Source organism: Cygnus atratus, chromosome 14 (genome assembly GCF_013377495.2).
Source record: "Cygnus atratus isolate AKBS03 ecotype Queensland, Australia chromosome 14, CAtr_DNAZoo_HiC_assembly, whole genome shotgun sequence".
NCBI lineage: Eukaryota > Metazoa > Chordata > Aves > Anseriformes > Anatidae > Cygnus > Cygnus atratus.
The window spans coordinates 19,155,681-19,227,769 of record NC_066375.1 but is presented as its reverse complement, the minus strand read 5'-3'; the positions used below and the strand labels follow the sequence as shown (position 1 = coordinate 19,227,769).

At 38.1% G+C, this 72,089-nt stretch overlaps 1 protein-coding gene across 1 annotated transcript; it reads right to left on the bottom strand.

Moving 5' to 3' along the window:
- Positions 1 to 12,649: 12,649 nt before the first annotated feature.
- On the bottom strand, positions 12,650 to 65,112 carry ATP10B (ATPase phospholipid transporting 10B (putative)). Its single transcript, XM_035563969.1, has 22 exons — positions 64,838 to 65,112; positions 63,753 to 63,947; positions 50,852 to 51,056; positions 47,818 to 47,903; positions 44,796 to 44,902; positions 40,434 to 40,565; positions 38,040 to 38,167; positions 36,654 to 36,906; positions 35,527 to 35,762; positions 29,449 to 29,628; positions 28,294 to 28,879; positions 27,646 to 27,752; positions 26,820 to 26,946; positions 25,123 to 25,307; positions 21,212 to 21,524; positions 19,914 to 19,990; positions 19,399 to 19,524; positions 17,847 to 18,047; positions 16,970 to 17,050; positions 16,752 to 16,856; positions 16,113 to 16,300; positions 12,650 to 13,157 (listed from the first exon to the last, which is right to left on the bottom strand). Exons 1-22 carry the CDS (start codon positions 65,110 to 65,112, stop codon positions 12,650 to 12,652), a joined length of 4,401 nt encoding a protein of 1,466 aa, XP_035419862.1.
- Between the last annotated feature and the right edge of the window lie 6,977 nt (positions 65,113 to 72,089).

Sequence of the window (72,089 nt, the reverse complement as noted above, 5' to 3'; positions counted from 1 at the left end):
GGCCTGCCCTCTTTTCCAAAGATCATAAACCCTCTTTTTTTTCCTAAGCTTTAGCCACAACTCTCTGTTCAGCCAGGCTGGTCTTCTTCCATGCCAGCTCATCTTTGGGCATGTGGGGACAGATCGCTCCTGAGCCATTAAGATTTCCTTTTTGAGGAGTGCCCAGCCTTCCTGGACTCCTCTGCCCTTCAGAACTGCCTCCCAAGGGACTCTGCCAACCAGTGTTCTGAACAGCTCAAAGTCTGCCCTCAATGTTGAGGAAGACTAGTTAAAACAACGAGTACAGTGGACCCAAGGTCCTGCACACAAAGCAGAGGCATATGTGTGCATGTATGTGCTTGTGAACACAGGACAGGGGAGCCAACTCTGACATCATAGTTCCTTGATCAGACCAAGCATAATTGCTCCCAACTCCTTGCCAGGAGCTGGGACCATAATAACAAATAGTACAGCTTTATGGTAGGCAAGAGAATGAAAACAGCCAACACCCTCTTATTGTTTCATATAATTTTCCTTCTTTTCATTTTTTTCCCTAAAACAAGCAAGCAATCAAACAAAAAAAACAATTTCCAGTTTCCTTCCTCCGTGTTTTGAAATGATGCCACAGTGACTCGAAGTGTTCACAAGGTGTTTCCATTTACGTGGGATTGGTGAGAAATGTGTTTCTAACAATTTCCCTGCAGGTAGAAACCTACCGAGGTGGGAAATGTCTCTCAGTGGGGCTTGTCTGCAGTGAAATTGTGAGTTTGAAAAGGGACTGTTGATGGGCATTCAAGGTTTTGGCTTGGCTCTCTCCAGCAATATTTTTGTGATCCAAATTGGCATTGATTCAAGATGTGTTCCTGTGCAGGGTAAACAATAGCTTAAAGCAGCTGCTAATTAGCTCAGCTCTGTTCTGTTCTTGCTTTTCATGTCTAGATATCTCCTTCAGAAATAAGGAGCAGAAGGAAAACATCCAAGCAGAAGAATCAGAAAGCAAAGAAAAGGAAACGGATGGGGATTGCAACTGAAAAATTAATGAGAGACCTCATTTCACGAAGCTTATATAAAGTTGGACTGCATCTGTGTGAGGAACAGTGACCCAGAAAGAGAAATCTGTAAAAATTCAGGTCAAGGTTCAAAAGTTGGTACCCTCTTTCCCTCTGAGGCACACCTACATTCCATTCACACACAGGGATCCCTTGCTCACGGCCACTGCAAGCTCATCTGTGAAGTTCCTACCTCGTCTTCCCCTCCCCTCCACCAGGTCCTGGCTTAGGAAGCAGCAGAGCTCGCTCTCGGTGCTCATTGGGGTTGTTGCGGAGTCCAGACTGACTTTTCTGTGGGCTCAGAAGGGCTTGGCTCACATTTATTTGGGGATATTAACCCCCCATTATGTGGCTTTTTTTTTTTCCCCGTCCAAGCAGAATGCATATATATTTCTCATTAGCTTCTGAACAAGATGAAACACTGCTTTTGCCTGGCTGGCTGCCCGACAAGAATTCCCTTTCTGGATTTATTTATTTATTTATTTTCCCCAAGTGAACAGGTAAAAATCTCTGTTTGTGCGTGTTAAGAGCTGCAGAAGTCTGCAGAAAGTCACTTGCTCTGAAAAAAATAAAATCAAAAAATGGCACCTAGATAGAGCTAAAAAGAATGGGGAATAGCTCTCACTCCTTTACAAATGAAACCCTCAGTTAATGAGCATCTCCTTTCATAGCCAAACCCGTCAGAACCTTTTCCATCTTGCATGCCACGGCTGAGATTCTCACCCCAAACGCTCACTCCTTAATGCCTGAAAAATAGGACTCTTCAATGTGTCCCTGAAGGAGAGGGAGATGTCTCCAACTGTGCCAAATCAGCACGCTCATTTGAATTACACCCACTGTTTGCTTGCCTATTGCCTTGAGTGGAAACTCAGGAGAATTATTTAAAATGAAGACCAGTTTCTATATTAAGAACATCTCAGGTAATACTGAGTAGTTCACTCTCTGCTATTAATGGGTCTCCAGGTATTAACACAGCACTTCTCCCTCCTGCTAATTTCTCCTGTCAATCTTTGCCTTACAGTTCGAAAAAGGGATCAAGGCATCATCTGCTATCATATACCATAAACTTTTTCTCTGAGCAGCATCATCCCTTCACAGCCGGTCTAATTTGATTGTTTCCAAACCAGAAAGGACAGCTGTCACCCGCCTCCCCAGAACGTACTCAAAGGCTATAATCAAGAAATCTTCTCCAAGAAGTTGTTCAAAGCTATGCTGACTGTTAAGACAATAAACTAGTCAATTTACTCTAATGGACAGGTGCAATCTGAGCATTTAGTGTCTCATTAATATTGACTGGCAATACTTAAAAGAATCTGAATGTCATGGATGTCAGCTGCTAGACTGGCAGGACATGAAGCACTGATGATAAATATTTGTACTTCTACGGGAAGCTAATTCCAGTTTATTTTTTTGAGGTGTTAACTACTGAAATTGGTAATTTTTAAAACTTACAATTTGTGAATCTGTTCAGATTTCCCTTTCAAATAATCATTAGTTCTCACAAGGAGCCACCATACCATAGCAGTGACTTCTACTGAAAAAGCTCACCTGGGTCCTCCCTACATCTGGCACCAAAATGTCCTGCTCCCTCCTGACTCCCCCACTTTTGCCAGCATCACAATGTAAAGCGTTCTTACTCTCAAGTCACTTGTGTGAGGTAGGGCAAAGGCTTATGACTTCCACTTACAGACTGGGCGTGCAGCCACAGAGGCTGCCCCACACATCTTCCAAGGTACTTGTCAGCATCCCTGAGCAGCACCTGCAGCTGACAAACCCCAAAGCAACACATTTATTTTCTGGATTAAGAGCTTCCCGGGGCAGAATCAGTTGGGGGGCAGCCTCACTCAGGCTGTTTATTTGTGTGTTTTGGTTTTGTTTAAGAATGCTGTTTCATACCAACAGCATGACAGGGTTATTGGGCCTCTCCTTGGGCAGTGAGAATAAGGAAGGCTTTGGTTGCGTGCTTGAAGCAGTCTCACAAGGCCAAGGAACAGGTTGTCTGTCACCTCTTAAAGCAGAGGGGAGGGGCTGTTATACCCTCTGTTTCACAGCTAGGTCTGGAAAAATATACATTACCCCACAGTCTATTTTCTTCCTGTTTTAGCAGTACATTATCCATTTTGCTATTGGCTCCTGCATCATTCTGACCCAGGGAACTCTACTTTAAGGGAAGAGCATCCCTAGGGACTGGCTCAGGAAAGCCTGGGCAGCCAGAAAGTGCCTTCTTAACCTCAGGACAGTGATTAAAATCTGCCCTTGAGTCAGCTCCAAGTCAGGTAACAAAACAAAAGGCCTCAAAAGGTCTGGGGAGGGATGCTCAGTAAATAAGAAAACCTCTAATAAGACCTTACTGTTGGTGGCAGGCAGGCAGTTTCCATATATAAAACTTAAGTCTTACTGAAACTTATTTAAAACCACTTAAGTACAATTTCTTTTTTTCAGAAATACAGGGGAATTGTTCAGTTTCCTCTTCCCGAATATCTGATTATTTAGCAGAGTTGAACTATCACCAGCTTAACAAAGAACAAGTTGCAAGCTAATAACAGTATTTTTATAATAAATTCTATGTTTTGCCTTTTGTGAGTTGAAAGAATCCTTTTGATGCTGACAGGCAATTGATTAGAGCTGGGTAAATACTATTAAGCAGACAAAATATTTCTTATATCTGAGCATTTAGGGGATTCTGAATAATTTCCTATCCCTTCTCAACCTTTAAAATGATTTTTATTATTCACTGAACAGCAGAGATGAAAAAAATAAGTTGCAAAACAGTGGTTTGCCAGTAAGCCTTTGACTATCTGCTTTTTATCAAACCCAACTAACCCGCACTTTTCCTGCTTTTCTTGGGTGACTATAGCTTTCCAGTATGAGAATAAAACATTATTATATGTAACAAGCAAAGCATATCTAAAGACATACTTTCAACAAAATAGATTTCAAACTTTTGATGTTTATGGTCATTATCATGAAGGTTAATGATGATAGGAATAATAGCAAGCAATAAGTACTGAAAGTACTACAATAAAAGAGCAGGAAAATTAATCTGAAGCTTTAGTGTATTGGTGTTTATGTGAATCTATTATCCTAGCTTTTGACTAACTGCAAATTCCTTTTTTTTTTTTTTTTTTCTTTTTTCATTTTTATACCAAAAGCATTGTATGGAAAGCTGATGGTTTGAAGATGGACTGAGCTCCTGTTAGTTCTGCATCATGACAAAAATTTTGCCATAAGTCACAATGTCTGCTATGAAGTACTTGTTTTCATTTCTGTTGATACAGAAAAAAATGATCTATTTCTTTACACTGGGATGATAGAGAGATCCAGAAAATGTCAATAGTAGTGAAAGTAATTAGAAAAATTGTGAAAAATCACATATGTTCCCATTTCTTAGTACACGTAAGACCTATCTCTTTGCCACTGAAGGCAGTAGGAGCTTTGTGATTGATCCCAGAGGAGCAAAGATCCCAGAGGAGTGCCAGCACAGCACTCATCTCTCTGTTGTCTCTTCCAACCTGCAGTGTGAGCCTAGTATGTGCTAATAATATTGCTCTAATAAATTAGTGATTACCAATCCAAATATAAAAACGTGACCCCCATCAGCAGAAACCAAAAACGAAGGGCCACATAAGGAAAAAATCCTGTATTTTCAGATGCTGTGGTTAAAGATCTCAGAAACACATAATAAATGTAAACCTGAGATGTCTCTTAAAGATGGCCTATAGCTGATTTCCCTGTACAGCTCGTCTTCTAGTTTCTTCTGTTGCTAAGATACTAGCAGCACTGCTTTTCACTGCATCTTTGGGATTTGAAGATTTACATTTCCTTACCCCCTGTAAAAGTCTCCTCCATGTACTGCACCCATACCTTTACCTGCACCCTTCCTTTCGAAAAGATCAGGTGGAGAGTGTAGGTGAGCTTCTCCACTGACAGAAAGCCACAGACACCTGGTTACTCCATTGGAGCACTCCTACCTTACAACCACTTACAATCTGGCCTGGTGAATATAACAGCTTTATTTAGCACTTATGGCTTTGAGGTTGTGTCACCCTATGTAACATAAACTCTTCTGTAAATGCAAATAACCTCACCTAAAGATGACAGAATTATTTTGTCTGAGAGTTCTGCTTTTCAAAGTTAACTTTAAAATTCTATGCTCAAATACCTGGTGGCCTCAGTCAAAATAATTTTGATGTCTAAGTGTTTTTGTATTTTAGTGCACTGCCATCAGTCTTGAGCCACCATGAAACCTCCAGGCTGGGGAAGTTATCTTTAGCATTTTATAAATGATGATGTCCATTTCCAGGAGAACTGAAGATGGAGTGATTTGAAAGAAATTTGTTCTTCAAAGTTCATCACTCTCACTAAGCATGATTAAACACTATATAATTTAACATTATTTGCTGATAGAAAATCAAAGCATTTGCCCCCAGCATGCTGACATTTACAGCAGTGGAGAACATTTGCACATTTTATGCTTATAATAACAGATGAGGTATGAAATGGATTGTGATAATGCTTTGAACACCATGGAAGTCTTGTCATTTATCGTAACGTGTGAGGTTGCTCTGGATCCGTATCATTATTCTGTGATACATTTCTATACAGTAGAAATAAATAAAAGCTTTCCTTTGATGACTGATGGTAGATGAACCTTCAAAAGTCCAGTGAGCAGGTTCTCTTCAAGGAAGCCCCATTGTAGTTTTAATCTCATTTCTTGCACTTTTTTTTAATTATTATTTAAATGAAGGCTTGGGTAGACAAATACCTGATGTAGATTGTCTACACCTCCTTAGTGCAAAGAGATCAGGTTCTCTCTCGAGGTGCTTTCCTGTCCAACATTTCTGTGAAACTGTGAAATATCACAACTAACCAATTATGTGGAGTAATCTCAAGAAGCTGCAAACCAGTCTGTTTTAAAAGTCAAATGCTCACCTGGTGCACAAGTTGCCTTCCAAATCAGTATCAGGATTCTAAACATTTAATTGGTGTGTACTTTGAGCTGTACTTCTTTTTTTTTTTTTTCTTATTTAATCTAAGAGGTAAGATCTGCAAGCACAGTTGTGGCTCTGTGATGTTTATTGGGCTATATTCCCTGCTTACTGTAAAACTGTAACAAATTCCCCTAATATATATGCTCAAAATTTTTGAGAGGTCATATTTCAACCTTTACATTACCTCTTCTCAAAACAAGATTAAAAGCAGAAACATTTTAGCCTACTACAAATTTGGGGTCATTCTTCATAGTCTTCCGCACATCCCAAACATACACAGATGCATACTTTACCCATTTTACTCATAAAATATGCTAGACAGACACTTCAAGACATGAGAAACCTCTGAAAAATGCCTAAAAGTAGTTTAAGGACTTTGGAAGTCTCCTGAAGGCCCTAGACATGTTCATGTGCCTCCTTTGTCATTAGGATGCACTCCTAATTTGGTACTTAGGAGTCCATCACCTGCTCTGTCCCATGTACGCAATAGGAAAATGACGAATGTGCTCTCCTCTTCAGATGTTCATTTAGACCATGACATTGCTGGGCATAGGCTGCCTAAACGTTGTGAAAGAGGAACCATTCAGATCAAGCACATATAGATGTTTATTTTTCCTGGTAAAAGTCCTTACAATTAAAGTATTAACAAAAAAAAGATGGGCTCTAATAAAACCGCAGTTGAATCCAGCTGATTTTAAGTGAGCTCTATTGACCTGTTTGCAGCCTGCTGATTTGCATTTGTGCTTTTTTGAATAAAACTAATAAATGTACAGGAGTTTCCAAGCTGGTCTGTTTGAGGTTAAACAGAATGATAATATAATATGGAGCAATACCAGCATAAAAAAGGAAGGCACCAGCTGTGTTTGTATTCACCTTCCAAAGTATTGGCTACTATTTTTATTTATTTTATTTTATTTATTTTATTTTATTTATTTCAGTGTTCTGGAATAACAACTTGTTTCCATTTGAGCTTCTGTGGATGTTGACAGGTGCTGCACAGGCAAGGGTAGAACTCAGGTAGGCATAGCCCATCAAGAAGGAGCTGCCTCTAGGGTGCTCTCAGAGGGCAGAATTCATGGCTACGTCGTGACTTGAATTACTACACCATGTCGGTTGACACAAGTCCCACCATGACAGACTGTGGCCTGGTGGTTTCACCCTTCCCCCAGTAAATTTTTTTGAAATATGAATGACAACGCAGACTCAGCACATAGAGATAAAGGGAGTGGATGAATGCAAGTGTTGTACAAACTCAAGGATGGTGATATACACTAGCAACTAATGGGAACGTGAGCTGAGCATGAGCTCATCACGAGCACCAAAGCTATGTTTAATTTGTTTGACAGGACTCACAACAGGGCATAAGGAAAGGCACAAAAGAAGCAGCCATGTATTCTTGGTGTGGACTCGGACTCACCATCAGCTGGCCAGTGGACCAACAACCCAGCCATCAGCAGGGATGCCCCTGGTACTAACTGCCAGGAAGATTAGATTCAGCTTGAGCGTGGTGAAAACATTCTGGGGAAAACTCTTACCAGAGGGCTGGCTGGCTCACAGGAAATAGGAGTGAGTGATAATCCATGCACCCGAGTTATTAAGATCTTAGACTCATTGAGGCCTTTAAGAATCAATTGTAAGGTCTTAAAGAGTCAATCGATTGCAACTACTGATCCAACTGCAGTAGAGAAGAATAGAACAATCCTTTTATCTTTGCTTTCCAACTATACATTTTTTCCTTTTTCTTCCCTGTTTTTACTTAATTTACGTTTAAGAGTGATTACTTAATTAGTCCTGGAATCTAAAAGAAATCTCGGATGCCCCCCCCACACCACTGGTGTGTCACAGATGTCCACCATCACACGCAAAGAATGATGCCCTTGAAGACTGAAGTATCTGGTACAGCCCATATGTATAGCAGCTATTAAACCAATGCATTCAACTTCAGAGTCCAGCTTTGCTTTCCAGTTAGCTTCAAACTCTTGTAACTCCCCTGTAGGGACTGCATGCAAAGAGAACAAGATCTGAACAGCTGAAAGCATAACTGAGGTCTCTGATTCAAGTTTCTTGTCAGGGTTATCTGAAGCAGTTGAAGAGATTGTTTGTGTTTGCTGTGCTGCCCTCATGATGAAAGCAATAAACTGCAGCAGTGAAATAGCACCCAGGGCTGGCAGCAATGGGGTGTTAAATTGCTGCTCCCAAATCCTGTAGAGATCTCAGACTTAGCTTTGTGGAGTTGAACCGATGGCAACAACAAAAAAGCAGCAAATAACTTGGTTTCTGTGAAGTCAACTGCAAAACTCAGCTTCAGTGGAGCCAAAACTTGATCTTTTAGTTACAGTGATGACCATTTACAAAGCTCTGCTCACCTGTTTAAGTACAGAATAACCACACAAGTTCTTTGGGCACTAATGTGGAAAGAAACCTACAAAGTATGCCTGCAGGTGGGAGTTTATTTCAGTAGCTGCACTGGGGAAGGTGGATAACCATCATCTTCAATGCCTTCAGACAGCAGACAGCTGCCTCTCTGGTGTTTTTTGGAAAAATAACTATTCAGACTCCGTATTCAGTCTCAGTCTTGTTTATGTAGCTGGGAATTATCAGGTGTTACATTATAAGAACCAGGCAGCAAGTTCTGTTCACAGTTGTCTCATGTCCTGATAATTGCAGCAAGTTCCAATCACTGGCAATGTCAAAAGTACTTTACAGATCCTCAGTGTTATTTGGTCAGCTCTCTAAATCCCACCCTCTGTGATCATTATCTTCAAGCGTCTCTTGTTTCTGCACTTACGTTTTTATTCATCAGCGCTACTCACAAGTACCTAATCATGCCATGTCCTGCCTGCAGTCACCTTATGCCTAAAGCGAATAGCTCAGTACTTGCACGCCACCTCAAACTGCAATCAAATGAATTTAAACAGTGTAGCATCAGCCAACAAAGTGGCAAAATATACATAATTCATCCTTGGGAAAAGAGGTATTTTTTTTTTTTTGTGCTGCAGCATTGTGCACATCTATCTCTACAGAGTGTTAAAGGCGCTTTTTTTTTTTTTTTTGAGATATATAAGAGAACAAAATGGATCCATCCCTCTACTTCACCTGATTAATTCTGGATTTTAGACTGAAGTTATTGCTGATATCAAATGGATATTGGTTGTAACTGTCAAGGACCACATATCCACCTTGCTATGCTAAAATAGACATGAACGAAGTGTAGAGATAGGTGTGCATTTCTTACGCCTTGTATTAAAACAAACAGCTCACCTCTGTTGAGAACACGATGGATGACTCTACATTGACCATTGCAAGCAGCCTGGGATTGCATGTTACTCCACCTCTATAAGAGATGTCACCTTCACCTTCAGTTTGTCACATAGGTATAGCTCTGTATAGCTCAAAGCACTGTTGCTTATTCAGCATCGTTATTATGATGTGATAGACCAAAATAAAAAAGTATGCACTGATTTCACAAAATACATTGATTTTAGTATTTTATAGTCCAAGCATATGAAACATTGAATATCACCAGAACATGTATTAAAACGCGAGACACCTGTTCTATTGTGAAGCATTCACCTTAAAACTAATGAAACGTATCTTGACAGTAATACTAAATGCATCTGAAATAAAAAGCTATCTTGAAATAGATATTTAAACCAGTTAGGTCTAAATAACCCATTTAGTAAACACACTTCCCCTCTTGCAAACAAATACATTGGAGGGCTTGTTTTCTCACTGTAGGCTTGCATTAATTGAAAAACATATATAGTGTTTTATATCTAGATGCCACTCTCAAAAGGGATTGATAGTATCAGCTAATTTATCTCATGATCAAAGGGATGTGCCTGTTCACTGTCTTCCTAACACGTGACAGTTCATGATCACTGCTTACCCAAAAGCATAGGAGAGATCACACTATTTAGCAGTGAATACAGGTCTTGGACTACAGCAGTACCTGCTTCAGAGGAGGACTGGTGGCATTGTCACCCAGCAGGAGATGTATTAGGCGAGAGCTTTACAAAGTTGCAGAACCAGATGGGATGCAGAGGCCAGGTCTTCCCTGATGCTGCCTTTGCTTCTGGTTGTTTCAGCTTTCTCCCTCCTTGGGGATCAGGGATGTGTTTCCTCTATGTTGCAAACTCTGCAGGTGAATGAATCTATTGGACCATTTTGTTATCATCTACCACACAACAGAAGTAACAGGCTGTACATCCATCTGTAAAACTATTTGAGGCATCTATTCAAATTTTGCTCCTTTCCATCTTTTGCCTGAAGTAACTATTTTTGCTTATAGCCTAGAAGCTACTTAGAGATGGACTGTCTTCCACTTTGTTCATCACTTGAAGCAGCATAGACTCCATTGCTTAGGGCTTTCAGGGACTGTTCTGATGGAGATCATAAGCAATCCTTCCTTCCTTCCCTTTCTTTCTAAAGGGGAAACCCCCTCAATTATACACTATTTCTGAATGTAAGACCAGCTGTCTAGGTAAAATGCATGGTAGAATAATTTTGCGGAAGCAGTGTTAAGAAAACATGAGATTAATTCTCAGCTTTGATTTCAGGAACCTCTACAGGTCTTCCAGATGTGATTAAACATAACCTGTCTGTCCATGGCCCCTTTCCATATATGCTCAGTCCTCTTGCTTTTTGATAAACACCCCTACAGCATGGCCTAGTAGATAGAGGAGTTGTCATTGAAACATTATCTTGCCACTCCTGGGTGACAAGAGGAAGACTACTCCTCTGCTTCTGTTTTAGTGTAAGTCTCACTCCCAACAACACACCAAGTCAGACCATGTTACATTTTATTATGATAAAAAACCTTCACATTTTGTAATAAAATATATAATAAGAAACAGGCATCTTCTTTAATTTCAGATGAAACGGACCATTTTATGTAAAAACATGGCTGCGAATCATAAAGACTTGATCTTAAGTCATGTCACCCAAGGTTCATTACCAGCTAGTGAGCAAACATTTGAGCAATCTCACACCCCATTAACAATAATCTCAGCTATGCCTAATTCCCTTCATTTGTAAATCATGCAAAAATCTCTTTCTAAATTGCATTACAGCTGACAATTAATACTTTATCAGAAATCCCAGTGGTGGATATGCTACTCGGTCTTGCCTGAGTTGCTTTAAAGTAACATCTTGAGGACTCTAGTTACGGTATTGAAGCATACAGAAGGTAAATTAGTATTTGCTAAATAGGATATTAAACAAACTTCACACATTGTGATAGGTGGCAAATAGCTAAAATAACATACATATAAAAAGCTAAACACATACTTAAATCAGAACCAGTGGTAGACTCACAAAAGTACAGATGGCTTGAGTTTAAAACATGGTTAAGATTTTACCCCACATTGTGAAGAAAAACTTGGGATATGATCCTAGCAGTCAACATTTCTATAAGAAATACTAAAGTCACCTTTAATAATTGCATTGCAATAGGTAGTGGTAAGGGTGACATTTTATGGTTTTGTTTTTTTTTCTCCTTGCACCTTGTTGCCCTGAGATAATGAAAAGGATGAACATGTTATGCATATTTTGGTCATTCTACACCATGTACTTACTGCAATGTGATTAATGAACCTTCATTAACTGCTTGTTAAAATATCTGTCATTGGGATCTCCATCAACTACTGATTGTAACTCATTGTGGGGAAGAGCATATTTATACTTGATTGAATGCAGCAACACGTTCTAGATAATGTAGGGAATGAAATGAAGAAACCGATTTCCAGATGAAAAAGCAAGGAAAATTTTAGAATTCTGGAACATAAATACTCAAATCAGACTTGTTGTATCTGTCTGCTTTTGAAGTTGAAGAATTAGACTCCACTTATACTTAAGTTATAGTGTCAGTTCTTGTAGTTCTGTATTTGCATTCTATTTCATAAACTGCTTTCTTGTTTTCTTAAAAGTATCAGGTCAGAACACTGCCTTCATAAAAACACAGAGTTTAGTGTGCAGGGAAAGCAAACTATAGACGTGATATTGTTTGATATTGTTATGTGAATAAAGTCTGCATATTAAAAAATGGAACATTCTGTAGTCTCTTTCAGATGCTGTGATTCTGCAACTACCTGTAGCACCAGGAGACTTTTTTTTTCTTGGCAAGACTGTAATTTTTAAATTAGCAATATCATTTCAATACTTTAATATTAAAAGTTAGAGCAGGATGTGTTGCTCTAAGACTTGGCTTAATGTTGAATGGATTCTCTTTCTATTACCTCAATAGCAGAACAACATTGAAACATTACTAGTGCAATTATTCACTATTACTGTGAAAGAAAAATACTCCTGGATGAAAGAAAGTAATCGTGGATCTCTCGGCAACTGTGTGAAGCTTTTGTATCTTTTCTCTAATGACACAAAACCAGGAAGATCAAAAAGTCATTGAATGACAAACCCCAACAATATATGCACTTAGGAGAAGCTGCATATTAGACATCCTATTGCACTACTCCAGCAGGTTTGTAAATCCACATGCCTCTCTCCTTTTGTAGTGAGCATCATGATTAAGTATAAATGGATTTTTTGTTTTCCCTATGCTATCTTTCTCCACATGGGCTGCACAGCAGAGATACCATATCCAGAAAATGAATCCCATTTCTGAATGCTTTTTCAGAGTGTCACTGCACTCACAGAGCGTCGATGGCTTCCATGGTTAAAGTTTTCACCTTTATCTTTAGTTGGTTTGCCACTGTCCTGTCCAGGAGATGTTACCCTACTGGGTACTAGGGGGCAATGACCAGCGAAAGGTCCTGCTGAAGATTCTGTAGCAATGTATTCTTCCTCTGCCCACCTATTAAAGAAATAGTAGCCTTCTTCAGGTGTCCATTTCTTGAGAGGATTCACTTCAGAGGTGGAAAGTCCCTGGCTTTCTGTGTCCCTATGAGATACAGTTGCTGCTGCTGGATGTAAAAATGGTGACAAACATAAGTGGATGATGTTTTGGTCGAGATCATCATTAGGTGCTGGTGATGCTACAGGTGCATCAGAAGTTGTTTGTTTTCTTGACCTCAGTTTCTGGATTTCAAGATCCTGTTGCTCTTTAGGAAGCTTATCTAGCTGCTGAGCTTTCAGTATCAGAGATGTTCCAAAGGTTCCTCGCAGAGCGAAAATAAAGAACCTAATGAAAGAGGAAGAGAATGGATTGTCTTAGCAGTGGGTTCCTCCCATAATCTGCATCATATGACACAAATCCTGTTGCTAATTTTCAGTACTCTAAAGGCATCTGATAGACACCTTATGCCTTGTAGGTGAAAGTTGGCTCCTGGATGTTAATGCAACATGTAACAACACACTTACCTTGACCTGTATTGAGTCAACTACAAGCAAATAAATGCTAAATGAATGTTAATAGAACCATTTGATTGCTGATCAGCGCAGGAAAGATACATAGAAGCTCACTGAGAGGTTCTGTATTTGTGGAGATTGAGATTATATTGCTGGAACAGACTAAAGAAGGGACCTTAATTTGATAGAAAACACACACACAAAAAAGAATTAAAAACATCATCTTTGCTCAGGAAGCATTAAAAAAATATGTCCAACTTGCCAATGCAGGACAGAGAACTTATATAACTATATATAGTGTGCAGTGAGCGACTACAAACCTTCGCTCCATGTCATGTCCGTCTATCTGAAAAGCAAAGCCTTTTTCAGGCACCATTTCTAATAGGGTTTGACCTTTACACACATGGCCTTTCTAAATATTTAAAGCAAACATGAAATTTGTTTTAATTTCTCTCTGAAATTGCATTAATAAAGGTGTCATCTTCACTTCTTGCTGCTAAATATATGCATAAATAAGCATGACAACATTAAAAACACTAACAAGCTAGACTGAACACAGAATGGGCTTTTAAAGGAATGGACTTCTCAGGTCTACCTGTGTAAACAGGAGTGGAAAAACATGTATTTACTGTGCCCATGCTCAGGCTGGTCGAACCCAGGACTGGGAGCTGTGCTGTTGCTAGTTACAGCTGGGCAGCAGAGCACAACTACCGAGAACCCAAGGCCATCCACAGAGAAAAGAAGGAGAACTTCCCATAAACTTCCATCTTCCATCTCATAAACTGCTCTTGCTTGCTCCCACCCTTCCCTCAGCCTTGCAATGGGAGACTCAGCAACCTGTTGGGACTCTGGGCATTCCTGGTAGACCACAGTCTGCTTCCACAGATGGAGAAATATATCTGGTTTGTACACTGAAATCCTCCAAGAGGCACAGTGCTTGCCAGTGAATGATGATGAATTTCATATCCCTCTGCATCTTCTCAGACTTAGGTATTTCAGTGCCTAATGCTGTGCAGTCTGTGTCCCACTACCTAGTTCAGTGGCAATGTTCAGATGCAGATGCACACTGCAAAGTGCTGCCAGACAGTGCTTCAGGACAAGCATGCATGTAGGCAGGGTGCAGGCAAACCACATGGAGCACCTGCAGTATCTCAGAAATGTCAGCTAGTGCAGGAGGCAATCGTAAAAGGAAGAACTGAGGACAGCAAGGATTTTAACAAAACCTCTTAGAAAGAAACCAGAATCTCAAGGCTCCAACTGCTTTCTAAGGGAAATGAGGAACAGGGAGTGTGGTGAGATGAACTAGCTGAAACCCAATTTTAAGTGCAGGACTATATTTAACAAAGGGTGGTTTCACCATTGCTATCATACGTTGACAGAACCAGAAACTGTCAGCCAGACATAGTAGCAGAAACTGAAGGCTGGGTATTCTTTGAACTAAGGGCTCAGCAGAAAATAATCTGAGTTACCTACATGATGGAACAGCATTTCTCCAACTTTGAAGGTATCAAGATACAAATCTGTAAGCTCACTATCCTGCTGAGGGACCAACAATCTTCACCTTGCTGAATTCCCAAGATGGAATTATGAATTCTTAACCACATATTTGATGCAGCCCTGAGTAGAAAACTCAGGGTCAAAAATGACACTGTGAATGTGGGCTGAAAGGAAGAAAAAAATCACATGGGAAAAAAAATATCTGGAAGAACAATGCTCTGCCTAGAAGACATGAGACCTCACTGAACCATGTGTTGTTTATCCTGACCTGAAGTTACATAATCTAACATGAAATCACAAAGAAATCTCAACTCAACTGGGGCAATAAAAATAATTTGAAGAGAAATATTAGTTGGTCTTGAAAAAAATACTTTTTAGACAAAGCTAAGACTAAAATTATAATACTTAAAAGCATTTACAAAATCAGATGATGAAAATATTCTCCTGATTCTTCCAATGTCAGCGTGCTGCACTACTTCATGACAATTAGGATGAGAATGAGACTAGCAAGTTAGTCAAACAGAATCATTTATTTAATTGTCTAAGCAAAAATAAAATTTTAAAATTTTAAATTAAGTTTTAAATTTAAATTTTAAAATTGGTGCAAGTCAGACAAAGCATACCTGCTTAAAGAATGAATGAGGTATTAAGCACCGAAGTAGTAAGGCTACTACATACATATATGCGAACAGGATCATGTTTTTCAAACCAAATTTTCTCAGGAAACTACCAGAACAATTATCTCTCCCCCAAATATCATTTAGTCTCAATTAAAGTTATCATTAACATACCTGATTTGGCACAAAGAGTAAAACTAAGACTCCGGATGTAGAAAAGTATTTGATATAGAGGTGTTCTTAAAGTTGGCTTAATAATACACTATAATGTACTGAAGAAATGGAATATATTTTGTAACTTTAAAATCACACAGGAGTATTTCAAAGACTAGCTTTCTAGTTTTGATCTGCTCTACTACATTGTGTTTTTCATAGTGAACATTTACGTAAAGGATTTGCAGCAGTAAACTTTGAAACACCCCAGAAAGAAAGTTTTTTCTGATTGGAAAACAAAGGCAGTATATGTATAGAGACTTATCTAAGGTTATATGACCAAATAAACTAATGATTCATGAACAGGAAAACTGAACCCAGACTTCTGACTTCCAGCCTGATTTCTGCACAACATACGTGCCTGACAAATCTCATATCTAGATACATCATTATTGTTATTTCCCTCAAACACCTACAAATTCCCCAAACGAAAACTGAGGAAAACAGTGCTTTGCACAAACCTTGGCAAGAGTGCGATGACTGGGGTAATAAGACAGAGTAAGTAGAAGGTGGGTTCTGAAAGCTGTTTCTCCATGATCCAGTAGGGGTTGGTGGGAGGGTTGCAGACCACGCAGGCAGCATTGTAGATCAGAGAGAAGACGAAGTAAATCACCACACTCCCAATCATCGTGATCCAGTGGAACAGTGTCTGTAAGCACCAAGAGTACAAAATGACCGTAATGCATCTGAGGCCCTGACTCTGCGTGCAAGACAGAAGGACAGAAAGAATAACTAGAAAGGAGGTATCCAATGGATCCGTGTTACTGAAGAGGACAGATGGAGAAATACCTGGAAATTAACTTACAAACCAACAGTGACAGTGAACACAGTTCTTGAAGTAATATGTTCTGCTCATATACTGAAGTATATAAGAGTTGTGTACTGTCCAGTCCAAAGCCACAGTAGAAGCAAATTTTGTTTCTGTGCTCATTAAGCTATTACCCTGAGGCTAATAATAAATTCTAACATATTGTGAAATCTCACTGCAATTAAGGTCAATGATTCTGAAAGAAAACTCTATGGCTATATGGTATGGCTATATGGTATGTTATGTGCAGAAAAGAAAAAAGTTATGTGAATGGGACAGACAAAACACATACCCATGTTTTAATTTCTAGAGCCTGGTGCAATAGGATGGTCAGGAGGGAAATGGTATTGATGGGGTTTCCAAAGGAAAACACATCTATATCGGAGTCCTTGTACATCTAGAAAACAGGCAGATAGACTGTGATGAACCTTGACTACTCAGAAGTGATTTTTTTTCTATTTTTTTAAAGAGGATTGGAGAATGAGAATATGAATGACCCCCCGTACTTACCAAATAGGGGACAAAGAAGCAAATAAGACTCTGATAGAAGGCGTCCAACATTGTAATAATGAACGTTGACAGCTTGTATATCTGTAGGAGTTTACAGATAACAGTCATTATGATGGCACACACATCTCTGATCTGTCCTGCAGATATATTTGTTGTTTGTTTTTCTTCTGCTCAGACTACTCATTATAGCTAACTAGCCTCTCTTCACGAACAAAAGCCCCTTGAACAGCTGATTTAGAACACTTATCCCAGAACAGGCATGTGTTAACTAAAGACAGTAAGATTTCTGGGAAGATTAGCCCACTAGCTAGGGATTGTAAAGCTCAATATCACAAATGCCTCTGTCCATACCCGAAGGACCTCATTCCTCAGATTCTTTTTCAAACACAGATCTTCCTGGGGCTAATAGGGTTGGGCAAAATTCTTTTCTTTTAAGGTTCTTTTTTCAGTAAAAAAAAACTTATCCAGAGACCTGTGATACCACAGCTCTGGTGGAGGAGAAACATTACAGGAGTGACAGAAGGGTGGGCTCCTGTGGTTTCAATGCAGACATAATGCCAAAGCAGCAACAATGACTTCTTCAAAATGATAAAGAACATATATGTGAGGTTCAAGAGCTCCTCCTAAGAAAAGGGATGGGAAGTCCTACAGAGAATCCTCAAATTCTGCACTCCTTTGACTAGATTTTTCAAAACGTGACTAAACATGATGTGAACAAAAACAATTAAACCTTCTTTTTGTGGACATCAGCAAACTAGAAACCGTAAATAGATCATTTGGTTTCAGGTGAGTCTGAAACTCTTCTCTTCCCTCCCTCCTCACAAACCCAAATACCGTGGGGTCTTACCAAGCAGTTACTTCAGCAGTTAAGACATACCTCTGAATTTTGCCCATTCTTGTACAACTCAGGCAAACCCAGAAGTGTTTCTGCAGAAACATCTCTATCCAGGATTCCAAAGACCAGAGGTGGCATTGAGGTGAAGAAAAGATTGAAAAAAATCATCTGCCAATAATCTATCATTGTGTTGCCTGAGAACCCACAGAAGAACTGGTACCAGAAGAGCAGGTTGACGTAGCTCTGTGGGAGAAGCAAATACAAACCCAGTGTTGTGTTACAGGCTGAACTGTCGTTCCCCATATGTGCAAAAGCACATCCCTCATGCTGATGTGATCTCTCTTTGGGTTGTGCAGGCTGTGGAACCACACGTTTCCTGTGGCTTCTCCTTTATATCCTCTTCCCTCCTTCACCGCATCGTTCCCTATTATGAAAGCTGATGTGGACCCTTCAGTTTGCAATGCATAGATAGTTTGTGATTCCCATAGTTTCATCTAAGAAATTTCTGCAGTACATTGGTTATTGACACAGTTTCCCAAGAATTCCTTATTTTGGTTAAAGGTACTTTCAGTAGACATCTCGGCATGTTGTTCCATAAAGCAGTATATCTTAAGGGACAGCTTCACACTGATCCACTGTGATACAGCTGCATAAAAACTCTTAGGTTACTTTAAGAAAATATAACAGAATAAGTAAAAAAATTGTTCACAGCTCTGAGCAGCAGATTTTAAAATCCTTTTACAGGTTTGCTGTCAGTGTGGAATCAAAGGCCTCCTGCTCCCTAATGGTACCAGGGAGATAATAGAACAGCAGCACCCCAGTCTGGAGAGCTATTTCATATTGCAAATAAATATTCTTTGAACTCTGAAAGGATGCCCAGTTAGTAAAAAGAAAAAGAAAAGTTTCAATTTCTATTACAAATGTTAACACAGATAAGACATAATCCTTATTCAAAATTATATAAAAATATAAAATACGGATACTTTGAATTCTAAGTAAATAGTCTTTCATGCTCTGAGTATATTTCACGTCAAATTGATTTGTTTGCACAGTCTTGCAGACACTACTGCTATCAGTTTTATCCACTTTACGTTATTCTTCAATGCATATGCTCATTTGCATATACATTACATTTTTAATAAAAACGCCAGATATGACTGCATCATTGATTGCAAGTGGCTCCTATCAAATTAAATGCAAAAAAGCAGGTTTCACTGGCAACCATTTCTTTGTGTGGAGTTGTCTTCTGTATTCTAGCACTAATAATCTGATGCTTCTAATACAAATTTTATTTTGAGACTCATGGGTATTATTAACAAAGTTTCTTGAACAACCATATAAAAAGTTACTAAACCTTCAGTCCCTTTTCCCTCTAGGATAATGCTATTTCAAAAGATGTTTAGATCCCATATTTTCCTCAATGCTTTATGCAGTGCATTACTAAGAAGGAGGTAGCAAACTTGCAAAGTGCAGAAACAGGAATTGCAGTTTCTTAAAAAAGTAAGAGAGCATAGGAAACAAAACTCAGAAAAAAAACCTGTCCTGTATTTAGCTCTTACTAGGATGTAAGCTTCCATAATTTTAATCATCTTACCACGTTTTTGTAGAAAAAGTATATCACCATCTTTGCCAGGCGAGTGTAACACCAATGTCCATGGACGAGAAGTAGTTTTTTGAGATGCTTAAATCGGGATACTGCAAAGTCACTAGCCATCACAGCCTTCAGTAAAAAGAACAGAAGTTACTTTACAATTTCTTTTTCCCCACTTAGTATGATGGAATTTGAACATGGACATTGAAACAATTTTCTACTATTGCATATTGTAGGGAAAAAAAAGGAAGCTTTCTACAGTGGACAGACATCTTTTTCCATACTTATGAGCAAACACTCATTTGTCCACGCATGCTAATTGTTGGGTCAAACACTCCTTTTTGGCTGGTCCCCTAATTATGGGGATAATACTCTTTTCTCTGCATATTCTTTTGTGACAGTAATGATGCCAACCTGCCTCTTTAAGGTGACACTCAGGCTATAAAGCTGCTATGAAACTTATTAAGCAGCAAGAAATCATGTGACAAAAGAGGAGTGGAAGTAAACTGAAATGATACCTGCATGCCTTCTTGGCCAGATATTCCAATCCCAACATCAGCTGCTTGAATCATACTTACATCATTTGCACCATCACCTAGAAATGGGAAGACAGAAATGAACAACAAAGATGTAAGAAAGGGTGGTTAACATGCCTATACTAGAACTAAAAAAAAAAAAATAATAAAAGAATATGCAGCTGTGCTGTTAAGCATGGGCTATTCTGCTGTACCATGCACCTCAGTTAGGGTAACTGATAGTCAGCATCGAGCAACCATGACCTCTAGGCTCTGATCTTGGTTGGAACATCCTCCTTCTCAGAAGACCTGGATCCACCACTAAGCCTGGCATTGGGATCAGCTGGCTGGTGGCATGGACACCCCGACACCATCCACATCTGCACTATTTTGTACATTTCTGCTCGGTCAACTTCATATGCTCAACAACGTGCTTTGCAGAACCCTACTTCACTGAACTCTCCGAATTATATGATAAATTTTACTGCAATTGACAATGTAGCAAACAAATTTTAGGAGTTATTCTGCTCCTTTCAACTTTTAGCAACATGTTGAATAAATAACAAAATTTCCATGGAAAGAATGATCATGGCTGCCTGCAACATGGAGACTGTGAATTAGGTTAACTGGTAAAGCAAAAGAAATGAAGCAGAAGGCTGTGAGTTTATGTTTTCAACTCTGAGGCAAAGCGAGAAATTTAATACATCAGACTCTTCCTTTTCTGATATGCCTTGTTTGGTCCACATAGACGTATTTTTTAGTTTTAAATAACAAAAATCAATTCTGCAAGGATTTTACTGGGATTTCTTAACAACAGTGAGCTGGAAACTCAAAGCATTTCACATTATTTGGAGGTAAAAAGCAAAGGAGCTGGTGCTTAATGCTACTCTGGGGATAACTCTGGTTCCACCAGTTAGGAAAACCTGACAGGAAAAGGGCTTTATGAAAGCACAGAACAGTAAGTACTATCGACTGCTTTCCTTCCCTAAGTGAGGGGATTCCAGAGGGAACACGTATGTGTGTTTGTACTTGTGTGCTTGAAAGGGACTACTGGGAGATACTGAATGTGGAGCGTCTTCATCTTATTTAAATGGGGGGCAGACTTGCTCACTGAAAGCTGAAGGAGGACTTTCATATGGCTGTTGGTTAGGAAAGACTATTCAATGCTAGTTTTTCACTGTATGTATCTAAGAGGAGGTGTAATAAATAGCTCATACAATGTATATATTCCGAACATTTTTAAAACTCACATTGAAAGAGCCTACTGCCTATTTCTCCTGTAAAATTCAAAAGAGAGGTACCTATCGACAGGGTCATCACTTTTAGCTGCCTCCGAACAAGCTTGACCACCATGCTCTTCTGGAGGGGGGTGGAACGGCAGCACAGCACCGAGCGGCAGTGCCTCGTCAGCTCCAGGAACTTCTCCTCCAGGCCCCCCTGGAAGATGACACTCAGCGTTCTGCCATCAATCACCAGTCCAAACTCAGGACTGGGCACCTCACAGGCTGATAAAGATGTTGGGATAAAGTCAAAAAATTTCCTCCGTGGTTTTTCAACCTCGTAATTCTTTCTCACTTCTTCCAAGGTTAAATTCAAGAGTGATTCGCAAGTTTCCTGTGAGAAAACATAAGTGGTTCTAGAAATAGTTATCTCCATCTCCCTTTACAGCACAGCACCTTACGAAGTGTATGTTTGTATAATCATGCCAGTGGGTTGAAGCCTATTGGATGAACATTGGGGAAAACTGACTGAGAAAGACACTAATTCGTCAGACTGGAGATTATTTCAATGACGACATCAAATCCTTCAGTGAAAACAACGCACATTTTATCAGCTAGTTAACTGCAATAAGAAATTATTTCAAAGAAAAAAAAAGCCTCACTTCAGGAGGATATACTTGTATTTGCAGTGCTGAGAGTTCAGAAGGAAAAAAAAACAACTTTTTTGCTAAAGGACATTTTAAAAACTACCTCTGATGTGAATGATGTGAGATATTCCAGCCTTTGCTTCCCCTGGAAATAAATTATGGTAGAGAAACAAGAGGTTCAGATTTCCAGAATTACTCAGTAACTTTGACAGTTTGGCCTTTTCTAGGTCATAAATCAGGTGTGTGTCACAGGGACACAACTAAAGCTTCATATTGCCCAGCTCAGTGCTTCAAACACACGCTAAACCTTTCCTTATTAGCAAATTTGCCTCACTTTGGATGAAAGTCACCTTAGTATCACACAGAGGTTTAAGAGGGGCACTTTTACCTCTCCCATACAGATCTCCTAAATTGGCACACCACTATCAAACAAAACCCAGAATGATCTAAAAGTTATTTTGCTGCCTGTTTGTACTAAAAGTCCTCTTTCTGTAGCATGGCACTGAATACCTGAGGAGCTAATCACTCCTTTTTCTACCTTTTCTGTCAGCCTTATTGAGTGATGATTCAGTTCTGAAATGTTATTTTCACATTATGTTGCATAAGGTACATGTGTAGGATGTTTGCAAGATTTAAATTACACTCCAGTGGGAGGTTCTGGAATCAAATGTACCTCTGACACCTAATAGAAATCTGCATCAAGCCTGCACACTGAAAACCTCCAAAAAATATTGAAGCAGCAACATCTTTCTGTGAACAAAACAAAAATTGTATTGGAAATTCCAGGCTTGCATTTTTAAATGAATCCCTCCAAACTACCTACTTGTGTTGCCTCTTTCTGGAAGGTACGTAATTTCCAGCACTTCAATAAGCTGCTGGGCTCAGGGGTGGAAAGAGAGTCCTTTCCCACTGAAGCCAGCCACCATAGTTCCCTAACTGCTGCCCTTACAGTTGTTTCCTCCTGATTTTGAGCTTCACCTATTCCTCAGCACTGGAAGAGGTTGGGTAAAAATATTGGGGATGGAAGAAAAGATTGGGATTTCTTAATACGGTGCTGAAAATTGAATTGGACAGCAAAATGAAAAACAGGCAAAGACACTAAAATATTTCAATGACTTGAATTAAGAACTGTCCCATGCTCAGTACGTGGCCATGAGTGAAGATGAACATCTGACAAAAAGCAAACTTAACCATAGGTGCAAAGAAACATTGTGGTATTTCCCACCTGGATTCACTTCATTAGCTATTACCCTTTATTAACCCTCTGTCAAAGGCTTTATCCTTTGGTGGATATTTAGTTTAAGGGTTAACTTTGTCAAAATTAATGGGCTTTTGTGAAAGGAGAAACCCTTTGTATTATTTGTTTTCCCTCATTGCAGCCACTTGGGGACTCTTCACAACCAGTGTCCTTGGCTTCACTTTGAAAGGGAAGGAGCTAAACGGCATTGAAATATAAAGCTAATGCCCACCGAATGACATACATTCACACAAGCACCTATATGCGCACTGTGTGCACCTGAGTCCAGACTGATGGCCACATAGGGTGCTGTAGGTGAGCACATCTGCCTGTGTTTCCTGGAGTCAAGGTGGTCCTGCCTGTAGCATCACTTCTCTGACAGGAACCATCTTCTAATTTCCATCCTAAATATATTCATTCTGCCTCCCGTTAAAGCAGATATGCGTATCGAATGAAATTACACATCGAAGCAAGGAATGTATTCCGTGCCGAATTCCATATCATCTTTGCATGTTTCCCTATTTCCGTGACATTAAAAGAGAGAGACATTTGCATAGCATATTATTCCTGTTTGGAGAACTACTAGCTGCAGACAAAAGAAGCTAGAAAGTAGGCCATCTGACTACTCTATACCACTGCCTATCAAAAGAAAAACAGTCAGTATTTTAACATTACTTAATTAATCCTCACAACAGTTTTATAGAGAAACACAAGCTTGTAATGGGGAGAAAAATGGAGGCAACTGAGACAAGTGACTTGCCTAGTCCCAAAAAGAGTCCCAGCCTTCCCCCCTCAACCTCCCATCTACCTACAGAAAGACCCTTCTCACGACTGTTCCCATTACTGCTGAGTACAGGTCACAAGTGTACGCTGCAAAAAGAGAACAGAGCAGCACCCTGGTGACCTCAGGGCCACTTGGGGCTGTACAGTAAGATGGCACTGACAACAAAACAAAAAAGAGGACAGCTCAGCTGGCATTTTGGACATTAGAAATGATCAGGCATGTTGACTTCTTTCAAATGGGTTGAGCTGTAATGCCTGAACGTGCACTTCCCTAAAACTGTCTCTCAAAGTCATCTGCACTGCCAGGATGCCTGGAGCAATGCCATGTGAAGCTGTTTGCTCCAGTGGACATTCCACTTTCTGAGAGCAAGGCATGGTTTCCCTGGCACCACGTTGCTTCACAGTCTGCAAAAGCCAATGTTGCTTTTTTAAAGCTTTTTTGCCTTCGCCATCCTTAATGGCATTTACCTTCTTTGAAAGTTTTTTTCTCCCGTCTGTTCAGATGGTTTCAGGAATAGCCATGGATTGCACCACAGATTGTTAACTGAATTTTGTGAGTCACAGGAGCTGACAGAGATGCCCCTCAAGTGATTATTTTCATTTTGGAGTATGTTTGCTTTATCTACCACCTGACCTTCTTGTTGCCTACAGAAATTCAGGGAATATCTGTGCACATCTACCACTATGTAGGCCACCATGGAGTGTCAAGAATGTGACTGCATTTTTAACCAGCCCACAGGAGCTATATTTAGGTTTCTGAGAAGGTGAAATGCTGCTTACACAAAAAGACACCAGGTTAAATTGTTCACACTAATAAATTTCTGATTAAGCCTAATCCTATTTGGGAACATGCAACTAGAAAGTTCTGAATTTAATTAAATCTACACCTGCATTTTATTCCAGACTGACCCATATAATACTTTCCAAATGTCTTCCTACAGATATCACCCGGATTTACAATACCACTGTAACTGAAATTTCCATTGCAAGTGAAAAAGCCATATACCAATATTATTAAGGAATCAGGCATATAGACTGCATATTATCTTTTTCCTCAAGCTCACCAGTTAGGTCATTTAAAAAAAAAAGTTTATTTTTATTTGGAAACTTGTATTTTAATTGAATAAAATTCTACATAACTGTCTTGTGTTCAAATTCATCCTGTTACATGTGGTCTAAAGAATTTATGGCCTAACGTTGCTATGTGAACATCTGGTTAGCTGTGTCTTGTGGTGGGTGAATGCAGCCTAAAGCAAATCAGTGTCAAGCTGAAAGCTGTGAAGAAAGGGAAAGACAGAAAATTCTGTGCATCCCCCTATACTCACCTTATTTTCTGTGTTTATGGTGAAGACAGTGTCCCTTTGGTTCAGGAGTTTACAGGAATATGCAAGGTTAACTGCTGTTTCCTGTTTGTCTCCTGTCAACACCCAGATCTGTATCCCAGCTTCTCGAAGAGCTGCGATAGTGTCAGGCACTCCATCTTGCAGCCGATCTTCAATCCCTGTTGCCCCTGGGCAAACAGGAAAAGACAACGTGAACTAGTTTTCTTTCATTTGGAAATATTTGGAAATCATCTTGCCAGTTCTCTTTTTTTTTTTTTTTTTTTTTTTTTTTTAAGAAAAGGTCTTTGACTTCCAATCATGAGCTTATCAAGAATTGTGCCAACGTATTGTCCAGCAGATAAACACACGGGCACAAAATCTACATTTGGATTAAGACCTAAATCTGTCATCAGTCAAATTCTGACTCTTCATTTTCCTTGATGCTAGAACAATGCATTTCATTTCTCCCTAATAATCCAAAATGACAATGTACTGGCAGAGGAATTATACCATATGCATTTTTAAAGTACTGCATCAAGCCCCATCAAAGCAACCAGAAAAGATGAACTTTGACTGTTTAAATGAATGCTATCATATTGCCAAGTTAGATGCTTCACTCATCAAAGGGAGAAGAAAAGATACAGGAAGCATTCTTTTTTAAAATGTGCCAACTTAGAAACAGATGGACGTAAGTCACCACCTGAATGTTATAATACTCCTTATCTCTTCCACTAGAGGTCAGTTTGAAGATGCTGTAAATGTGGTACGTTAGAGATAGATACTGATTTAAGCTAAAATAACAGTTTTTGTGAAATGAAGTATGAATGCACACAGTGCCTTAAGAGTTGGCAAAGACAACATTCTAACAAGTTCTATGTTATTTCTTATATGCTTGTGCTTATGGTATTTACTGTTATTACTCTTATTTTTTAAATCATTCCATAGATTATGAGAAACCATAACGCTAATAGCTTGCAATCACAGAAATTCAGGATAACAAAATATGGGCACAGATTGTATTCACAGAAAGATGAGAATGGGATGACTCTGAAAAACAAAGTCTTAAATACCAAAACATTTTGAAACAAAATAGAAAAGAAAGCACTGAAGCCCTCTGTAATTTAACAGAATAGTATTGTTAGATACTATGGTGATGGATGATGTGCAAGTACCAAAGAGGTAAGTTTTAACATGAAATATCAACCTCTTACAAAATACAGAAAGCAAACATGACAGTGTAACAGGAGCAGGAATTCACTAGCAAGAATGAGGACAACAATTGTAGTTACTGCTTTTTATAATACAGTTCTATAACAGAAATTCCCTTGGAATTTGTGCTCAAAATTGAAGTGAATATATACTGTTTTATGGGTTTATCTGAGGACGCAGATATGTGACTGAATTATGGGAACTCATTATCTACCATGTCAGCTGAGCTGCAGTTAACAGCTGATGTACATGTTCTTTGCTCATGGCACACGAAAGTTTCGGTACACTTTTACAAAGTTACTGCTGCTCAAAATGCAACAGAAATTGTTTAAGCACCGTCATTGGACTGTGTACACTTGCCCTGAGATTTTCAAACCTCAGAGGAAGCCTTTTTGATATAATTTAATATAAGCTGTTGTCTGTCTGATTGCCAAGAATATCACAGGAGAGCAAGTGATACTTCATGCAATGACAATTCTTATTTTAGCTACCCAGCAAGGTGAGTTTGGTCTCCAGATGCTGTGCTGTCTCCATTAACAGATCCTCTCTGTTGTCAATAGCAGCTTCTGCCTCTCGACGAAAATTGGCCCATTTTTGAAAGTCATCCTCATTCAAGACCTGCATAACATAATTTAAAAAGAGCTCTTTTTAAATTTAAATAAGAGGAGAAGAATGCCAACATTCTGGATCACAGAGGCTTAACTCCTATCTGGGTTGATAAAGTACTGTGTTGCCTTTAAAACAACAGAAACTTTTCCATGAGAAGACTGCAGGAGCTGGTAGCAATGAGAAAAGAGAGATGTGCCCTCCTGTTTGTGGAAGCTAGGAATTAAAAACATGGCCTATAGAAACTCTCAATCCCACAGCCTTTAGCTGGGAGTCTGTACTGGAGCACAGTTTCTGAAAGTTGCTCTGCAGGGTGTCTCGCCACTTCTGCACTAAGGTACCAGGCTAAAATGCACTATCCCAGGCTGAAGGTAGGATTTTTGAAAGCTGAATGCAAAGCAAAACAGAAAGTTGGCTTTCTATGTCTTGCCTGAAATCACTGTAAAGAGAGCAAGCCAGAGCTGGCATAGGATAAACAGAAATCAATATTTTGAGGTTGATGAAGAACCCATCATTTGTTCAAACTGGATAAAAACTGCAGAAAGAGAGGAAAAAAGACTACAAAACAATCAAATAGAGGGATAGAAAGATGGTCTGTATCTGTCTTGTCCTCTGAAGTACAGAGGATTATAACCATTGCATTTTTTCCAATAAATATATTGATGTATATAGAGCGAAGCTGTAAACAACATTAGGGTAGCGCCCTCCTACCTTCTTAGCTATGCACAGAGTTCGGAGGCCATCTCGGGCATAGTAGTCCAGATGCTTCTGTGTTCTGTCTTTTATTCTTTTCCTTCTCCTCTCTGCGTAAGTGTCAGCTGTGAAATACAAGGGAAAGATTCTACATCTTAACCACAGATCACTTCAGACCTAATGACCTAAGATTAAAAAAGAATGGGCAACTGAGTGAGGATTCCACTGTAATAGCAATCTCTTTCAAAGTGTTCACTGTGTGTTGCATAAACTTCAGATTGGTAAAGGTTCTTGTTTCCTTTAAGATGATATTGCTTTTTCTTGTTGTTATTGTTGTTGTTGCTGTTGTTTTTTAATGCTACAGCACTCTTGCTGACAAGCTGAAATACCATGGTCAGGCCCGTATGAAAGTATTACTGCAGAGTACACAACCCACATGGGTTAGTGCTGTCAGTGAATTTTAATTAGCCCATTCCATATTCTCAGCACTACTCAGGTTAAACAAATACCTCAGTTCTGATCTGCAAGGATAACACTACGGAGAGCTTGTTCCTTATCTTTATACTCCTGATGCCTAGATATTATATTTCATGCAGAAGAGAGTACTGCAAACTTCTTGTGCCTCTTTGTAGGAGACACAACAGGAATAGCTCATTGGCTTATTACCTTTGCCAGAGTCTTCCAGCAAGTCCATTATAACAGAGTCAGCTCCTTTTGTGTAGACAATGACCTCCTTGGTTAGAGGGTGTCTCACCACTACAGACATCCTTTTCCTTACTGAGTCAAATCCCAAAGTGTAGAGGATATCAAAAGTCAAGAGTGTGCCTTGTGGCAACTGTACGGTCACCTGCTCAGGAGTCCGGGACACTAAAGTAAAACTGTATGCCTGTGCAGCATAGACAAGTGCTGCCTCATCTGGGCTCTCAGCCTCGTAACAGAAGTCTGTTGGCAAAGAACCGTGAGTAACAGACTTAAAAACCTCATCCAAGGAAGCACTGCCAATATCTGTGCTGCCCTTGTCCTGGAGCCCAGCGCCCCTACTGCTGTCACAGCAGTCGTTGTCCTCGTCACAGCAATCCAATGCAGCAAGGTGCTCCCCGGTGTTCTTTGCACTGAAGCTAGCTCCTAGCTCTGAACTAGACTGAGATGATGAAAAAGACTGGCTGAGGCTTGCTAACTTCAGCCGATGAAATATCTGATGAATCTTCTCCAAGGTGATTCCTGAAGGTTTTATTGGTGGTGGGACTGTAACCTAGAAATATGAGAAAACCTTGGGTATAATATGGTTAAAAATAAATGAATGTGAGCTACAAGATACTTTCCAAAGCCTCAGTATTTTTCTTTTCTAAATGACAATAATAAAAAATGCAGAAATATTTTTTTCTCTTTAACCGTGTTAAGGGAATTCAGTAGAGGATTCATTGGAAAATTGGCATCCGAATTTGATGGTGATTTGTGTCTCTGTTTCTGAAACAGAGATGAAATCAAGGCCCTTGTAATTCTGATAATGGCCTGAGAGATCAGAGAAAACCCTGTATATTCAACATATTTCTTACAGTAAATGTATTATTAAATCTAAAAGGAAAAGCACAGATACTGCGGTAGCCATATCTATTCATCAAACATAAAGAGCCTTGTTAGGTAGGGATACATACAGGCAGTGAAACAGTAGACATTACATAAAAGATAAAAGAACTAGAGGAGAGCTCCCGTACAAAATCATTTCTCACCACCTCAGGTTTCCCTGAACAGTGCTCTGTGTTGTTATTGTAAGCATGATCAATTTCCTTTGAATACTTAGTTTAAACAAAGTAAGATTACCCTCTGTCTTGGCTCAGTAGCTGTGGAGACCACGACTGTATTGCAGATGGCAAGGGCAAGAAAAAAGTCAGTAAGGGATGTGGCAGTCTGCTTATGCATAAAAGGAGAGAGATTTTCAGTCTGGAGTGCAGCTTCTCTCACTCTTCTCAGCAGCCTGCTGTCTGGAGTCACATCCTTTTCCTGTAAGAGAAATTAAGGAGAATTATTCTCATTTATAACTGTGCTCAAGGAAGAGCTCTCAACTCAATAGTCTTCTGTTGCCTCTTATTGAATTCACACCTAGAATTATGTAAGATAAATGCCTTTTGTACTTAACATCTGGGGAAAACAGATGTATTTCTAAAGGCTGCATAACTAGATTATTAGGAAGAAATGTACCTTGAAATAGAAGGAGATTTCAGAATTTTATTTCTTTTGAGATCTATCTCAAGAATAATCTATACTGTGTCCCCAAACTTTGAAACTGCTGACTAATGAATTAAAGGTCATTCCAGGTGGAAGTGGATTTGGGATCGCCCATTTCAGTGATGGAGCAGCAATGCTATTTCAACAGAGAACGCAACTTTTATTTATAGCTTGGTTACAACAAAAAAGTGTTTTCAGAATCATTTTGCTTTGTACCTGAAAGAGAAGCTGTCTCAAATTGCTCTTCCTCAGCTTTACAATAAACAGGTAAATGCATACGTTCTGCATTTGTTCCTGAAACAGTACTGTAATCTACTACCACACACTCTCTAATCAAATCTAAATTCACAAGCCAAACTACTTAACAATGTTACTTATCTACAATTTAATCTGATGTAGGGCTACGGAAATATGACTTTTAATGGAAATTTCATGTTAGCAGAATTAGGTTTGGATTTAATTCAGGGCCAATTTAAAAGACATCTTCTGTGAGCCAACACTTTTGTATGCCTTCTTTAAGGAATTGCCAAAGTGATTTAGCTGCTTTCTAGTTTATCTCAGCTACTACACTCTCCTCCTTAAATTTGGCACAGTTTTCTTAAGTTCCCTAAATATGCAACAGCTATCAATCAACCACCTTAATGGCTGTGCAGTGCTAAGCTGAATATGTTATGTTGTAACTCCTGCTTGCTAACATGAATACTGGTTCTTAAATTATCCCAATAATTGAAAATAAATCTATTGCTCATTCTGCAGCACAGAATTCAGCTGAGTTTCAAAGATAGAACCAGATAATGCACTCTCTGCAACAGGAGGTTCTGGTTCCTCTGGCTCAGTGCTTTCATTCTTTTTTCTTTTGCATGTGGGCAAAAATTTTAAGTGCAGATGCAGTCCCTCCTCTAGCAAATTGACACATACTGAGGACAAGCCGTATTTTCAGGTATCTTCTCAGGCCTCTGAAAAGGAATCAGACACTGAAAAAGTAAAGTGGTCATTCTTTAGAAACCGTTTCACAATGTCTTACTGCAGCAGCTGATAGGTACCTGTGTGCCTGTTGCCTACTGTGCTCACTATTTAAAGCAGTCCCAAATAGCTGAACTGGACAATTCCCATGCAGAACATATTATGTGCAGACATAACTCTCAAAACAGTGATGTTGGGAATTATATTAAATTCAAAACATTAATGATTAGAAATTCTCTGTTTGCCCAGCTATTCATATAATTTCCTCATGCACTGCCACAATTAGAATGAACCTCACCAACCACAAATTACTACACATGGATCTCAGCCTCTCCTATCCTTCACCACCCCACTCAGTTTTGTTTGCACATATATATCCACAATATCTGCCTCTAACTTGTGCCAAAAATAACAACACGCACATAGGCATTCCATTTCAACTGAAACTTTCTGAACTCAAAATTTTCCTCTGGAAAAATGGAAAATTGTCAGGTCAATTGTGGTCTCAGAAACAAGTTTTAAATATAAAATAATACAGAAATCAATATTTTTCTCTCTTCTTTTCACATTCAGTGAAAGCAGGGCTGACTTGAATTTCCCTATTTCTCTAGTTTCAGCCTTACGGAATACCAGCAGATAAAAGAATTCAGACAAACAAGTCTGTTCATTGACCAGCCTGAATAAAACTGAATGAATAAAACAGAAAATGAAACAAAACAGCATTGATGATAATCAATTAAATTTACCATACTTTCAATGCTATGTCAGTAAAATGCTGATGTTATAAAATGGCTACTGCAATTCAGTTGTTAAGATCTCTATATTAGTTTGATAGCATTTCTTCTACTTGATGGTGCTAAAACCTGATGATAATAGGACAATTGAAATCTTCATGAAATATTTCTAATAGCAGGGCACTGTTTATTACAATTATTAAGTCTAGAAGAAAATGTGCTGTCAAGATCTTACTTCATAAGAACATCTACAGGTATACAGAATAAATGCTAATGCCCTATCTTGTTCCAAAACTGATTATCATTTTATATTTTTCCTACTCTTTTAAATTTCCCTGAAGTCTTGCTGTCAACCATATCTCTGTCGTTTATAGGACATTATTTTAATTTTTCCTCTGAGAAGTTGCAGCAGCCACAACAAATCAAATTAATAAAGTCAACTGGCATTGTCTCATTTTGAGGTACCCAAAGAAACCAGTAAGGTTGGCAATGCCACCTTCAAGGCTCTGAAGTGACCTGGTGTTCTCTTCTTTGGCTGAAGGTTGTCCTCTAGAGGGCGAGACAGACAGGATAAAAATTGGTTTCCATTTTCATAAGAGGTGTGAAAGAACAGGTGAGTCTGTTCTTTTCCCTGTTGCATTAGATATATAGACATATCCTTCTCCCTCCAGATTTCTAATAAATGTTTATGAAAGGAATAAATCAGTCACCGTATTTTCTTTCTCAGACTCCTTCAGAGATTTCTGAAGTAAAGACTACACTGTTCTTCTGTCCTTTCCATTCCACATAAAACCTAAAACATACACAGACATTACACTTTTTTACGATACCAGCATAATACTATAGAACTTGTCAACAATTCTCAACTACAGACTTTGGTAATAGCGTGAATATGAGTTCAAACAGATTTGTCCAGCTCAGTCTAATTTTCTGAGTGTAACTGTTAATAGGTTGACCTCTATCTTTTTGTATTTGCATCTCAAGATAGCAAGATGAGTGCTAACAAAAGTTAGGAATTTGCTTTTCCATTGTCCAAGACCTTGTCATGCTCTTTCCCACTGAACAGACTTTGACACTGAATTTTAGGGGGCTGTTGCTGGACACAGGATTCATCTTATCTTATGAACTGCATGAATGACATACAAGGAGGCTCCCCAAACTCTCAGGGATCACAAGGACTACAGACAAAAATATTGGAGGGGATAAAAACAGAAGGTAAACCCTAGGATTTAGGCTCTGCAGAAAACCTACACTATTTTTATTCCAGAAAAGAAAAGCAGTGCTATTTAGTTATTCTTGTAGGATCTGCAGTCTCCAGTTTAATTAACTTTATCAAATGCCATGAATTACCCATCATCCTCATCTCAAGCTCAGAGATGCACTGAGATGAACATGTTAATTAATAAAAGCTTTTTAAATTTCAGGAAAATATCAAAACTAGTCGAGCAGAGAATGGTCTCACAAACAGGCACGCTGAAATACATTTTGTAGCTGCGGAGCTTTCTAATTGCGGAACTGCTCAGAATACTGAGACAAAGTCTCAAACATGCTGATTTGCAGGCACAATCAATTACCACAGTACAAATGCACTTAAAATACCATATGCAACCTGGTTACCACTTATTTGCATAAGGTTGATTGACGAGAGAATTTTGTGATCACTGCACAGATAATGCTCCTTTAAAAACTGTTCACATATAAATTTGACATTAGTAAGTGATTATTGTTTGTTTGGCATAGTTATTTTCCAATTAAATTCTACATTTTGTAGGATACTATTAAGGTAACAGCCCTCCTTCTTTAAAATGCTTTCCTTGGCAACAGTTCTGATATGCAGGTGCTCACAGCAGATGCTGTACTAACCCTTACCCAAAAATCACTGTCTTCTCAGCAGTGCAAAGTTCTTCAATTTTCCCATTACCTGAGGCTACCAGTTTCCATGAGTAGCTTTCATGTGGCTGGCGCATTAACCCTTGGAAACTCAGCATTTATTAAGAAAAAAGCCAACAACAACAAACTGTGTAATCCCAACTGCTGGCCTTTGGCCTTTGTGTTGTTTATTGTAGAAAGCAGGGCATTGTGTTCTCTTGTGTTTTGATGATGAGAAGAAGCTGAGTCTCATGATTTCATAGTGAGTATCACATTTGACAATTGTTGACTGCCACTGAATACTTCAGTGCTTTTATTTAAACAGAGACATTCATCCAGAAGGGCTCTGCAAGCCTTAAATTAAGCAATATTAAATGTGTGAGTCAAGACACAAAAGATGGATTTTTAGTGAGAAACTTTTACTACTGAGATCCATTCAAGCCCACAATACTATCTGTATAACCATAGTTATACAGATGTTCCAGCTGTTCTTAGCAATGTACAAATGCATCAGAGAAGGTGATATAAATACCAAAGGACAGGAAACATATAGAGACAGAATTTTTTTTTTTATCCCCATTTCATAAAAAGGAAATTGGTTTGGTAAATAAAGATACTACTGTGCATCATTTAAAAGGTATCAATATGCAGGACAATACACTGGGCAATACCTAAGTGTCTTCATTTTTACCAGGTCTTCACATTTGTCACAGAGGTTAAGCAATTTATTGGGATAGAGTGACAGCAGCTAAAGCTTTTTATGTCCAGGAGAGCAGCTTAACCTCCTTCTAAAAAGCAGATGTTTCATACTAGTTCCTCAGATGATGCTTTTACAGAGGGGAAACAAGCAAACAAACAAAGGAAAACATGGCATTTTATTTCTGAAAGAAACAGAAGAGGCTTGGCAGAAAAAATATCACTGAGGAAACATATCTGGCAAGGAAGTCCTATATCACACTTCAAAGGTCAAGACCCATAAAACAAACAAATATAGAGAGGTTCTCAATATTCCATGAGGACTGGGCTGGAAAATGTGAGGACAACTGACAACCTCCCATATTCCAAGAACAGGAGGGACACTGACCAATATCTACTACAAAACAGAGAAACTGAATGAGACAAGTAGGATCTTAAAATTAACCTAAGCTTACATCAACCAAAAAAATGTCAGCAAGTCAAAAACTCTGCCAAGAAGAACAACTGCAGAAAATAAAGTTCTGAGAATCCTCTATTTATTAGAATTTCTTACAATGAAGATTTGGAAGGGTTTTTTCCAGGCATTTAATTTTAATTGTAATTCTGATTTTGAAAGTGTTTGACCTCCTGGAGTGCATAAAAGCTTTGTCTGAAATGTTTCTTAAAAAACTTTCAAGGAGAAAAAAACAGACTGACCTTAATTAGGTTGTGTTAGATTTTGGGAAGTTTCATATCTAAAATTCAGATGAGTCTAAGGCTTTTCTAGAAGTGCAATGAAGATGACTCAAACTTCCATGTCAGAACTCGAGGTGAGGTAGAGGCCACCGAGCTACTGAATTGGGACAAGGCTGTTCAGCATCTGTTCAACATCTCACAGGGTCTGAGAACATAATCTGATAAACCTTTCTTGCTTCATTTATATTTTCTACGTGAAAAGTGTTGGGATTTTTATTTTTTATTTTTGTCTCAAAGAAGTGCAACACTTAGCTTTTGACACACTAACAAACCATACAGAACTGCCCTGGAGAGCACAGCTTTTGCATTTGGCATGCACAGCTCATGGGTGGCTAAACTGTTTATTGGAGACAATATGTTGCAGTGCTGATAGCAAAAGTAGTTTGTGGCATTCTGAACTGTGTTCAGACTCAGACTTCAATCCCATAACCTTTTCCCAACCATCATCTTCCAGAAGGACCTATACTGCCCTTTTCTGCAAAGCCAGGCTCCAGGCTCCCATCTCTGCTCACAGCCCCAACTCCTCTTGACACAACCCCAGCCCAGCATCCCCATTGCAGTCTACCTCACCTTCCTGCCATGTCAGCGTACCAAAACAGTACAAAAAGCTCATTCCCCTCTGTGCGAACTACATATCTTGTAGTTAAATGTGCCAGAACAATCTGTTTGTACTCACAATGGTGCTGCTGAATGCCACTTGAGATCGGTTGCTGTCACGACGACCAAGTGACCTATTCCGTGTATGCCCCTGAAAATGAGCTCTAGCACTCTGGCACCTCCTTAAGGGTCTCATGGTCCTTTGATTATAAGTGCCTGGTCTTTCAGTGTTCATGGAAGGAAGTGTGAAGTGTTGAAGTTTTGCAAAATCCGCATCATCTAAATCCAACTCCTTATGGGTTTCCAGGCGCTTGGCTGTAAACAGAGAAAATAAAACATTATCTCTTATACTGTTCTTTGCATGGTTTAGGAGTAATTCCTTGGTTAGTTACAAAAAACCTGAAATAAACTAACCCAAAGCTGAAACAACTCAAAAGCCATCATCAGAAAAACCTTCACTATCCACTTTATTTTCTGGCAACTCCCTCTCTGCAATGTTTATTATTGTATGAAATCAAAAATGCATTTCAAAGTGATCAGTCATTTTTAAGGATTTCTCCTAAATGCTAAGAGCTGCACTTTGCAGTTGTCTGGAACAGGAGAAAGAAAGAAGATAATTCACAAATTTGTTAATGCTCTCTGTCACAAAGCACAAACATCTTTTCAGCAGCTTCTTGCCAGCTAAATTAAATCCTTTGTGCTATGTAGACAGAGAAAGTAGCAACCAAGAAGGGGTCTGAGTAAAGATGTCCAGATCTGGCGCTGGATGCCAAAAGATTTCAGATACAGACTGCAGCTAGGGTTAACTCTAGAAGATGTAGCTGCACCTTCTTTCATATTACACAGAAGTCTATGGCAATTACTTTTGGACCCACTGAGTTTGATTAATAACTAATTTCAGTTTGTGAGCCTATAGAAGATTGCATGGCATTTATTTAGAAATGAAAATGTTCTTTTTGCACTATCAAGAGGGTATTCAATGCAAGGCAATGAGAGGTCTGCAGAAGGAACTAGAAAACCTTTCCTATCTGTCCTCCAAATGAGTTAAAACTTCACTTTAGGAATCTCCATAACAGGAGTCCCTCACAAAATAGAGACAAAACCACAAATTCAATCAGAAGGCTCAGTAGGTTTAAATATTATCATTTAAATTAATACGATTTACTAGCTCGGAGAAAAAAGAAAGTTTAAAAAAGTCTCTCCTACCATTTTCCTGATGTGAAAACTCATGTCCATCAACAGTACAGCGTCGGAATACCATTTTGTTTTCTGTTAGTGTCCCAGTTTTGTCTGAGAAAATATACTGAATTTGTCCAAGATCTTCAGTAATATTTAGGGCTCTGCACTGAATGGGCAAATCTGCTTCTTCATCATAGAGGTCAATGTCATTGTGAATTAAGAAGACTTGGCCCAACTTGACTAACTCGATGGACACATAAAGAGAAATGGGGATTAAAACCTGAAAGAGAGATGAAAATCTCAGTGAGGTGTGAGACAAGTCTTATTGCTTTCTGTCAGCAGTTTCCTGGCACAAGTATACTAACATTTTCAGAAAAAATCAGTTCTTCCTAGAGATGTATTGTAGGACCAAATAATAGTTCAATAATAAAAAAAAAAGAAACCTGCACACAACAGCAATGGATAGCTAGGGACAATAAGTCACAAATTTAAGACAAAATTATTTGAACCAAATCCAACAATGAGCTGATGAGTCTGAAATTGGATTCCTGACTCTCTTACAAAGCACATTTTCTGGTCCAAGGCACATGCATGCCGTTCTTCCCTCCTGAAACTCTGAGATGATGCACTAGCATAGGCTAACTCTTAATGTAAAAAAGTTTCCCAAGCAATGTCTTTGCATGCAACACTTCCCATCCACTAACTTCCCTGCCATGAAATAATCCTGAATTCTTAAGGTGCACAAATGTTCTGTTTAAGTGATGAAGGATAAACCCACAACGAACCTCTGAGCAGCTCAGAAAGCTATCTTCATATTTCACTCATATTAAAGAAATTCTGTTCACTTAAATCTCAGCAGATAAGTCAAGAAATCAGAAAAGTATGATTTTTTCCCCCACCCTATAAATTGTTCTTCACAATTAGGTTTAATCAGACTCAAATATGAGTATCCTACTTTTAATTCATTTTATTTCCTAAACCAGCAGAGCCATACCTAGCTATTATTCCCCACCAGCAAAACAATTTTTCTTTCACTGTCTTCCTGAGATATTAAGTGGCATTCTTATTTGGGAATGATGGGCATAGGCAGAAAAAAACCCCAACAACTGATATTTTGATGTAAGCATCCTCTTTAGTGCATATCCTAGAGATTCTGGAGCTATTTAAAGATATAATACATGTCCTTCTTATCTATATCTCTGTGACGTTTCAACATCAACAAAAAAAAAAGTGTTTTGAAAGAAAAAAAAGTATGTCGCACTTCAATGTTTTGAAACACTCTTTACAATATTTTCAAATAGGATTTAGAAGGTACTGCACAGCTATTACTTGATACTAATTTTTCATTGTTGATTATAGTCAGTTATGGATAGCTTCTTCCTTGAAGGTAACAGAGAAGTGTTTGTCTTTTACCTGCAGTAGGATTATCATAGTCAAGAACAGGTAGAAACCAGCAAGAACTGGAGACAGAAAATTGCCATTCTCCTCTGGGACATCATAAGGTGGATGTTCTGAGAAGCTTCCAGCCCAGATGCCATGACCTGTTGGAATACGTATGATGTTGAAATACACTGAGCAGGAAGGTGATTATTTTCATCCACCTGTCCCACAAGGCTCTTAGCTCTGTATACATCTCTTCTCACTCTACCTCTTGTTGCTGCAGGATTCCATCTCTGCCACCTAGCTTTAAAAGTCCTCAGTGTTGAAGACTCCCATTCCACTTTCTAACAGAAAGTATGATAGCTTTTATAGAGAGAAGCTGAAATCTTTTTCATCCTTCCTGACCATTCTCAACTTCCACCTCTCTTTGTTAGCACATGCTTCCTATAATTCAAGCTAGGCAGCTCTTTTTTACTTTTCCTCCATTTCCCATCAGTTAAGTCACACCCCCAAACTGCTTCTTCCCCTGTATATTAAATATCAGTAGATTTCATTGCACTACTACAGCAAAGTCTCCAGTTCAGGTCTTACCAACATCCCACCTGGACTACTTTACCATCTTTCATATTGCTCTTACTGACATAAACTTTGCTTAGGAATGTTACTAAATTTACATATTCAGAAACTTGACACATAGCTAGAACAAACAATCCACAGTGCATCATTGCTCCCGATGCCTTTTTCCTGCCAAAAACCTTTATTAGTCCACTTTGCATACCCAGTTCTGAGAAAACTTCTATTAGCACCAATTAAACAAGTGGTTGTTCTGCAGCATCTGCCTACTAAAATGCTGCCAAAGGAATTAAAATTATTTCAGCAATATTTTATGGCTAGAGACCTCAATCACAACTGAGGAAGGACAACTATAGTTGACAAGTCACTTCTTACACCCATTTTTCACTCTACGCAAGAAAAATACTGATTGATCCAGGAGAAACATTTCTTCTTGTATAAGAGCCTTATGTTCAGACAACGTTGCAAAGCAAGAACTCATGATAGAGCTATGGGACCATTTTATTTTTTTAACCTGAGCATATAAATTGTTTTCTTTAAATGCCGGCTTTTTCATCTGAGACTACCTTAAACCTTAAGTTAAAGGACTTTATTACTCAAGGGCCCCTACACAGAAGAAAAAGACAAGTCTCTAAATCGACATGACAGCAGCCAGGGAACAATGAAAATAAAGTCTCTCTCTCTCCCTCGCATAGAGCTTAGTTGTCAAACTGAAATCCCATTTCTGTGCCAAGAAAGCCCACTGCAACATGAAGCAGCAAAATTAAAAAAGTGATTAAGTCAGTTCTATCGTTCATCTTTTTGGATGGCCCTTACTTCTAACTGTGTTACACTGATGACTGGCTAGTGGGTCACATCACAGGCCTCTGGGGAAGGTTCACGAGAACTTGACAGGGGCACCAGATTTGACTTTGTCTCTACAAAACTAAATCAAAGCAGTAACACTAAGCAAGTTATCACTGAGATGAAATTGATTAAAAAGAACAGGGGCTTTGAACACAAATTGCTCATGGGAGCCTCTGTTATGTCTTTAAAGCAGTGACCCATTCAAAACTCAGTGGGCTTAAACTCTGGCCCTTTTCCTCAGGGTTAAGAAATCCCATTAATCCTGACCTGCCTGGGACAGACTGCAATCAGAGCTGGAGGGCAAGAGGGTGCTTACCTGCAATGAAAACAATGTTTTTGAGATCTGCAATGTAGTAAACTACTGTCAGATAACCGCAGCCCACCCAGTTACCATATTCAAGTGTGCTCACATGAAGGGAGGCACTGCAAAGCCCCCAGAAAAATGCAGACTGTTCCTAACTAAACACTTAATTCATCTCAGCCTGCTAAAGGGGCCGTTGGGAAAGAAGGTAGCTGTGGAGATTGTAAACTGAATGAATTACCCATGTGCAGCTCATGGGTTGAAAATTGGATACCTCTGGCTAATATCACCCTGAATGGATTCGAGGAGAATGTTACTGAAATTAAAGTAAAGCTACATCATTTTACTTCTGTAGTTACACATGGAGAACAAACATCCACTCAGGAAGCATATCTCAATTTGTTAGCACCGATTCCTATAATGCATTAACCCGACGGCTTTCACTTGCCTGCTTTACACATATTCTACCACAGTGGAGATGAGTCTTATATGAAATATTTATAGCCATGGCTGAGTTTCCTTCCATCTGAATTGCTCAGATTTGACATTTTAAATTGTATATTGGAAGACCAAAGAGCCTAAAGACTCCAAAAGCATTGGGCCTTCAGCTCTAGATCTGATCTCGCTCATGTCTGTAAGATCAGTTTTAATCACCATATAGAAAAAAACAATCAAATAGAAAGAAGATTTTTATCAGTGCTTCATACCTATGGCTCCAACAAGGCACATTGCGAACAGAAGTCCCACACACAAGAAAATATCCATATTCATCCGTCGCTCTATCTTGCTGCGCTTATAACGAGGACCATTGTTATTTAGCATGGCCTTGGTTTCGTGACCTTCAAAACACAAATAGATATCATATTTATGTAATATATATATTTTAAAGCATTTCACAACATGGGAGCAGGATGCTCATGACTAATGCTAATTTAACTCTAGTTTCATTCAGTAATTTTATTGCCCATCTTCCCATTTGACTGTACATCAGAACATATGATAGACTAAATCAAGGTGTTTACAGAAGACCTCCATTATATTACAGTTTTCAGTTGTCATATACATTTTACTTCCCCAAAGACAGCAGATTCAACAGGAACAAAAGGTTTGTATCAATATTCAAATCTCCTGAGATTCAAAAGCACAGATGTGCTTCTACATAACAGTCAAGTCTCCCTTAGAATAGAAGGAAAAACAACAATAATATTGAATTTTGGTATTTTATAATCAACATGATTAAGTGCTATACTGATTCCCAAAACCTACATTTGAAAAATATTTTAAATATTTTCCATCAGCTATTTAGAAGCCACTAGACACATTTCCTACATTAACTTAAACAGTATCTGACGTCAGATCCAGCAGTAAAAGATACTAACGTTGCTTAGTTTTTCACTATGTGGATGTTAAGTGCTAACAAAACAGTAGGACAAGAAATAATAATAAAAAAAGCATACCCAAATCATAAAACTTACTGAATTAAAATTGAGTTGGTATATTTGTAATGGAAAAAGAGGAGTTCTGTAAGAAGCTAACAAGCAAAAATTGCATTTTCTATTTTATTAACATTATCTAAACTGTGGCTCCACAATTAGCATATTTGGATACCATCTGTTGCTATATTAAATAGTGTATTTTATGTTTATTCCTATAGTCCTTTCCCTAGAAAATACAGGCCGTGTAGACTTGTATTTTACTATTATTTTGTGCGTGTGTTTTTTGTGTGTGTGTTTAGCATGTGAGAGGTACTGTTTGCCATCTATCTTTTGGCTTTTCCTAGCGAATTTTAACTGAAAGCTGGAAGTAAGGTATGATTTAATCACTCCTATTGGATTCATTCCAGCTTTACATCAAAAGTTATTAACTGAGGGAGACCGCAAGACAGAAAATTACCCTCCAGCCTTATGTTCAGGACATTCACCCAAGAGCTGGGACTCTTGGCTTCCTATTTCAATGAACATTCAATTATTTACACAACTCGGAGCTATGTCAGTGGGACCAGTTTATACCACCAGTGCTCCTCTCTTTCCAACTTGTGTATATGTACACACCTGCTTATTCCACATAGGTATTCAGGATACAACTTGTGAAGCAGGAGGTGTGTGTTCACTCCCATGCAGGCAGAACTGAGAATGAAAACCAAGTCTTCCCTTCAGTGAACAAATGCTCTAGCCACTGAGTTACACAGAAATGGAGAGTACTACTGCCTGCACTTCTGTTCCTCCAGCAGCTGTGCGAACCTCGTTCCTCACTTTTCTTTTATGTCAGGCTAAATAGAGTTTTTTGTGTTGAAAAAAAACAAACAAAAGACATGACAAAGCCAGCTAGTCCACGCAGAAACCCTCAAGCAAATGTTGATGGATTTATTTCAGCAAGAAAAAGTGAGGAGCTTTATTTCCAAATTTCACCTGTTATTCCCTTCCACTTCAGCTGACCAACAGGAAAAGGAGTGTTCTGCACACCTCTAATAAGGATATCACTTTGCAAGAAATGTAATGTCAGAAATAAGAGAAACTATTTTTTTTTTTTCTCCTAGAGTCCTCATGGTTTTGTATGCCGTGTAAGGCAGCACCTCACCTATCACCCCACTGGTACATTATCTATCAATTTCTGGATGCTAATGGGCTCATCTAAAACTTGTTTTCATTCTGGTACTTTAGTACTTGAAAAGCATATAATTCTTGCTGCTGTCCTTATTGCAATGAGAAAACTATGTTGGCTGTTGGTCTGTAATTAGGTTTTGGTGCATTAGCGCTATTGCTTTGCGTAGAACCATTTTGGTTGCCATGAAAAGCAAAATCATACTTGGGTCAGATGAGAACTACACAGGCTAAACAATCACATTAAGTGATGGCTCGGCTCTTCACAAAGGCTTCCATTAGATAGTAAGTTTGAGGAGTAATAGGGTTATAAAAATAGAGAACATGCCATGTTGTAATGTGACTGATCTTGGATACTCAGAAAAGGTCAGAGACCATGATTAAAAGCCAGAATATAATCAATGTCAAAGAAACCTAGAAATGAAGCAGGTACTGGCTCAAGTGAGTCTAATTTTAGAAGAAAAGGAATAAACTTTTATACTGACATTAACAATAAGATGACAACTGGAAATTGAGTTGAAGACTTACTCAGACCAACGAAATCACATCTTGAGAATCACTTTAAAACTCCCAACCTTTGCTGCTGGCAGCTTAAGCAACATTAACAGAGACCCACATTGGAATCTGTGCTGATGTTGAAAGGAGCATAGTGGAAAATGACTTGACCAAAGAGAAGAAAAATAGAAATCCTTACAGAAGAAGATAAGACCTGTTAAAATGGGTCAAGAAGATGGCCATAGAAATGAACAGAGGGTTTGAACACCTCTCCTATCAAGAAAAGTTGTGAGAGTTGGTGTTAAGCTTGGAGAAGAGAAGACTCCAGGGAGATGCTACAGTATATAACAATATATATATGTAAAAAATTAAAACAATATATGTATTATTATATATATAAAATACATATTATTAATATATATATATATATAGTTATAGTTATACATGCAGTATATAAAGGGAGCTTATTAGAAGATAGAGGAAGACTTTTTACCTGGGCCTGCAGTGACAGGACAAGGGACAATAGTTTTAAACTGAAAGAGGTTGGATTTTGATTGGATGCAAGGAAGAACATTTTTTATGGTGAGGGTGGTGAGACAGAGAAGTTGTGCCCCGGAAGTGTTCAAAGTTGGGTCGGATAGGACTTTGAGCATCTTGATCTAGTGAAAGATTTCCCTGCCCACGGCAGGGGGGTTGGACTAGATGATATTTAAAGGTCCCTTCTAACTCAGACCATTCTATGAATCTGTGAAGTTACTCCCATGATTCCTATAGAGAATTTATATAGTAGCTCCAAAAAAATGAGTGATATCCTCCTCTGTCTGGCACTCCTCCTTGGTCTGGTAGGCACCATCCTCATTTGTGATGTTCAGAAAGACAGGTGTTGAAAGACCTACAAGGTGAAGGCTATTTTGGAAACATCTGGGAGCTGTAGCCATTTAAAGTCCACTTCTATAGCAATGAAATAAAATGGCTGATTGTTAGGTAAAATATTATGAATTGTGGAGGTCAATGTAAGGTAAATGACTCTTGCAAAAATGGTGACTTATTTTCTCTAAGGTAGATCAGCCTTGAGGCCTTCCAGGCTGCTGGTTAGACATACAACAGGTGACATGACTTCCAGAAAGGTACAAATAACCAATAGTGATGTTAATCATTGTTTTTAACCTGACTTTTATTTCATCAACAAATAAAGAGGATATAAAGAGTTGATACACTGGTAGTCAATAGGCTGCTTCTGGAGCAGAAGAGGGCACGGCCATCAAAGTCAATGATAAATCATGCTCACTGAATAGAAGTGGTGGTAACATTCCACAGGCAAAAGAAGCTGAGAAAAAAATGAGCTGACCCACTGCTGAACCTGGCACTGCTGCGCTTGATCTGAGCACTGACACTGTCTTGCATGGTTCACGTAGATTACTGCATGAAATGCACAGTTGCAAGGACACACTGTGTCAGCACAAACCTGTGGGGCTGCCACCTCTTCTGTAACCTCCAGCTGCTTTTCTACTACTTCCCATGTACTGGCACCAGTTGGCTTTATGATGAAAGCTAACCTATTTTTTTTGCTGGGTGGATCTTTAACTGCATCAGTTTCTGCCCTGAGGAGCCAATGAGACATCTCTTAGGGCAGCAGTATAGATTTTATAACCAATGAAATTATCATTATAATCAGAGCTGCAGAGCTGAGAGTTAAACTCACCTTATCAAATTTGACTTGACCAGACATTTTTGCATAAATGGAGCAAGATACTTGACATACGCAAGGATACTGTCACTTGCCAGAGACCCAGTGCAGGACTTGTTGGCTTTGGAGACGGATGAGTAACACCTTTACTTCAAAAGGTTATGTATTCTTCCCTCTGTACTACCAGTTCTTAAAATGTTAAATTGTGGTGCGATGCTAGACTACGCATATTTACTTAAGGATATTTACAAGGAAATTCTATGAATACTATAGAAAGTACTTTTTACCTGCATATATAACAATTCCTACTGCAACCTCAGTGTTTCTGATTGTACATCCACGAAGCAAAAGGCTTTCGATGTTAAAACCAATCCGTTCGTTATTTGGCTTTTCCCTAGAAAAAAAAGAAAGTAAAATAAAGCTATGTCCTTTTCTGTTCTGAAACAGTATTAAAAAAAATTTCTGCATGCATGTCCAATTCAAGTTGAAACCAAGGAACTGCGAAGGCCCTACATTGCTTGTATTTCACTCAGCTTAAATAAAGACTCCAGTAAGAAGTTAGAGAAATTTAAGCATCTCTAAAAGCCCATTGACATTCTGTATGCATTACGATATCAATAGGATGAAATTTGGCTTTGACCTAGTACCTTATGTGATGAATTCAGTATCTCATAAATGAAGCCAAGATACGTTGTGCAACCTAATTCAGTTTAAATTCTGTCAGAAAGTGGAGCAGTTTTTGCCTGCTGGTAGAAGTTCAGATGAATGTATCAGCACCCTGCAAGAGCCTCTGTCTCTCTATCAACCACCGCAGGGCTTCTCATCTTTGAACCTCAGTTCACTTGAAAAGTATCTAGGCTGAGGCTTTCTTCCTCACTCTCACGCTGTTTGTAAGACTTTTCATCCTGGCTGAAGATGTCCCATTACACACCAGATCCTTCTGCTAGTAGAAGTGAGCAACGAAAACTTGATGGAAATTGTAAGGCCAGCACCCCATCAGGCAGGCAACTTGTTACTTCCCTCTGAAAATGAAAGCTACTTCTCATCACAGTTTTTTGTTATGCATTCTGGTAGGCTTCTCCTGAGATCTCTACAAAAACTGAGATTTTTCAGTTCGGTCACTCCAACTGGTTTTGTTATTTAAGTACCAGCATAAGAAAAGTCTTATTCCAGAATATGTATCTTTTCTTACTTTCTATTGGATATTTAGCATTGCATTTACCAGTAAACTGCAGCGTTACTTAAATGGGGGGCAAGGTTAGGTGCTTTCTCAGGGCTATGTACAGTCCTATGCCTATTTGCAGCTGCACGTGACATGACATAAAATGAGAGGAGTAAAAAGGTTGAGGTGCCAAATACCTACAAGCTGGTAGAATAATAGGTTTGCTTAAAGAGTCTGCAGAGGAAGATTGTAAGGCAGCTCTGGCTTGCAGTGTTAAAACAGGAGAAGCTCACTGCTGTAAGTTGGAGTGGAGGTGTATGATTTCCAAAGCACCTTCAAATTACAGATGCTCAGTTGTCTTCACTGGCATTTGAACATAAGGGGAGTGATTACAGAGTATTTTGTGTATATGAAACCCAGGCTTTGGTGCAATGAGATTTAAGTACCCTATATGTGGAGTTCTATTAGTTAATAAATTTTAATTCAATTGTCTTTGTTAACACATTTTCAGAAATAATGCCAGAAACATCTTTCTCTGGAAATCTAGATTTAGCCTTCCTATATCCCCTTGAGCAGAATTTGCTGTGGCCAGGACATGTCAGATGGACATCACCAAGTTCTTATCATTTTTAGCAGAGAGAGTTCTGTACTGCTACAGTCTTACAGCAGGGAGGTAGATGATCAATAATTTATTAAAACAGACCAAAGAAAAAAAAATGCATTTTCCATGGAAAATTCTTTCATCTATCCCTGAATCAGGGAGAGAAAGGTCCTCTATTGCACCAAGCTGGTGAGATAATACACATTTCCAAAAGAGATTTCTGTTATAGGCTTTCAACAGAGATTCGAAGATTTTGAAGCCAGTCCTGGGTCCTAACGGTGTGTTTTTGTGTTTTCTTGTGACATATTGCCTACGTTTATATAATCTCAGTGCTCTTGTGCTGTATTACAGCAGGCTAATTGGAAGGATTGCTTCAATTTATATTATACCCAGTGGTCCTCAAAGCCAGCAACTACAGCCAGCAATCAATACAAACTTGACCTGTTTTTACGTTTTAAGATATCACAGTAGAGGGGAATGACATTGCTACTAGACACATCATTCTTACAGAGCATACATTCTCAAGACCAGGTTAGGAGCAGTCAGGGCTGATAGGCGAGGATCTGCTGGTTTACTGATGTCAGAGGATCTGGCCATTTGCAGCTATGCCAGATGCAACACTCTCTACAGTGCCCTGGCAGAGACATTAACTATTAGTTTAGCTACTAGTAAACCTAAAAAAGTCAGGGTGTGTACAGGCATGCTGATATATTCATACAAGTTAAATTCTTTAAATTTGTTGCATGACGTGGAGCATGCATTTGGTCTGGGGCAGCAGCTTATTTCAGACAATTCCTTGGTGTGGGAATCAGCATGGATCAAGGATTATTCTGGAAAGGCCCTTCGGAAGCAGCTGCCCTGTATTCGAAAGCAAGAGAACTTTAGGACATGAGCAGTACCATACAAATTGACCTTGTAGCCTGGGAAATATCTGCTGAATTTGCTAGTATAGATTTCCCCATTATGCCTATCCCAGAATTATTTAACGAAAGAAAGAACATGAGGAACAGAGGATGCAGCTTTTTCCTCACACAATTATGTTTACATTCAAAAAAAAGCACTTTTTTTTAAGACTAATGCATTGGCTCATTAGGATTTTTGGTGATGTCTTTTGTGTTCCATCCAGAAGAAAATCCGGTTTGTTTGTTAGATCTTGGATACCTTTTCCCTGTGGCCACAAATATGAAGACATCAGAACCCATGCAGTCGGATATCTTTACACATAAAGAAGGATTTAGATTTAACATCTGGCTTAGCCTAACCCTCAGGTCAAACATAAATGCACATATATCTGAATTCTGAAAAGAGCTGAAGCCTTGTGAGAACAATTTTTATAAAACAACTGCAAATTCAATGTCAAGCCTCAGTCCTGCCTTGCCTTAAAACCCAGATTCCAGTCTACATTTTATATTGACTTCTGAGTTCAGGAATAGATAACAGCGATGTCAACTAATTTCTGCAAAATATGTTGCTTCCCTCCATATCTCCCCGAAGTGAAATATTAAAGCTGAGACACAAAATAAACTTGTGGGTTACAGATACTTACATGTACCCTTTGAATTTATTGAGATCATTGTTAGGCATTTCACAGATGATGGTGTTTTGGAAAAATTCTGGTTCAAATAAAGTATTCTGCAAAAGAAAACACACTGGGAGTGAGCATCAAATACAAAGAGTACTTGAAATGCTAAACACTAACACAAATGGGCTTGGTAAATGCACTTCACCAAATAAATAAATAAATAAATAAAAGGTAAAAACCTGCCCTTGGATTCATACACAGCCAGACGGTGCAGCCAAGAGCGAAAGCTGCCTATAGTTTTAATTTTTAAATTCTCAAATAGCACACAAATAAATTCTTTTTTTTTTTTTGGTCAACAAAAATCTATTTCACCATAAGCAAACTCAATTGCAAAAAATAATGTATTTTTTTTTCAGAAGGGCATTATCACACTATAGCAGATCTCCTTTGCTGGATTAACAAATCCTTAAATTAAATTAAAAAAATGCTGTGTATTGGACAAGACAATACAGATGCTGGTTAGTAAATGCACCTGTCTTCATTTAAGGTAAATGTAACAGAGTTCAAATTCTTTATGAAACAAAACAGCCTTCAGCCAAAAGCAAGATCAGCTGAAAATAATTTCAATGTTAATATGGATTTTGAAATATATTAGAAAAGTTGCTTTACTGGTAAGGAATACATGATCACAAAATAAGAGCTCGCATACTTGAATAATTTGAATGCAGTCAAATAAATAAGACTAAAACAGATTAACAGCAAAACAAATAAACAAAAATCCCAAAAGAAGGAAGGGGGGAGAAAGAGTCCTAAGTGCCAGGAGAGACAAACCAAGAAGGAGCTTCGTAGGCTAAGTGCTTACTGAAAAAGAGCTGGGAGCTGAAGCAAGACACACACTTTTGCTTGATTTCCCTTATTCAAGGAAACCGGCTTGCTTTTTGGCTGCGTGAAGCAGTCCAGAAAGCCGACAACATGAAAGGTACACGATTGCCATAACTTTTTCTTTCTCAGCTGAAAAGATACAGAAGACTTTGATTTTAGATCAAGAACATGTAATAAGAATGGGATGCGAGAAACATGAAAGAGAATCATTATTGCTGTGTAATAAAAGCGTTAAGAGAATTAAAAACCACTTGAATCTAAACTCCTCCCATTAGGAAATTCAGAACTGGAAATCAGGTCTGCTGCTGGGCTTCCCTATCTTATTCTAAAGCAAGAGAGAATTCCTCCTTCAGAAAATTCAAATCTTAAGAATCCTTCATTGAAATTCATAAAAGCTTTGCCAGACTGCAAGAGCAATTCCTCACAGTGCTAGTCCCCAGGTCTCTCTCTTTTTTTTTTTACTTACTGTGCTCTAATTCTTAAATTATTTTCTCTCTCCTGTTCTTCTTTTTCTGAGCAATACATAGATTTTATACATATACATACAAAATAAAATGTAAGTACAAACAAGTAGAGAATCTGATCTAAAAAATAAATTTTGGAGGAAAAATAAAAGCTTGATGATATCAGGGCATTTTGTATGCCTTCTGCCCCACATGGTTGAATATTTTTACAGTCTCTTTTAAGATCATTGCTGAATCTTATTCAACTCAGTAAACTCAAGAGAAAAATCAATACTTATTTGGTTATCCTATAAATATTTGTAAAACAGGAGAATGGCAGGATGCAAGAGGAATATGGAGAACTCATTACTCATTGAACAACCTAATAGGTTTCTAGCTAGAAAGGGGTAGAGAAAGATGATTCTTCTCAACACATTTTCTTCTGATGACAAGAATTTTACTATTGAAAATTCAAGTTAGAAAATGGCTTAAAAGAAAAGAAAAAAAACCAACAAAACAGCTTCCTTCATCTCAGTCTTTTAAAGGTATGTGAATTCAATATTCCTAAGCATATCCTAAACCAAAGAACTAACCTCAGTTCATACATATTTCATTCCTCCTTAAAGAGTCATACTTTATAGATGTAATTAAATCTGAGAAGTTTTATGGAGCACTTAAATCACAAGATTAAACAAAGCTCAAAGAACAAGGAAGTAGTAGTAGACAGGCAAGCTAAAACCAGCTCGTATGCTATTTAGCACACTGTTTTTTTTTAGTCAACATACTGTTTACACTAATAATTTAAAATAACAGGGTAATATAATGATTATTTGAGCTCTGACCTTCCTGAGCACTGGGTATCACCATGGTCAGAAATGCATTCCACTTTGCCTATGTAACAAGACTTCGTATGTATAAACACTTCTGGGCACACAGTTTATCTAAATAATGACTCCAAAACTTAAAAAAACAAAACAAAACAAAACAACATGAACAGTTGGTCTGAAGCATAATACAGCACATGGGTGTTTTCTGATTTGAAAGAAGACTTCTTCATATTATAAACGACTGAGGCAAAAGTTTGGATTTTGTGTAACAGCACAGCCTCTAAAAGAAAAAATGGAAAACCTCATATATAAAGAATGCCCACATGAGATTGGTGCAGTAGCCAGCTGAACAATCAGCCTGTTGAACAGCCAGAACAATTCCTACCTGTAAGTGTACCTGCCTGGTGAAAGAGCAATAGTACATCAGCTGCAACAGAGAAGCAAAATCCATAAAGAAGCATACAGCCACTCTGGAAGGGCTGCACGAGCTGTCTTCCAATTTCTATGCAGAAATAATTCACTCAGTAGTAGCAGCTTTTCTATGGGATGTGCTCTGACCACTTGCAGGGTGTGGATGGCTTATGCATAGGAAAGACTTGCTTCAGTAGCAAACCTGAGTACTGTGTATTGTCTCTTAAGAATCCATTGATGCAGTTTTCTGCAGGTCACTACTGTCTGAGGTAATCTTCCTTTTTATACAGCTATCCCTGTCCAATAATAACAGAAAGCTTTTGGGACAAAGTGCTGCCTTCTGCCCAGGGCATTAGCAGTAACAGCAAAAAAAATTTTGCAGGTGTATTGAAGAAACCAGCCCATCGAAACTGCTGCACTTTGTGGCTGCAGCTGCGGTGCAAATGGGCTCAGACCAACCCCTGTCTGCATGGGCTGCATTTTCAGTAGACTTACCTGGCCAGAGAACCCTATCACGACTCGTCGTTGTTTAAGGTTTGTCTCCCCATCAAGGTTTGCTGTTTCCAAATGGCAGATCCCATTTTGATCAGAGGAGTACAGCAAGAGGATATCAGCTGGGATGGTCTCATTACACTGCAGCTGCACAAAATCCCCCACTTGTACATCTTTCCAACACTTTTCAACATAGGCACGGTCCTTCCTGTTGGATTAAAAAAACATCATGGGTAAATGGTGACATTAGGAAGGCAGGCCCCCTGGTTAACAGGGCTTCAATAAAAGAAAATAGGCCAGTGGTGGCACACCGTTGTAATTTTTTAAAAGAGACAGCAAAACACCTAGAAATTACTGCTTTAGACAGTTTCATAGTACTACTTTACCATATCTCTCATTCAAAATAAAATATCTACCTGAAATAATAATAATAAAAGAAAACCTACAACAAAATTTCTCGTTCTAGTGTTAGGCTTACATTCTCCACAGTAAAACTAGAAAGGTGCTCAGACTAAGAGGTATTTTAAAGTATCTTATGCAAGAAATTCAGACATTTCTCCAACAGTATTCATTGGTTTTGACTATGACTAGGTCTCGGATATTTTCCGACATCAACATATAGACCCTGAAAGAAATAAACCAGTATCACAGCCATATTTGCTTCAGGTCTCTTCAATTTGTAATTCTCAAAAGCTAATTTCGAGTCTTGAGCTTAGGACATAAAATCATCTTCAAAAGGTAGAACAGCATGCAAATGCTCCTTAATATTAAGAGGAAAAAAACAAAAAACAACTAGAACTCAAGTTTAATGGAAAAGGTAAGGGCAAGAAACAAAGAGCTTCTAAATTTAAAAAAAGAAAAAAAAAGAAAAAAAAAAAAGAGCCATGGGGTTCAAGGAAAGGAAATTACTATTTCATCAACAACCTAGTGTTCAATGGTTTGGGATATAGCATTTTCTGACATTACCTTTTCAATAATTAATCTTTCAACTGCTTTTCATCAACTAAGCAAACTGAGAACTGCACAAAAAGCTTTAGAATTAGTTAATGAGAAAACTGCACAGGAAACAACAGCCCAGTTCCTCTAAACTTTTGAGAGTAAATTATTTTTAATACAAATAATTGAATCATCTTAGGTCTTCCCTCTGTAAGACCGAAAATGCTTATAACACAAATGCTCAAGCTGCACACTAAAAGGCTTTTTGTAATGACTCAGTCTCATTTTTACATAAGTTTTGAATCATCCTCATTTATTGCCTGAAGAATACTGTCTTTCAATTAAGTATTTGTTTCATGAGCATTGATACAGAAGATAAAATGTTTTGCTCCAATTCAAAGGCACACATCCAAGCACTGCTTCAGAGTCAGGCCAATACTTCCTTCTAACCTACTTTCCTGGTCTTCTGTAAAGGGGAGCCAGCCCTAATGCTGTCGGGCAATCCCTTGCAGTTGGCTGACATCCTTATCTGTAAAGCAACATGAAATAACAACTTCCTGCAAAGGTTATGTGTACAGTTAAATTCTGTGCATTTCCCGGTGGCTGAAAAACAAACAAACATACAAAAAAAACCCCACAAACCTAACTGTATAAACTGATTTAGTGGTAGATGTGAGAGGCACTTAAATATTGCTAAGCAATCTTGTAGCAAATACTTTTTCTTTTTTACATTAATTTTTCATTTGTGAATTGTTCATTCTTCTGCCTTTATTTATATGCATTTCATTGTTTCTTTTCCTCAACAGCAGACATAAAAAGATCACACGGAGAAACAGAAGTCTGCTGTAAGCTGATTTGATGTTGCTGCTCTTTCAAAAAAAATAAAAAAAATAATTCCAGACCAGTTCCTATTTCAAAGATATTTAAGCAGGTACATGTTGAATATTTATTGCTCTACAAAGTGGACAATAATGTTAATATAGTAAACCCACTAAGCAACTAGGAATCCTTCCCATATCAAATGCTTTTCCAGGAGAACTTGATTTGTTTGTTTAAAACAAAACACTCTGAGATTACATGAGCAGTTTAGTACAAGCAGATGGGTTGCCTTGCTACCCTAGACATATGGATGTCACGTATAGTTTGCATATACTGTTTGCTAGAACTTCTGCAGGGCAATCCTACTTCTCTCTACGTCAATTCTTGCACAATTCTGATATTTATAGAACACGCTTTTGATTTTTTCTGCTCACTGCATTCTGCTATAGAAAGATCTTGCCTAGCTGACTATCTTCTACATCAACCTAAAAAAACAACAACAGGTTAATAAAAATAATCCATAGAAATCATAGATTTGTAATATTTTTTCAATAATCCCCTATGAACCTAATGTTATGCACACAGCTTCAGGTTCTGTCCATTCACTAATTACAGAAGAGACAATGAGTCAGAAAAGCCAAATGACTTCTTTCAGATTAGAGAAGAAGTCTTGTTTAGCTAGTATAAATTGCTAGTATTCCATTCTTGTATTCAGGTGAACAGCGTCCCTCTCTCCTAATGAGCATCAAATTCGGTAAAGAAGCACAGTTTCTTTGTAGAGAGCTCTATTTCCTGAAAGAACTATTTAGCTGGAGCTGTGAGAGTAAGTTTCCTACATTATAAAGGTATTCTAAAACTTTGCCAAGAATTACCAATGAATAAAAGAACAAAAAATACTTCACAAGGAACCTCTCACACCCCACAGCAACATTGGCCCAGTTGCTTAGAAAGATTTTTCAAATGAAGCAGGTTCCTTTCAGCAATTCCTGTAACTGGGAACACTGCCCATTTCTCTGTTCTTTGATTAAAGTTCATAGCACATGCTTTGGTTGCTAAATAAACAGAAGAGCTTCATAAATCTAAGATGGTCTGACGAGAAACATATAAAAGACAAACACATTTATGCAATAAACCAAACAAAACGTGGTGATTTTCTATAGGCGGAGAGCTGAAAGCCTGAATCTTATTGCACGTGGCATCAGGGCTGTGGGACGTCAGATTTATGATCTAGGATGAAAGTTTCTCATTACCTTCTTTCCTTTACCAGTCAATTTATCAACCACACACTTAAAAATGGTTCCCTTGCTTCCTGGTATAATGGGTAGCATGACAATATCCCTCACAGGGTAATGCAGACAAAAAGAGACAGCCTTGAATAGTCACAGCAGTCTGCCAGAATTTGGTGTTGGACTCATCATATATGACCAGTAGGACCAAACTGAGCAGACTTTATGAAAGCATTTCTGGGAAGAAAGGATCATATAAGAAAGCCTGCTGTAGTTAGATACTGTGGGGGAACATGAATAAATTATTGACTTTGTGTCAACAATATCATTTTACATTCTTGAATTCAATAAAAATGAACTTCAAACAAAAACTGGGTCAAGCGGGATGGTGAATAGGAGGAAATAAAGAAATATTGTTCTGCTCTGCAGAGGAGATTAAATAAAGGTATTTTTTCATATGCATCCCACAGGATGTCTATGAGTCCTAGACTGTCTGAGAGAAAGATCTTCAGAAAGCTTTATTATGCATAACTATCATATCATCGAATTAGTTCAGTAAGTTTTATTTCCTTGAATTCCTAAAAGTTGCATGTGAGTTTCTTTTGCAGTTTGAAGCAAAGACATTATTTGCTCTACCTTTCACCCTGTAAATTGCCACTAGATTATAACATCAGCCACTCTGGAAAAAAAATTACTGTCACATATAGACAAAGCCAATTGTATGTTTGTAATTGTATGTAAATTCTCTACAATTGTATTTATTGTATATAAATTCTCTAGAATGTTATATTCTCAAGTATCACTTTATCAAAAAATGCTAATGCTCTGATGTTCTCAATGTTACACAGTAAACAGAATTACACAGAAATTTATACCTTACAGATTATTTTTGCAAATAGAAGTTGAACACACTATCAAAGACTTTAACAGCTTTTATATGGAAATCCCTACAACATGCTTTCTAGCACCACTTTATGGCCATGATCTCAAGGCTAGGAGCTACTGCCATAAAACTTTGAAAAAAGGACAACAAAAGAGCAGATCTGGGACTTGAGGAAGGCACTAGACTGGAGGGAAACTGATTCTGAAACCTGCCCATAGGCCAGAGTACAGAACAGCTTGAATTAATAACTCCAGCTCAGGAATACTGTATCTGAGCAGAAGTATTGTTTTGTCCATGCAGATTCATCACTGTCTTCTGCCACGTTACTATCATTTCTGGTAGATGGAAAGGCTGTTTTTGTGACGTGGACATCAGCCCAGCAGCATCAATGAATCATCATTTAGCAGCAGTCAGTCCTGTAACAAGACCTAGCAATCTGTAATAACCTTTCCCCTCCATAGCTGTGGAACACTCCCTCAGGATTCCAGTAATGCAGTAAGATAGCAATGAGCATCTTTTAGAGATAATGGGAATTAAATTTTTCTAAAGTCTAATAAAATACATTTTTTAATTACACCAGTTTGGTGTTACAAATTCCTGTATGCTAGCAACAGATACTAACTTTTTGCGTTAAAACTATCTATAGCATCCTACTATGGGTGTTATTATCTCAATGATAAAAGAAGTCAATGTTCAACTTCTGTAATCATTCCAAGTTCATGTGGAATGCTAAAGTAAAGCAAACTGAACTAAGTGCCAGAAACTTAGAAATGTATTACATGCTCATATACAATGTTCTGCCTTTCTTTTAATTTACTTTTTTTCCCATCTCTATCTCGATTTTATAATGACATACACCAAATGAAGAAACACAATAAAGTAGAAGTCAAAAGTATTTTGAGAACACATTTGCGTAGACTTTACTACATTCTTTCAGTAAGCTATTGACTAATGTATTTAGGAAAATCTATTTTTTTCTTTTTGAATATTTCCTAGAGCAAAATGCTATTGCTACAATTCTGCAGGCACTAGCTGGAGTGAATAGGTAAAACCAAGATCTGTTACTTAAAAACCAGTAATCACTGGCATTGGTTTCTGAGGACTCCTTTAATCTTACCAAGTTTCTGGAAGCCACAGCCTAAATCAGCTTTTCCAATAGACATCTCCTTACATAACCATGTAGCATCTTTAAGTCACATGGTAGGAGCCAGCTTCTCTCCAGGATTTAATGGTGTTTTAAAAATTAAGATAGGTAAGATAGGACTTAATGCTACAATCTCATGATTCTGCAGGTATCTGAGCCAAAACAACAGATTCTCATTTATTCCTGCTTTGTCTTTAGTAATTACCTTCAGCTGCTTTTAGTTAAACCATTGAGCATCTTTTCTGTGAAGCAACTTTAAATGCCTCAGCAGGTAATAGACCTTGAAAAAAGCTCTGATAAAGCAATATACAAACTTGTGGTAACATCAGTTACATATTTATGGATTTTCTTCCATAGAGCCCATGGATACTCACTGTAGCGATATGCAGTGACTGATAAGAACCACTAGCTCACTGCTCTTTGACCAGTTACTTAAAGACTGCTAATCACTAGCATTAGCTTCTGAGGAAACTTTTATCTTAGTCTTGGAAACTAGACATTTTTATTTTGCATTTTGTCAGCTCATTACATCACGCATCTCTTCACTACACAATCACCATGCTCACCGTAAGACAAACTCATGTTTTAACTATTTCTTACAATTTTGGTACCACCGTTTTCAAGCAGTTGCATGGTGGCATATAACAAACTGGAGCATCCTCTTGGTTGAGACCAATTTCTCAGGTCACTGGAAGCCGAGAAATTCGTCAGCCTGCACAAACAGAAGGCACTGTTTTTACCTTCAGTAACACCCGCTGTTAATTCAGGTATCCACTGTTAAACTAGATACAAAAATTCCATACTACTTGGAGTACACGTAGAAGCTATATGGATGACAGAGCACAGAATGAGTGCCTGCTGCCAGTGATGGTCCCCCCCCACAGAATGATACACTCATTTTTGGCATCAAGCAAATGAATGGCATTGGATCTTTGCTGAAGGAAAGTGAGTTGCAGTAATATAGCAGATAATCATCCTGCAGTTATTGTAACTTATTTATATTTCTACCTCTATATGAAAAAAAAAAGTTTAAATTGATCAAGTTCTTGCTCTGTTGCTGTCTTAGGAATGCATCTTCAGCTATGTGGAAGATGGGATATGAAGCCAAATCTTCAGCTTCCAGTTGATTATATTCATCCGCCATTCAGAGGAGGAACCACTGAGGTATAGAAGCCTTGATCTTGCTGTGCCCAAGAAAATCAATTGAAATTTTGCCTGAGGGAAGGTGATAGGACTTCAAGCAGAGCAGAGGCTTGAGACTCTCTTTTTTTTGGTGTATAAAATGAACCAACTAAAGCCTCCAGCAGGCTCCTAGTCTTTAAAGTTATGCTTTGTTAGAAAACAAAAATAATAAAGCAGAAAGAAAAGGTTCTTTAACAAGTGAAAACTCAGTGCTGCTGAACAAGACTTTAAATGAAAGTGTTGGCAACAAACCTCTTTTTGCTTACTGTGCCCTTGGCAGGATGGTGTTTTCCTCTCATCCTGCTTTCTTCTCAAAAAACTTTTGGGTTCACCCTGCGTTGAATGAGCTGCATATGATGTTTCCTGGGTCCAGAGAAAAGTTGCCATTTTTTCTTTCACTTCTGGGATTTGACAGCAGGCCTATTCCTGTTTGCAAGCACGTTCCCTGCCATTCTCCGCTATCTCCCAGACTGTACTTAAGCTTGCAGACCTCTGTGTTGCTGCTTCCCTGGCCAACCACAGCTTCTTTCCTGACATGGGTAGCATCCAGGAAAGGTGCAATCTCTGCTCCTTTCAGGTCTGATCGATCAGAGCATATGAAGGAGGTTGAAGGCAGCCTTCCTCTTTACTACTCAGCTATCCCAAGTTTAAGAAAATATAAAGTATGCTATATGTATTGTAACTGGTAGACAAGCAGGTCTTCATTGCTGTCAGAGGCTTCCTATACAATGAATCTAACATTTGCCTTATAAATTACAATACTGAATTATAAAATTTAAATCAATTGCACTATTTTAATTCTCTTTAAAACTGGTGAATCTAGCTCAAGTCATTTTCAGCTTTCCAGCTGCTGGCCTTTCTGACTTTGTGCATTGCAGCGATGAGGTCTCTGTTTTTCTCTTATTTCCACATCACTTGCTTTAGGACTAACCCAGAGTTAATGGTGATGCAGAAGTCTTTAAATGTTCTAAAACCTTATAGTAAGCAAATAAAGAATAACAACAAAGGCCAGACTGACTTTTTATTGTGACACAAACACTAGGTGGGCCTACAGTGGAATAGGAGATTGATGCTTGTGGGAACTACTTGAAAACCACAGGGTCTGTAAGCAACTGAAGAATTTTTCTACAGTGAGTACAATGGGCGTCTCTCAACATTTAGTACGCCTGTTGCCTTAACTAGTTATCTGAGAACACCACTAGATCATTCAAGGAACATACACTAGGCTTCTCTGAATCACTATTTCAGATATCTGAGTTTATGTGCCTAAAATTAAGCAATGTGAACAGCTCAGATAATGTTTTTTTACAGGTGCATCTGCCAGATGAATGTGCATTTAGTCAAGCATGTAGCTCTGACATCTTGCACTGTGCAAAGTCCTTGCATTTGCATTTGAGTGTCTATTGATAATAGTCAGAAAAATTTAGGTTTAATTTTCTAAAGTGTGAAATCAATTTACAATCCTGTCTGGATGCTATGGAGTATTTGGAAATTATTACGGCTTAATCCTAGAGGTATATCACCCCCAGACCATAGGTTGATTATATATCAAGTAGTTTCTTGAACATTATAGAACTTTGAAAGAATCAAATAATAGCTTTTAGTAACTGTTGGCTTTTAGTCACTTACAGGCTTGTATACTACATTAAGTGCTGGTCCCTACTGTCAGTTAGTTAGTAACAAACTGGAGAGAGTTCAGAGAAAAGTAACCAAAGTAGGTTTGGAGGGACTGACTGACAAAATGAAAAGTATGATCTATATACATATCTTACCTAAAAAGTGTCTGGGCGTAACAAAGCGAACATGTTAAAAATTACACATATATTAAGACTGTAATTGTTATGGATGAAGAATAATTAGGGTTGCATGAAGCCAGGTCACTTGAGGAATGTTAAAGCAATTAAAGAGGGATAACAAAGCAGAATATCATAGAAGATGCTTTGACAATCACATTTCGTAATAGTGGAAACCTCATTGCTAGGAAAATTTAAAAGTAGACCAACTATATTTTAAAGGGTACCACGAGAAAGGAAACAATTAAATATAAGTCTGTATCATCCACAACTGAATTTTTAGTTCTGTTCTTTTGGTATTGTGTGATTTATTTTGGCAGCACAACAGTTTGTACACAATCATTATGCTTCCAAAAACCTTTGATTCAGAAAGTCCACAATCAAACACCAGATCTAAGCTACTGCATCTCCCCAAGACACTCTAATATTACTGTCTCCACTTTTTTTAATTAAACGGTCTTTAAGTATGCTACCTGAAATGTCTTTTCCTTCATTTAACTAGCAGGCCAGATTACCCATTCCAGCTGATCTCTGTGAAAAGAAAATGAGAAGTAATGTGTTTACAGGGCAGTCTACTTGAATTCAATTTTCTTCACTCTATGCTGAAGGAAGCCAAGTTACTGCATTTCCCCCAGTCTTCAAGAAAGTTTTGGAGAACATTCAGTCTTCAGAAAAGAGAGCTCTCCCTTTGTATGTCTTTTGAAATAGGAACCAGAGATCTTGTTACTGAAATATACTCTGCAAGACTTCAAATCTAATTAATTTTCCATCTTAGGATGGAAGATGAGTTGTTTTATTAAAAAGAATTCTTAGTTGCCACAAGATTAACAAGATTCACAGTGCTTTGAAAAAGACTTTCACCTGTGTTAAAAAATTACCTACAGCAGATGATTCACATGGAAGAAAATTAGAAGACATCACACTCTTCCATGACTTTGCAGCTAGCAAGTAGAACAAGAAATATCAGCTTCCCAAAGCACTATAGAAGCCTGATTAAAATTATTCATGATATAATAAGCTGTAACTACAGACGTGATGGCAATTGCAATTATCCATGATTCTTCCACACAGCATAAATGGTACAGTCTGAAGCCCTCCTTGTTTTCCTTTCCCTTACAGCACTGGTTTTGATCGTAAAACTCTGCTAAAATACAAGATACTACACAATATTTCTTCACAGATCAAAGTCCTTTTTATGGAATGGGATGATCAGTTTTAAGATGGGCCATGTCAAGCTTCTGTATATGAAAGTACTCATGGCTACAACTTGAATCTGGATCTGTATGTACATTGTAAATCCATAATAGGCATTTTTCTTTTATACAAACACAATTTTTTATCATATTCCCCACTTCTCACATTCCTATGGTAAAAATCTTTTAGATATAAATTAACACGGCTGCTTTATGTCAAGAGGAAGTAAGAATCCCATGCAGATCCATTCATTAGTACCTACTGTACCACCTATAATTCTCTGTCATACTGGTCTTAATAAGAAAAGGTTAACAAATAATCCATTGCCTCATGGATTAATGAAACACTGGAAAGATTAAAAATTCCAGCTAAATAGCAACCTGAAATATAGGAAAAAGAGGTAATTTTAGCACCCAAAGAGCAAGAATTATTGGTAGTTTTCATGGTGGAACAGAAAAGGAATCTTAGATGAACAATATTTAGAAACTTGGAGAATGTCTGCTTTTCCAGACTAGTTTGCAAAAAGAGGAGAGACTTTGTTTCTGACAAATCATTATCTATATATGGGGATAAGTTTAGCCACTGAACAAGCAAATCCATTATTTCCCTGTTTAACCAGCAGGGTATAAAACCAAAAAAAAAGCTGGCAAACACATACAAGAGAAACAAACAGTAATGAAAGAAGTAGGTGACAAAAAGCCAGAGTTCTGCAAGATACTGCTTGTAAGAATGCACGTTATATAAAATGCTGATGATTAATGTGAGGGATGACAAGCAACATTCAGGGAAATGGAAAGTTTTGCTCTTCTGACAAACTGTTGTGATATTTTAACAAGAAGAAGTCATTTTCTACTTTGCAGATAGAACAGTTTTGATACATTAAAACATATTTTTCAAACTCCTTAATGTCCTAAAAGAAAGAGGTCATGAAACATTTTGAAGAAGGAGGCACAGATGCTTATAGATACTTCATTTAGAAATGACCAGTCATATATTACTATCTCCTATTTTTAAACTGTGTTTATACGCAATTTTTATTTTACATACAACCTAATAAATGAAATACACCTGAAAGCAAGCCTACAATTTGGAGTATAAAATTCAAAGTAGCTCAAAGGGCTACAGTTTTCAAAAGTTTCTTGGCATATAAGGATGCAAATAAGGACACATTAGCTTGACAGATCTTGTTCTGTGCTACTGTTGTGTACTATATCGATCTTGTTTTGTGCTATATTGATTGTGCAGATCTTGTTCTGTGTTATATTGATAGAATTAAGCTCTCTTGAAAATTTCTTAGAAATCCAGGTCTTGGTAGTTATTTAAGCACCTGTTTTCACTGCACACTATGTCTAAGAGGCCAATAGCCACTCAAATACCATGAAACTCAAGTTTTCCTTCCCAGTCTGAACACCCGGTTTAAAGAAAACAGAAATATATTTCCCTGTATGAAATATCAGGTGTTATCTAGTTACTAAGACTTTTCTCCATTTTCTTAATCACTGTGATTTTCTAGCAGGCATTTATTAATACTCTGAAACAAACAAACAAAAAAAATCACCATTGATAAAAGATCTTAAGCCAACATTTTTCACAATAAAAGCTGTACAAAACCCACCTGCTGTAAATGTAACAGCCCATATGATTGATTTCTTTGTCTAGTTTATACCGCCGAAAGTCCTCCCAAGCATCTTTAATGGCTGTCATGGCCATTATAACGCAAATCGGGATCATAGAAACTTCTGGTTGGAAAGCATTCACCACCGGCACAAAATTCAGCAGCGCAATGACCACAAAATAAATATTGGCAAAGCGGTGAAACTGCTCATAGATGTTTTTAGGGAAGAAAGTCAAGATGGTGTACTTTGTTGTCTTGACTTTATTGGAGTCATAGTATCTGTTTGGATTTTCCTTCCACTTCATACTTCCCAAGGACAAATTGGAGATGATCACTCGTTTATTTTCATTTTTCTTCTTTCTTTTCTTTAATTTTCCTCTCTTCTCCAGCTCTTCATTTTGGATTTCTGTGTCTGAAGCAGCACATCGGCAGCAGGTTTCCTTGAAAAAGTGTTTTTTCCATATCATCCTAGAGAAGCAGCCTGGAAAACTTTTCCTTGACATCTTGTTTTCCTCTCAAAAAGTAGCCTCAAGTTAAATACCAACAAAGTTAGAAGAGTTCAATAGTCCAGATAAACTCCAAAATGGCGGAGAGAAGAGTCAAGCTGTCTGGAGCCCAGGGCTGCCTCTCACTCGGCTCCAACCTCCACCTGCCCAGGGACAGGTATCATCCTGACCCAGCTACACTGGGTCCTAGAGCCTGCTGGGAAGCCTGCACGTCATACACGACAAAAGCATCCTGAATGTTTTGTTATTCCTGTTACAATATGCCCGGAGGCTCCATTCAGAGCATTTCCCTGGCATCATGTGTCTGCTCACATGAAGTGTCTCTGTTTTAACACAGAACAGGGATGAGCCTAATTGTACATACAATTTTCACGGTTCACTCCAAGCGTTTCTGAATCACTTTGTAAGCCTGTGAGCTGCCAGGAAGTTCAAAGGTAATGGGCAGAGCTCTGCGTACAGAAGTCAACAGAAGCCAACTATAAGCCTCTGTACAGACAGTATTCCTCTCTTCCACCTCCTCTATCTACTATTTGTTTTCACACCCATAACATGGATTGATTAAAACAAACACATTCCCCCCCTCAACCAACCAAACCTAGTTGTGAGAATTATAAGTATACATAAATGATATAAGGGCAGTTTACCTAGATTGCCCCACAGCCTTATCCTTCTCTGACAGACCCACCTCTGGACTCCCAAGTGTCCCTTTCTCACCCAGTAAACCCTTCCAGCCTCCCATTTCTTTTCTGCACTGGACTCTGTGTCACTGCCACATTAAGTGGTCAGCCTAGATGAGATTTAATTTCCAAGAGAGCTAATAAATGTGTACCAGCCATAGTAATTTTTCCTCTATGGCTTGAGCTTAAGAAGAAGTGAAAAAAGGAAGAGACCCAAATATTTAAACTTCTTTTAAAGCAAAGCACTATTGCATTACACAGTGACAAGCTAGGCAGTCTCATGTCAAGTTATTACTTGGACAAGAAACTCTGATGAAATCAAAATGTTGCAATAAGAATTGCGCATGAAAATATTTCTTCCTTCTGAGTCAGTACTGGGCAAACATCATAGTTTACTGCAAGTGGGTGTTGTACCATCTCCAGAGTGAAAACGTGTTGTATTGATCACCTGTGTTTACTGGAAATGCTATAAATTTTTTTTTCAGTTCCTGGTTATGCTTCACCTTGAATGCAGTTGATTATTAATCTTTGTATTAATGATTTTAGCAGGAAACTTCTGAAAGACATTTTTTCAATGTGTTAAACAGCCCCAGTGATCCTTTCCAGACTTGGATACGTTTCATATTTCCTCCAGATCCTTCTGCAAGCTGGAGAAGATGTTGTGTGTGTTGGCAGACTGGTTTGGAAACTTGGAATGAAAACCTGTGTATCGCACATAGTACTGTGATATGAAATAAAACTTCAATGATATCAGGATGACCCTGACTGAGTTAAACAAGGCACTTTCAAAAGCAGAAAGAAACTCTTCTGTAACACCTTTTACAAACTTACTGTACTCCAATGAGTCAGTAAGGGAACTGCTGCAAAATCAAGATGAGAAGTTTCCACCACATCAAAAACAAGGAAAATAATTGTTGTAGTATACTTACTTGTCATAGACCTTGGTTTTAGAGGAGTTTATCATCTTATCAAATCGGTATTTTCTATAGTTTTCAATAGCATCCTTAATCAAACTGGCAAGCAGTACCACAATCAGAGGCAGCATAGTAATTTCCCTGTGGAAGACTTCTATTTGTGGGAACCAGTTTACAACCAATAGGAAGAGGAAATAAAGATTAGCTAGCCTGAAAAGGTACAAAAGAAATTAAAGTGGTCAGAAATGAGAACTTCTATTTTTCTTGATGCAATTCCCCCATTTTGTGTCAAAGGAATATTAATCATTTCACATCTCTAACCTCCTCATCCTTTGCCAGAATGGATTAATCAGTTATTTAACTTAGATGCTTATTTTTTCTTTAGAAAATGCTGAGTTATATATTTTCATAATATTATACATACATCCAAATTTCCATGCATTATAAACACTTTTATTTTGATCTCTAGGAGCTGAAACTTCTTTAAGGATCCCCCCCACCTCAGTCTTGAAAGTAAACACAAACTCAGAAGCTAACTAAAAAGAGATAATTAAAAAACTCCACCACCACCACACACACAAAAAAACACAATACAAAACAACAACAAAAACAAACAAAAAAAAACCAAAAAAAACCAACACAAAAAAACAAAACACCAACAACAATGTAAAAGGATGGGTATAGAAAACGTGTTCAAAATTGTGGAACTGCCTGCATCAGGAATCCATAAAGGATTCCACATGTGGAAAATGGAAAGATCAAATTATGAAGGTATAAATCTAATATAAAGATTTTAAAAGTTAGAGATGGATATGACACTACCATTTATCTTGAAATGAAACTTGAAATGTTTACAGAAAAACTGCTCCAGCATTCAAGCAGTAAATCTGGCCACAGCACAGGTTAGGGTACCTAGCATTTGTTTACTTTAAATCTTCATTTCAGTATAAATCAGGTGACATTTGTTTCCAAAGAATCATCACCTAAATTTTAGAAACAAGGCACCTATAAAAGCAGCCCTTCTCTGTCATGCTCCAATATCACTGTTTCAGAGACAACTCTTATATGCCATGTATCCTTGAATGATTTTTTTTTTTTACCTGTGAAATTGCTCAAAAAGATTTTTGGGCAAAAAAGTAAACCATGTGTATTTTGTAGTCTGTATCATGTTTCCAGAATAAAACCTAGAAGCTTGGTCCCAGTCTCTCTGCTGTCTCCCGTTGTTCGGAAACACAACCCTCCACTTGTTAAAGTTGACTTTTGATCTATCTCTGGCAGAAAATAGCAGTGGAGTTGATTCTGGTACAGTCTGGGAGAGACTTATGGCTCCTAGTCGCTGCCAACGGTACAAAGCCGAGTCCACAGACAAAGCCATTCGCAGCAAGGATGTCAGGCTGAAAGACAAATGCATGACAATGACTGAAAACCAATTCCATTCTGGTAGAAAATTCACTTTGTGTCTTACTAGCAGAGGTTAAAGCAGCAAATGGTACTACTGTTCAGTCCATTACATGTTCAGTCTTTGAGCTCAGCACTTTCTACAGAGAATGCATAGAATAAGACACAACAAAATCTTCAGTAAGGAAAAATCCATTTCTATCTCTGGGAAAAAAAAAAAAAAAAAGAAAGCCCACCTCTATTTTCTTTGTGTTATAACAGCAAACTAATATAGATAAAGCCAATTTAACAGATGCGAACAATGGCTTTTCTACCACAAAGTCTGTATTATTTTCTTCAGTCATAAACTGCCACCAAATCTATTCGGGCATTTTTCTTCTAAAGTCTCAGACTTTCTTATATTGCTTTTTCTATTCACACTTACTTACAAAGGGACCAGCTCAGGTGTTGAATCTCAACAGCTCAGATAATAAAGAACTGCAACATCAATTTAATCTCATTTACATTCCCATAACAGTTTTCTAGAGTCTCCATAGAAATCTGATTTAAATGAAAAAATGCCAAACACCACTAAAACAATGGGTGTTTTATTGGGTCATGAGATAAAGGAGCTCAGCCTCCTAATACTAATCCTATTATTGTTGAACACGTCTTCTGACTTGTTCACACATTCACAACTGCAATTGCAATCCAGTGACCAGGACAGTCAGGCTCCAGCAGCACAGGTGTGTAAGCTATTATGTTCAATTTTAAACACTGTAAAATCCCAATTCAAAAGCAGGAGCTTGTGGACCAGAAGCTGCCATATAAAGGTGAGGCAGTACACATGACAGAGCAAATAAAGAAATACACTGACCTTGTGCAACTTTAAAGTTCCCCTAAACAAAACCCATGAACTGAACCTACCTCACCTAGGCTGTGCGGCTAACATTTTTTTATTTAAGCTTGGACAATGGCCATTTAGATTAGTTCACTAAAGAATTCGCTTAAACTTTATTTGATAGCAACCATGTTTGAAGCAGATTGAGAAGATCTGTACACATTTGTGCAAGACTAAATGAACCCATCTCAAACTGATACTTTGAAATGGTTTACACCTTTATTACAGGCGGGTCCTTTTCTTTTTGCTGTCAGCTTCCTCTTCCAAAATGCCTTTTTTTTTTTTTTTTTTTTACTGTATGCGGTATGTGATTTCCTTTGAAAAACAAACCATATTTAAAATGACGTATGCAGTTTAGTCACAGAAGGGGAAAAAGTAGACTACTGAATTTCACTAACACGCTTGAAGCGCACTGTTTTAGCAGCAAGCAACAAGCAAGGTTTATGCACTATCACTAGCTGCTCAGAAAACCAATGCAGAGTTCAGCTTGCTCAGCAGTGCCTTGGGATCCTCTGTGATGAGAGGAGAAAGGCTAATTGCCACCTATCAAAACTTGGAAACACTGGCTTAATTACTCCAAATACTCAATGAATCCAGACTTAATGCCGTGTTATCTCAATAGGGAATGATGAAACTACGAATTACTGGGAAGATGCAAGGGAGGGGAAATATCAGAACAAGCAAGGGAAAGGAGTTTTTAACAGAACTCGCTGTGTACCACATACTGGAATTCCAGCCTTCAGTCCTTCCTTGATTTTAGATGACTTCACTGTGTTTGCAGTAACTGTATTCATCTGTGAAAAGATTAGCTACTGAACGGGAAAGCAGCTGCCACTGTGATAATGAGATCTGAACAGTGGCAAAGTGGTGATCTTTGGTGGCTCAGATACACACAGTACTACACACGTCTTTAACCACATAATATATATACACGAAGACTTATATAACAGTGGCATATATGAGCTACACATAACCTGCCAGAGCACCAAATTATTTCTGTACCTGTGATACCTCAAAGTAGGTTAAAACTAATTTCAAATTACAAATTAAAAATGCAACGGTTTCAGGCATATTACTAAAAATAAAAGGAGATTAATTGAGGTAGCTTTACGCATAAAAAGCAGCATGTCTTCCACAACTTCCCCTGGGAAACTTTTTCTACAGCTTCACAAATCACAAATTCATAACATGATCCACACTAAACTAAGGTACTGTTTTATGGGGGGTATATTCTGTAGCTGGATGCTTGAGCAAAACAGCAAGCTGATGGCTTTCTTGACATGAGTTTCAGTGCTGGCAATGAAAAAGTAGGAGAATCAAACATAATACTTAGAATTTTGGATCAGTAAGAACATAAAGGAGCCTGAAATTGCCATCAATGTTAGGCTGTGACCCAGCAGGAAAGAAGTAAAAAGATGCATTCTGTAAAACAACAGCTTTCTTATCTCAGCCAGGTGCTTACAAGAATCTTGCAACTTAATGGCACTTTGATGTTTTATACCAGTTACTTTCTGTATGGTAGGAAATCCATTAAAAATATTGCATTCTTCTGGCAATATATCTAACGTATTTGTCCCAACTCTTTCTAAATGAGCTTCATAAAATCCTTTCTCTAGAACAGAACATTTTCTAGAATTATAAAGTATTTTAGAGGTGCACACCCATTTGATATATGTTTTTACATGGAGCTGTCACTGAAAGAACCCGCGAAGTGCGGATTTTTTCAACATATATTTACTGAAACAACTTGTTTTCTTCCATCTAGGTAGTGAAGCCTGAGTACTGCAACACACATTTCAAAAGATCCAGGTGATGTAGACATTTCCATCACCATTACGTTTGGGATTTGGCATCTACTCCACTCCAGCACAGAGATTACAAGAAATGATAACTCCAGTGCTGGCATCTGACAGCTATTACTGTTTTGCTTAAACTCACCTTTGTCAGCCACTTCAGAAATACTTGCCTTCAAAAAGGAATTAGCAAATTCCAGTGGCCGGATTCATTTCCAAGTGGGATTTTTCAACAGATAGAGATCAGAAATGCCAGGGAAGCACCAGCCACAGCTGCAGAATTTTGCATTATGCTCAGTTACGCTGCAGTTGCTTAAGGTGTAACATGATGACAAATACAAGGAAAGTACATGGCTTTGCTTCAGCTCAGTGCTTGTCAGACTTTGAAACAAGGGGACTAAAAGAACCCCCCCATGCCCTTAAACTCCCAAACCTACTATATAGGAGGGAGCCTGGAGAAATGGTTCAGGAATACAGAGGAATATCCATGACAGCCTGCCTTTATTGCTATATAATCACAGCAGCATAAGGTTTTAGTGTCTCATCATCCAGACTTTTCTGAAGTTGCTGTCTTTTAATACTGTTACCACCGTTCCTGTGGAGGCCTAAGAAGCCTCAGTTTCAAGAAGCTGTTTTCCCTCTTCCTTTTCATTCCATTACTCATAGCTAAACCTGTGGGCAGCTCTCCATGGGGCAAACACATTTTCACCTTGATAATTCCCAAACGGTTTTACAGGGGACATCCTGGGGACATCCTAGCCTGGGACAAATCCGCTCCCTCCTTGTGTACATACCCCCCAAGGTTCCCACAGCTACAGACATACATTCATTATATGAAATTATGATGAATTGTTACCTATCTTATTCTTCCTTTTAGGAGTGGCACTCCTTCCCACAGTCCAAACTATTGTCACTCTGACCTTCACATGGAGATATTATGGTCTCAAAGGACATGCAAAATGTTAATGCATATTTAGATATCTCCGTTTCTGAGTTCCTGCATTTGGGAAAAAACAAAACAAAAACAAACAAACAAAAACAAAAAAAAATACAACAAAACAACAAGGCAGAAAGCAATACATAAGTGATTACACTAGAATCTTTTTACAGCAAAGGTAACAACTGTACAGAAATGTGTCAATCAGACACCAAATTACATTCAGGTGTGAGATGAGAAATGTGTAGCTGGTGCTAACATAGGAGGTTAGACACAGTGGTCACATTATTTCACAACCCTGCTTCAAAGTTTCTGAAACATTTAAAGCACTAAGCAAAGCATGAAAGCCTTTGCACATCTCCCATAAAAATATGATAGAATGTAAGTTTGAGAAAGTTTCTTATGTTTGATGAAAGACTGAAGTGAACAATACCCTGTAAATTGAAATGGTATCATTCACACTGTCATCAGGACTTTTTTTTTTCTTTGAAAAAAATCAGAATTTCTTTGCAACAAAAGGAGGACTGAAATCATAATCTTTCTGCAGTATGTGGCGCATTTGATAACATTTATCAGCTGATTCAAAGGGACAATGTCATTAAATATTTTTTTCCTTGCCATTTGGCACATAGATTAAAATATCCAACTTCTGGTAATTAAAAAGAGTGCTCCACAGTATTCATGGAAAAGAAACGTATTTTGCCTAACAGCTTTGTAATGGTACCCTGAAGAAGATACTATTTGTGAAATGCTATTGACTGCTACTGCTATTTACTATTTCTGCCTCAGATAGAGGATTTTACATATGCTGTAAACACTACAGCAATGTATTTATTACAATAAGCAGCCATTAATTACATCTCATACAGCCTAAGGCCATCCTTCATGTTTTGAAAGGCTCATTTATTTTATTCTTGCTGCATTTCATCAGTGAATGAACCTGTCCCCATTGCTAAGACTAGTGCTACGTTTCTGTCCTAAACAAATTCTGGGAAGTCAAAGAGTGCTCACGATTTAGCCTACATTGTGGTAAGCATTGAGAGAGAGCCCTTGCTTGTATCTAGCTTGTATTATATCTAATGTATAGCCATTCTTATATCTAGAATGTAAGGTATCCAGGGATCTGAAAGTATTTCAAATATAATTATCTTTTCCTTTTATTGGGAGGAATGAAGAGCTGAAATTTGTCCTGGGAAGGCAGATACGCAAGGATTGCTGCTGAGTCCTTTCCAAGTGCAGAGTTCAACGTGTTCAAATGATTCGGTGTACCTGAGATGAACTACCATTTACTTATCTATATCAAGCCCTCTCAGGCAGGCCTATGCTTATTTTTTTTAATATAGTATACTACGGTGGGAATATGTAGGCATTCTTATATCAGAGGTGAACTTTCCCATGAAGAGACATATCCTAAACAAGAAACAAACAAGAGGGAAGATGGCACTCCAACATCCAGCATGCACTTGGTAGAATTTGGCATTTTTCCTCCATGTTTCAAGTCTATCTTCTATTTGAGAGTGCTGCAATTGCAGCCAGCAAAAACATTTGGGAAATATTTCCCTTTACCGGAAAAGAGATGCTACAGCCCACTGATGGCAAGTGTTTTCCTCTTGTATCCTTTCACTGACAATGGGAAAATTGCCCTTGGTTTTTCATAGACAGCCTATACTACTAGCAACCTCTGTTATTGTTTAAACTCATTCTATCTTTATAGGATAGAAACTGACTGCATTAGAGAGCCATGCCAATGCACTTAACTAGGATGGATTAGCTGTGACATAGTTCAGTAGTATTCTTTTAAATGTTATTTCACCTGAAGATTTTTGTAGAAAAAAAAAAAAGTAGTCTTGTTGGCTAGAAGAGAAAGCTCATCAGAAAGTCAGCAATAAAAAAACAACTTTTTCTCTTTTGAAGTTACTTCATTCCTGCCAAGTGACAGGCTTAGCTACAGATGTACATGCCCCAGACTTCTGAAGCTGGAGAAAGGAATCCTGTCTTTCCGGCATATGCACAGGAAACTTTTACACAATCTTGCCTCGCATAATTTTTATTAAAGGAGATGATAGATCCACCAAAAAAAAAAAAATCCTACTTGTAGGCATATGTAAAAAAATGCCTTCAGAAGCTATCAATACAAAGCAGCAACTTGCAGAACTATCAAAGCAAGATGAGGTCTATACCTTGTTTTCAAAAGTTGGTTGTGTATTTCTGAAAAATTGACTTCAGGGCAAAATTTCAGACAGGGTAGAGCTTATTTCTGAAAAACAGTACTGTGAGAAAATGCAGTGGTAGCACTTACATGCAGATATGTGCCCTATCAAGAACTACAACTAAGAAAACGTCCTTCCAAATTTTCACCTGATATTTTCATTTTGACATTGCTTGCAAGGCAAGGAGGCATCAAATAACACAAATCCCCTCTAATATTTAATTCTGTTATTATAAAACTTTTTTTTTTCCTAATTGAAAGCAGCAGCAGCAATTTTTCTTCTTGATGTCCTATACGGACAATGTGGAATTCACTGATTCACTGAAAAGAGCCATTCCAGGGAAGGTTTGACTGGGGAGATAAACATTACGAAGTAAACTGAGTATTACGGAAATCTCAGTCACAAAGTTCGTTATCTGCTTTGTAATTATCTGCCAGGAAGTCTTTTTTTTTTTTTTTTTAATGGTGATACTGTACAGAAATTCCAGCTCAGTCACATCAGTTCAGAGAAAATATTTTGTGGTTAACATGAATGGAAAAGGGAAAGGAGACGGGGAGGAACAAGGAGGGCAATTACATTGATTAGCAGGATATGGACCACAGCCTAAAATTATGCTGTAACATTTTATATCAAAGAAATAATGCTTGCAGTATGAAAGAAAGTTGCCAGAAATGGAAAAGAGAGCCATAAAGACCTGCTTCATCCAAAAAATGCCAGTCACTGCAGATCGCTCTTTCAACTGACAAGACAAATGTATTATGGATTAACAGTTATATAATGTTTTTGAGAGCAAGTTTGTGTTTCTATCAGACAAACAGAAAAGAGCTTTTCATAAATCTAATGCATCATTGGACCACAGGGCTTCACTATTATTATATTAGATTGACACGTTTTTCATGTCTCGACTAGATTCTCTTTCCTTATGGAAGAAATCCAAAAATCTCGCAATAATAGGTTAATTATAAAACTCTTTCCCCAGGTCAGACTAGATTTTACTGCTTGCTGCAGAACTTTCCTTTAGCTTGAGCAGTGCAGAGGCATGTTCAGGCAGCACAATCTTCTCCAGGGCTGCAGCTGTGTTATTAAGACCGGTTTCAAAATAGATGTGCTCTCAGCATATGCTGACATACAGGT

What these genes read in the sequence shown, in the direction of transcription:
- ATP10B (XM_035563969.1), bottom strand. Translation starts at nt 65,112, where the DNA reads ATGGCTTTGTCTGTGGACTCGGCTTTGTACCGTTGGCAGCGACTAGGA. An exon ending in GACCAAACTCACCTTGCTGG is followed by an intron (nt 25,308 to 26,819) that starts GTAGCTAAAATA and finishes CTGTTTGCCCAG; the next exon opens with GGGCAACAGGGATTGAAGAT. An exon ending in GTCATCGCACTCTTGCCAAG is followed by an intron (nt 13,158 to 16,112) that starts GTTTGTGCAAAG and finishes CTCTTTCATTAG; the next exon opens with GTTCTTTATTTTCGCTCTGC.